Source organism: Mustelus asterias, chromosome 17 (genome assembly GCF_964213995.1).
Source record: "Mustelus asterias chromosome 17, sMusAst1.hap1.1, whole genome shotgun sequence".
NCBI lineage: Eukaryota > Metazoa > Chordata > Chondrichthyes > Carcharhiniformes > Triakidae > Mustelus > Mustelus asterias.
In genome coordinates, this window is record NC_135817.1 from 66,360,558 (window position 1) to 66,424,599 (window position 64,042).

Sequence of the window (64,042 nt, forward strand, 5' to 3'; positions counted from 1 at the left end):
TTGTTTCAGATTCCAGCATCCGCTTTTTATACTGAATGCAAAGCTGGACTCAACAGGAATGAAGGGAGTTGTTGTTGATTTTTGATACTAAGTGCTAACATGCTGACCAAGTATCCAAAAATGCTGACAGCAGGCATGACACACTGAGGTTGTCATGTATGAATTCTGCTCTACTAAATCAATAAATGCAGAAATCTGATATGGAGAAAAATATAATGGGCTGGGGATCCCTGGATTAGTTGAAAACCGGTTCATGTTTGCAGCTTTGTGAGCCAACGGGGAGAAAACTCCAGAAGAAAAAAGATCATTAAAATGTATGAACATTAGAAGTGTCAAGACAAAGTGATGGAGATGTTGCAAGAAGCAAAGGGCTGCGTTTATCCTTTGCTCCTCCACGCCGAGCGGTGGCGCTGCAATGACTCCTCCCGCCCCTGCCTGGCACTGGCGCTCGCCGTGATTGGAGGAGGATGTGCTCCGGAAGTGGTTGCTGGCGCGTGCCTTTCCCCTTGACCTCTGCCTGGGCCTCTTGCTGCCCGCTCCGTGATGGCGGCCTTGAAACCAGTGGACTCGCAGAGCGGCTCCGGCTCAGGCCTGCCCCGCTGGCAGCTGGCCCTCGCCATCGGCGGCCCCATCCTGCTGGGGGCCGGCGCCGTCTACCTGTGGCACAAGAGGACGGTGTCGAAGCGGAGCGAGAGGAAAGCGCCGGAGGGCAGCTCCAGCCCAGTGCCCAAGGAGGAAGGCGGCCGAGGGGAGAATGAGACGGATAGTCTGGTAGGGAAGGAGAGGGGCCGGCTGAAAGCGGGAATGGGGGTGAGGGAGGAGCAGACGGAGGCTGAAATAAGGGCAGTGGTTAGTTAGAAACAGATGCATGTTTGACTAGAGGTGCAGGGCAGGTAATAATGTGGTGCAGAGAGAAATATATCACAGAGCTGCTTATACTCCAACTAAAGACCTCTGGAATCCGTTTGCCAGCTTTTCCCCTTTCCTGTTTGTGATATTTCTAAAATATTAAATTCCCCCTTTGAATGGGAATGATGCATTTGCCTCAATCAATTGTAAAGTATTGTATATTCTAATGACCCCAGAATCAACTTGCAACATAGCCTGTGGTAGCATTCAAAGAGCAGTCGATTTCTGTCCAGTACTTGGAATGCAATTTGAAATGCTCTTGTTTCCCCATACTGTGTTCATTCTGCCATTTTCAAATATTGGAGATATTCGCTATTTCCAAGCTAAAATAAGGGTGGCACAGTGGTTAGCACTGCTGCTTCACAGCTCCAAGGTCCCGGGTTCGATTCCCGGCTCGGGTCACTGTCTGTGTGGAGTTTGCACATTCTCCTCGTGTCTGCGTGGGTTTCCTCCGGGTGCTCCGGTTTCCTCCCACAGTCCAAAGATGTGCAGGTTAGGTTGATTGGCCAGGTTAAAAATTGCCCCTTAAATCCTAAAATGCCTAGGTTAGAGGGATTAGCGGGTAAATATGTGGGGGTAGGGCTGGGTGGGATTGTGGTCGGTGCAGACTCGATGGGCCGAATGGCCTCCTTCTGCACTGTAGGGTTTCTATGATTTCTAATGTTAGGAGTAGGAGTAAGTATTTCAGACCCTTGAGCCTGCTCCACCATTCAATATGATCATGGCTGATCTAATCTTGGCCTCATCTCCACCTTCCTGGCCACTCCAAACAACGCTTCATCCCTCTACTAATTAAAAACCTATATCTCAAGTTTGTTTAGTGTTCTGGTGTCCACAGCACTCGGATAGAAAATTCCACAGACTCAGGACTCTTTGAGTGAAATAATTGCTCCTCCATTCTGTTTTAAATCTGCCACCCTTTAGCCTAATACTATGGGTCTTCATTCTAGAATGTCCAGCAAAGAGAAACATCTGTTCTGTCTACCCTGTCAATCCCCATTACCAACTTATATGCCTCTAAACTCCAGTAAGCAGAGATCTAAACTGTTCAATCTCTCTCCATAAGACAGGTCTTTCATCCCTGGAATCAACCTAGTGAATCATCTCTGAACTGCCTCTAATATATTTACATCCTTCCTCAAGTAAGGGGACCAAAACTCTGCACAGTACTCCAGATGCAGCCTCACCAATGCCCTATGTAGTTGCAACAGTGCCTCTTTAGTACTCTATTCCATTAGCAATGAATGCCAAAATTCCATTTGCCTTCTTTATTACCGGCTGCACCTGCATACTATCTGATTTTATTTATTATTGTCACATGTATTAGTATACAGTGAAAAGTATTGTTTCTTGTGCGCTATACAGACAAAGCACACCATTCATAGAGAAGGAAATGAGAGTGTGCAGAATGTAGTGTTACAGTGATAGCTAGGATGGAGAGAAAGATCAAGTTAATGCAAGGTAGGCCCATTCAAAAGTCTGACGGCAGCAGAGAAGAAGCTGTTCTTGAGTCGGTTGGTACGTGACCTCAGACTTTTGTATTGTTTCCCCGACGGAAGAAGGTGGAAGAGAGAATGTCTGGGGTGCGTGGGGCCCTGAATTATGCTGGCTGCTTTTCCAAGGCAGCAGGAAGTGTAGACAGTCAATGGGTGGGAGGCTGGTTTGCGTGATGGATTGGGCTACATTCACGACCTTTTGTAGTTTCTCGTGGTTTTGGGCAGAGCAGGAGCCATGCCAAGCTGTGATACAACCAGGAAGAATTCAGTTTATGCATGAGAACACTCCGATCCCTCTGGATCAAAGCATTTTGACGTTTCTCTCCATCAAGATAATTTGCCTTTTTAATTCCTCCAACCAAAATGGATAACTTCATAATTATCCATGTTAATTTCCATCTGCCACATTTTGGCCCACTCACCTAACCTAACCATATCCATTCGTAATTTTTTTATTTCCTCATTGCAACTTGCTATTTATTTTAGTGTCATCTGCAAATTTGGTTAAAGTATGTTCTATCTCTGCATCCAACTCATTAATATAGGTCGTAAATAGTTGAGGTCCAAGGACTGAACCCTGTGGCACACCACTAATTACAGCTTGCCAACCAGATAAAGACCCATTTATTCCCACTCTCTGCTTTCTGTTGGTTAGCCGGTCCTCTATTCAAGCTAATATATTACCCACAACCCCATAGGATCTTACTTTGTGTATTAACCTTTTGTGTGGCACTTTATCAAATGCCTTCTGGTGGTCTAGGTGCATTACATCTACAGGGCTCACATTGTGCACTTTACTTGTTACATCTTTGACGAATTCCAGCAAATTAGTCGAACATGATTTACCCTTCATAAAACCATGCTTACTCTGTATTGCGTTTTGACTTTCCAAATGCTCTATTACTACTTCCTTTAATGGATTCCAACAGTTTTCCAATTACAGATGTTAAATTAACTAGTCTATAGTTTCCAACTTTGTCTTTCTCCCTTTTTGAACAGGGGCATTAATTTAGTCTTTTTCCAATCCACTGGAATCTATCCAGAATGCAGGGAATTTTGAGTATTTTAACCAATGCCTCAACTATCTCTGCTGTCACTTCCTTTAAGACCCTCGTATGTAGGTGATCAGGCCCTGGGGATTTGTTTGGCTTTAACCTAATAGCTTGCTCAGTACTTTTTCCCTTGTTTAGTTTCTCCTTTTCCACAACCTCTGCATTACCTGTTACAGTTGGGATGGTTCTAGTGTCCTCCACCGTGAAAACTGAGGCAAAATATTGATTTAGTGTCTCTGCCATTTCTGTGTCCCCCATTATTAATTCCCAGTCTTGTCCTGTTAAGGGACCAAAGTTGACTTTAGCTACTCTCTTCGTTTTTATATACATATAGAATCTTCTGCACTTTTTTTTTACACTAGATTTCTTTCATACTTTACCTTTGCTCTTATTACATTTTAGTAACCCTCTGGACTTTTAAAGTTTCCCAATCCTCCAGCCTGAAAAATGACCTTTGGAATATGGTAAACCTTAGTTTTTGCCTTTGTTATCTTTAACCTCCTCGCTTAGCCATGGATACATTTTCTCCCTCTTTCTTCCTCTCTAGGATATCTTTTAGTTGCGAGGAATTGAATATCATCTTAAATATCTGCCATGGTTCATTAATTGTTTCACCTTTTAGTATTCTGTCCAGTCCACAGGCGCCAAATCTGGTCCTCGTGCCTATGTAATTTCCTTGGTTTAACAACAAAACATTCGTGTGGAGCTCAAATTTATTGCCCTTAAACTGAATTTAAAATTCCAGCATGGAATGATCACTTTTCCCTAGAGGATCGTTTACTACAAGATCATTAATTAATCCCATCTCATTATGCAATACTAAATCCAAAACAGCCTGCTGGTTCGACAACATAGTATTCCAAAAAAAATCTCTAATACACTCTGAACTCTCCTTCGAGACTACCCTTACCAATTTGATTAATTCAGTCTGTATGCACATTAGAATCATCCATGATTATTGTCCTACCTTTCTTGCAAACCCCCAGTGTTTGCTGGTTTGTACTGTCCTACTGTGGAACTATACTGAGGGGGTGTATAGATTACTCCCACCAGGGACTTCTTTCCCTTTATTATGTCTTTCTATCCAGACTAATTCTACATCTTGATCTCCAGTGCCAGTGTCTTTTCTCACTACCCACGGATCCCTTCCTTTACTATCAAAGCTACACCACCTCCTTTTCCTTTTTGTCTATCCTTCCAAAATACTGGATTCTGCTTCCACCACAGATTCTGGTAGGGTATCAGTTTCCTATCGACCCATTGTGTAAAAATAATATTTATGTATAATATTGTTTGGGTGCTGATAAATGTTTATCCTCCAGTTACTTGCACATCAACTTGATCAGCAGTGATCTGTTTGAATGGTACAACAGGCATGAGGGGCTGAATGGCATACTCGTGTCATATTCCTAAAGAGATTTTTCTTGTTTACCTGATGAAAATTTTGGAAGCATTTGAGCACCCATCAAAAATAATCGTAATGGGGAAGCCCAATGCTGGAACAACTGTAAAGGGAAGAGAGGTTAATGTTTTGGGAGGTAATTGTTTGGGTTATTGCTTGCAAGAAGTGCAGATCGATAAATTAATACCTCTCTATATCTACCTGTTGAAGTTGAAAAGACGATGAAGGTGGTCTGCACAAGTGAGAATTGGGAGTGGGGATTTATAGATTTATTAAGTCTGAAATTAAAGCTAGTGATCCTAAGAAGACGCCGAAAGAGAAAGACGTCAACAGTTTTCCCATCAGAACTTTGTTAAAATATGCACCTAAAACATGAACCTGGTTTTCTTTACAAAGCAAAAAAGACTCGTCCCAGATCATGAACATCTACTGTAAAGAAAAATGGTCTAGCTAAGATCTTGAAGTTATGTACAGTGTAGCTAGGTGAAAGATATACTGTTCTTAAATCTTGTGATAGGTCTGGTTAGAATAATGTTAAAGTTTTATTTATTAGTCACAAGTAAGGCTTACATTAACGCTGCAATGAAGTTAGTGCAAAATTCCCCTAGTCGCCACAGTCCGGCGCCTGTTCGGGTCAATGCAACTAACCAGCACATCTTTCAGATTGTGGAAGGAAACCGGAGCACCCGGGGGAAGCCCACACAGACACGGGGAGAACGTGCAAACTTCACACAGATAGTGACCCAAGCTGGGAATTGAGCCTGGGTCCGTAGTGCTGTGAGGCAGCAGTGCTAACCATTGTGCCACCCAGGAAGTCAGGATAGGAAGAGTAGTTAAAGTGGTGAACAGGGAGGTTGGAGGTCATGCATGTGAATAGGGCTGAGGCCTCGGGGAAATTGTGTTTATTTATAAATTTATGGAATGCAGCACATTGGACAAAAGTATACTAGATTGAAGAAATTTCTGTCTCGTGGAAATAGTATTTGAGGTAAGAAGCAGTAATGTGGGAAAATTGAAGTAGTGCTAAGTATTTGATGGACAAATGTTGCAGCTTCTTTGACTTTGAGTAAAGGTGCTGAGGAACGGTTATTTTGAGTTAAAGGCATCCCAGATGGAACAGTTCCCCTACAAATTGGAGAGGAGGGCAAGATGTGCTTAGCAGTGCGATTATGATCTATATTGTGGAATCTGCTTATTGGTGTGAAAGGGGTGGATAGTTATCAGATCATTTAACCATTCTGTTCCAAGGAAAATAATCCTAATTTGTCGTAACTACAATCCCTCATTGATATGAATGAATCCTATTTAATTTCTCTGACGTGACGTTCTTTTAAAAAAAATAATGAAAACAGAAAATTCTGGGTAAACTCTGCAGGACTGGCAGCATCTATGGAGAGAAACTGAGGTAATAGGGGTAATTCTCCCCCCAAAAAATTCTAAGTGTCGAATTCGCATAAAAACTGGAGTAAATCCCACTGTTTCTTTCAGCGGGGGGTTCAAAATAAATCTCCCACACTCTGTGCATCACAGAGTGCCCTGGCGTGAATCAGACTGAAAATCAGCGTGATTCCTGCTGGAGAGGCCAGCAGCATAGCACTGAGCGAGCCATTGCGCAGGCGCCAATCTGTCAGTGCCGAAATCAGCATATGCGCAGTAGCCCCGCACTGCCAACCTTCTGGTCACTGGCCAGCGAACATGTCTGGGTCAACCTTGAGCACTGGCCTCCCTCCCCGTCACTCAACCCAATTGCAGAGTGGCAGCAGGAACACCAACCTCCCACCTTGCCCCCTTGGCACTGCCAAATTCCCAGTGGCAGTGCCAACATGCCTGGGGTGCCACAGGGCCCAAGCTGGCTCTGCCAAGGTAGCAATGCCCAGAGGGCCTCGATGGTCTTCCCTTCACTCCAGCAGAGTCGGGCCACCTGCTCCCGCAAGTGGGGAGCTATAGTAAACAATGCTGGAGTGCACCACTCCTGGCGGGAGGGAGACTAGTGGACCCGGAGACTTCAGTCCTGGGCTCGCTAATCATATGTAAAATAGATTGAAATTATAATTTACATAAGTTTTTCAGCTCCACACCAATTTCTGGCATGGAGCTGACGGCGCCAGAAATCCGGCGCTCAGAGACACGTGGAGGCCGTGGCGCCCGATGTCTTAGAAAAGGCCTCCGCCCGAGTCTCGCTGCACTGCAAAAGCAGCACAGCGGGCTGGGAGAATCGTCCCCAGTGTTTCAGATCTAAAATGATTCAGATCATTAGATCTGGAATGTTAACTCTGTTTCTTTCTACAGATGCTGCCAGCCTTGTTCAACTTATCCAGCATTTTCTGTTTTTATTTCAGATTTTCAGCACCCACAGTATTTTGCTTTTCAAAAAAAGGTTTACCATTTGTTTATAAAATCCTTTATAATTTCCATTTGTTCCTTGCCGTTCTTCATTCTCCTTGTATTCCTCCTGCCCTTTGCTTCTGTATATCTTTTCCTTTTGGTTTTCTTTCATATTAGGCATAGATATGTCAAATTCTTCTAAGTCTAGTTTTAATTCCTGTACTCTTTCAACAAAGTTCAGCTTTTACTATGTCTCCATTTATTGTGGGAAGAAATTGTGCTGACTCATAATCCTGAATCTATACTCTTGCTACAGATTTTCCAACTTAGTAGAAATGTGCCTCCACTATTTACTCACTTTCAAATTCACTCATGTTTAAAAACCTTTCTTTAATCCCTCAACACAACCTTGATGGAAAATCCCTCAGTTTTCCTTGATAATGGTGATCTGTCAATCTTTGTATTCTTCTTGTGCATCTGCACTGTTGCTTTTCCATTATTCTAGTATCTTGTGTTATTCTGGTATGTTCTTATCAGGTGCCCTGATAATGCAACTTTTGTCTCACTGACGTCTTCAACAAATGTTTCCTTGCTTTTATGTCCTTGGGTGTATACAGAGTCTTGTGTGCCTTTTCCCATTTGCGCAGTACTTTTGAAGGTTTATATACCAGCATTCTTGAATATATATGTCGCTGTTCTAAGAAGTTTGTTCAACTGAGAATGTTTGTTTTATTTCACTTTCTTTTTGTTTTGCATTCCTCTACATTGAACTCCATCTTCTACTTTCTAAACTGACTGTTTTACAGTGCCTGTCTGTATTCTTGTGTCTTGCCTACAGTTTGCCATTCTCCCCCACCCCCCATCCCCCCCCCACCCCCGTCCCCTTTTTTTTGGCACCATCAGCAAACTTAACATCCTTTCAGAATCCATCCAGTCAAGTCCCCTCACTATCTTATATATTTCAATTGGATCATCTCTCGGGCTTCTAAATTCCAATGGAGTCTTCATAAGGTAACCCTCCCTTACTCCCAGTTATTAGTTGAGTGAACCTTCTCTGAACTGCTTCCAATGCATTTATGTCCTTTCTTGAATAAGGAAATCAAAACTGTACAGAGTACTCTAGGTGTGGTTTTACCGATGCCTTGTACAACTGTAGCAATGCATCCCTGCTTTTGTATTTCTTTCCCCTTGCAGTAAACAACAACATTATCTCCCAATCACTTACTTTTTCTGCATATTAACATTTGCTGATTCGTGTACCAGGTATCCCAAATTCCTCTGCACCTCAGTTCTCTTTCCATTTAAATAATGTGCTGTTTTTCTATTCTTCCTGCCAAAGTGGACACGTTCACATTTTCCTACACTATACTCCATCTGCCAAATTTTTACCCCCTCGCTTAACCCTATCTATGTCCCATTGCAGACTCCTTATGTCCGCCCACCGGGTGCTCTGGTTTCCTCCCACAGTCCAAAGATGTGCGGGTTAGGTTGATTGGCCAAACTAAAATTCCCCTTAGTGTCCTGGGATGCGTAGGTTAGAGGGATTAGTGGGTAAATATGTAGGGATATGGGGTAGGGCCTGGGTGGGATTGTGGTCGGTGCAGACTCGATGGGCCGAATGGCCTCTTTCTGCACTATAGGGTTTCTAAGAACCCATTTGGTTGGTTAGTGATTGTAAAAGGTTTCACATCAAAGATTGTCAAGGATACAAATATATACAAGTCTGCAGTGGTAGTATTTATCTAAGGTGGCATGCGTTGTTGACGTGTCATTATACAATGTTGGAGTACTTGGTGGATGCAGGTTCAGTTTTCTCCTCTTTTTCAGTCTTCTGGTTTCTGCTACAATGCTGAATAAAGTAGCATGAAAAGTGGGTACTTGAGACACCAGGCAACTAGCAGAATCCACTTGTGGCAGAGCAGTTAAGGAGGTAAAAGGAGAAAATGACAGGCAGTGATCATTTTTCAGAAATCGGAGTGAAAGCAGAAACTACTATCAGTGGCAAAGCAGGCAAGAAAGTAGCTATTGGTTCATTAGTCTGGTTTCCAGGTAAGATGGGGGTGTGTGGTGATGCTGAAACTGAAATGTTATAATCCACTATAAATATTATTTTCCTTCTCTAGAGTTTATTAGACCGGGCCCAATCTGCAAAGAATAAAGGAAATAAGTTCTTTAAAGCTGGAAAATTTGAACAAGCTATTCAATGTTACACTGAAGCGATTGGTCTCTGTCCACTCAATCAGAAGCAGGATCTTTCAACATTTTATCAGAATCGGGCTGCAGCATATGAACAGTTGGTATGTGGAACTTTTTACTCGTACTTTAATATTGGCCATGAGACTAAATGCCACACGCAGTCAGTGCTCCTTGAACTTTCGTTGTGCACAGCCTATTCATTTAACTTTGCAGGCCCATTAAATTTATTTTACATGCATAATAATTTAAAGGATCCGACTTGTGCTTGGCCTGTGTGGGCAAGGTCCAAATTCCAAGGCACTTCAGCGAACTTTGACTACTGTGACAGCTGAATATTAAGCTAATGTTATGGAGTACTAGTATAACCAAGGCAGCTAGCTGCATTTAAGCTTTCAGTTTCAGTATAAGGGAAATAGGGTTCATAAAAATAATTAAACCAGAAAATAAGTCCTGTTGAGGTTCTGTGGTAACAAAAGCAGAATTCTACAAGTTGGCTTGCCATACTTATTGATGGAGCGTTTAGTGGAAATAATATTTCCGAAATCAGCGATGTCCAGCTTGTGTCCATAAACCCTAGAAATCTGGTTGTCAAAGCCTGGGCAGCTGAATTATATTTTTACTTACATTATCAACTTGGTAGATTGCCATATGAATTTTGTGAACCTGGACATTTGGAAACTGCCTTGTTTAACCTTGCAAGTCTTTGGTGTATAAACCCTAAATCAGAACTTCAGGGTCTGTTGGATATCCACATCTAAAGATCGATGCACATTAATCTAAACATGGGGTTTAAATTTTAGGCAGTGCCTTAGGTAATACATTCTGCTTAGAATCTATGTGCTCACAAAGACTTGGGTACTTTTGCACTAAAAAATCTTTTCAAAGGTGTATTTGTAGGATGTCATGGATATTTTAAAACAATATATCTGTGGTAAAGTTAACTATTGAATGAATCTTGCACTGATTTTTTTTGCCATTACAGTACGTTTTCAAATGTTTTAGCTATTCTCTTCCTCATCTGCTACAAGTTATGAGATATGCCTCAATCCTATCATAGATTTTGAGAATGAATTATGTTTCAGCTCAGTGACTTCCATATTGACAAAATATTTTGACCAAATCACGAGGTATGAAACTACTTCACAAAATATACTACAGCATGAGATTTGACAAATGGCATTTCTTACCTGATTTTTTTCTGTTCTGCATTAAACATTTCAGATTAAACTATTACTCCTAACTCCATGAAATGCTGTACTCTTTATCCTACAAAATATTTAACAACTGTTGTGGCACTTAGTAGATGCTGTGTGACTTATGTGTTTGAAATAAAGTTCTAAACAGCCAGTGAAATTCCACCATTCGCTTCAGCTTTTCATTTTAAATTGGCTCAGGTGTTGGGTTACTCAATTTGCTTTGCTGTCCTTGTGCATAAACTTCCTGTGAAAGTTAATCAAAATATTTGAGGGTTTGAACCCATATAGGACACTGTTATTTTATCGACCTGCAGCGGTAATGACAGCGAAGCTGTTAAGAGTGTGCCATCATTACTTCTCTGAATCTGCCACCAACTTCTGGAGCCTGCACGTGAGCAGAATTATGCAGAAATCTTGGGGTTTTGTCGATGGTTTTACACTTCTTGAAAGGATTCACTGTTGAGACACCTCCAGACTGCAATCAGTTGAATTGACAAGAAGTTCTATGCTTATGCTTTTGGTCTCGCTGTGAAGCCTCTTCAAAAGATTATACCATGTTGGATAAGGTGTAATTGGATTTTTAATAGTGCACTGACTTTCTAATTACCATTGACCACCCTTCGTGGCCATGAATAGTTAATTATATACTTGTGGAACATCAAATTTCCCCAAAATTTTAGTTTTAGTTTCTAAATTTAATCATTTTATTTTGCTATCTGAAATTTTAATTTAACAGTGAAGGATATTCAATGCTTTAAACTCCTGGCTTGTTTGAATACTTCAGTGTGATTGGCTGCTTGCTTGCCTGTTGAAATCACTGGAGCAGCACGCCAAAACATTCCATGACCACCTATCCTCATAGAAATCATAGAAACCCTACAGTGCAGAAGGAGGCCATTCGGCCCATCGAGTCTGCACCGACCACAATCCCACCCAGGCCCTACCCGCTAATCCCTTCAAAAGATTATACCATGTTGGATGAGGTGTAATTGGATTTTTAATAGTGCATTCAGAATCAAAATCCTATATTCCTATGACTTGCACTGAATTTCGATTGTCATCAGGTAAGCAGAAAGCTACGTCTTGGAGATTGTTAGATCTTTATGGGCAACTTTCTTCGAGGTCAGTGGACAGGGCCTACATTGTAAGAAGTTTAACAACACCGGGTTAAAGTCCAACAGGTTTATTTGGTAGCAAAAGCCACAACATTGCCAGTCACTGACAACAACATCATGGCTGTTGAGTTTTGTTTTGTCCACTCGGTGTCAGTGGGTTAATTGTAGTTTTGGTCGATCCACTATTAATATATCTGCAAGCATTGCATAGTTGATGTGAAGAATCTGGTGAAGTTTTCTGCTACTGATGTGGAATATAATGTAATAAATAGTATTCATCATACAAGGGTACAAATTATATGTGACAGTTGGATGCACATGATTAAACTGTGCATCCATTTGTGAATGCCGCATTGTTGAAAATTGTGTACAAATGGAATGAAACAAGATTTATTTAACAGTCCCCCCCCCCGTCTCCCCCCCCCCCCCCCCCAATATCTATTTCTGAATTATGTCTTGCGTTTCCATAGTGGCAGTACAAAAACCAAATGGCAGCAAAAGCACAGAATGATGCTTGCACTGCTATGACTTTTGGGTCCTTGTTGGAGAAGGTTCACACAGCACTTGGCCTGCTTGCAACCAGAAAGAATGACAGCCATTGGTAACACTGCTGCCTCATTGACATTGTATTACTGTTGGTACGGCTCGTGTAGCTGTGATTGGAGTGCTGCCCCTTGGGTGGGCGATGAGAGGGACAAAATCATTTGATTAGTTTAAAGTCCACACCATAGCATTCTATTGTGTGTTGAATGTCTCCGATCAAAATTGTAGTGCAGTTCTTTTTCCCCTGTTACAGAAGATGAATTTTCCATGCCACTGTACTCCAGTTAAATCCCACGTATATTCTGATAACCTAATGGCAATTGCATGAGCTTGAATGTTTTGACACTGCATTCTATTCGGGTGCAAAGATTCTCAAACAAAATCACTACTTCACATTGATTATGTAACAAATTTGTATTGCAGCAAAAATGGGATGAAGTTGCTCAGGACTGCACGAAGGCCGTAGAACTCAACCCCAAGTACATAAAGGCACTATACCGCCGTGCAAAGGCATACGAGAAACTAGATAATAAGAAGGAGTGTTTAGAAGGTTTGTGTGTCTTTTTTGACCTAATGTTTTTGTTTTTTCCCCTCACTCATAAGTATCCTCCCCATCTATCCTGAAGGTGCTTTGCTGGGGTTCAGTCTCAGTGCTATCTACCTTCCAATGTCTAACCCAGTGATGGGCAACCTGTGCTAATGAGTGGTTTGCTGATTGGCCCTCCATCATCCCAGTGGGCCGCAAGATTGAAATCAGGCCTGTTCGCAAACTATGATCCCATGAATAAGATTAAATACATTTAATGAACGCCCAGATATTTCATAGAGTTATAGAAAATGCTTGTTCATTTACATATTAATGGAACTATCACCAACTCCAGATGGTACAAACAAAATAACGTTTATGCTTTGGACACAGCGAGCACACAGTTCTCATGTTCATTGTGTGCAATCAGCGTCCACCTCACTTTATTTGTCCTTGCTATATGTGCATAAGCTATATGGGAAAAAAACTACATAAGAAAATCAGCAAAATGTGGCAACCCTGCGCATGGGCATGGTCTCTTAGGCTGCACTCAACCTAGATGGGTTGCATGTAGCCCCCTGCCGGGCTGCAGGTTGCCTACCACTGGCCTAGCCCATGACTGTTCTTCCTGCAGAAGTCGAGATTTACCATGGAGGAGAATTTCAGCTGAACCAACATTTCCACAGTGCAGTTTTCCCCAGTGGTCACTTTATAGCATTGAAGAGCAGGAACTTGAGCACAATTTTACCATTCACTGCCACAGATGAAATCAGATAACTTAGAGACTGAGTCTGCAGCATGCTGGCATGGATAACATAATATTATGTACTAGCTCGTCAGTTTAGCCTAACTTTATAAAGAATATATCCACGTCAGAATTGTATGGCTGCAATTACACTGCAGACTTGTGTCCATCAAATTTATAAAATTATTAAATTCAGGCATTCTAACTGCTATCTCCTGGGCTAGCAGGTTTTCAGAATAAATGAAGTGATAATGTGCATTTTATCATCCAACTGAAGATTTTAGTTCCTTGCATGGATGAATGATCTGAAAACTACATTTCCAACAACAGCTTGCATTTATATGCTGCCTTTCATAAAACATCCCATGGCGCTTCACAGCAGTGCTATGAAACAGAATTGGATGTTGAACTAGTTGAGGCAGTATTAGGACAGATGGTCAAAAGCTTGGCCAAAGAGGTAAGTTTTAGGGAGCGTCTTATAGGAGGAAGCAGAGGTGGAGAAAAACAGGAAGGGCGCTCCAGGGCTTAGGCAGCTGAGGGGCTGGCCACTGATGGTGCATCAGTTAAAATTGGGGATGATCAAAAGGTCAGAGTTAGATGAATTCAGGTGGTGGTGTTGAAGGAGGTTACAAAGATAGAGGACAAGGCCATAGTGATTTAAAATGAAAGTGATAATTTGAAAAATGTACATTATTGAGCATGGGACCTGGGTGAACTGGACCTTGGTGTGAATCACGGCATAGGGTGCTGATTTTTGGGTGATGTGAAATTTGCAGAGGGTAGAAAATGGGAGGCTGGCCAGGATGCTTTGCACTGACATACTGTCATTTTCTGTTTATGGTTTCATGAGGAAACTGGTCTGCATTTTGAAAGGAGTGGCACATATTTAAGCAACAATACCAGCATGCTAACTTCATGTCATTGTGAAGGAGAGAAATCTAGGTGCAGTGATATGCATCTGCAGAAAAGATTATCAAAGAACCTGGTTTAAAAATTCTGAAAATTGACTTTGCCGTTTTGCATTTTGTTTTCAAATGAACAAGTACACTCTGCAAATCTATATTCATTTTTCTTCTGGGCATGTTTAATTAAATGAACTCAATTTGTAGTTACAGCTTCTACTGTTACTGAACTAGTAGTCCAGAGGCCCAGGCTAATGCTCTGGGTACATGGGTTCAAATCCCACTATGGTTGCTGTTGGAAAAAATCTGGAATGTGAAGCTAATCTCTATACTATGGAACCAACATCAATTGTTGTTTTAAAAAAAAATCATCTGGTTCACCAATGGCCTTTAGGGAAAGAGGCCTGGTCTTCACATGACTCCAGATTCACAGCAACTCTTATCTGCCTATTGAAATGGCCTAGTAATCCATTTGGTTCAAGGGCAATTAGGGGTGGGTAACAAATAACTGACCTTGCCAGAGATGCCCAACCCATCAAAGAATTTAAAAATTAGCTGTCTGCTTTGCTGCCCCATTTGAAGAGGTCAGGCATACACATAGGGCATCCAAAACATTATATGCCTTTAAAATGGTTTATTAATTCTGTGGCACGCTACTTGTTGAAATCACCTTCTGTGATACTGTGCTAGTAATTTTATGTTAAGGGAGATATTTTATGTTAAGGGAGACTGTTTTAAGATGCAGTGTTTTGCTACAAGCAGTTGGTTTGTCTGGAGGGAATGCAGCAAATGCTGAGAAAGCAGGATACTAATTCATTGTAGCTAGGAATGTGTTACTTTGCAGAGTTGCTGCATTTTTTTACTTAAGTTCCCCTGGGTTGACAGAGTCAAGTGATATTAGGTTAATAGAAGTCAGGCTTGTAGCAGAAAAAATGTTTAATTTTTAAAAGAGCAGTTGGTAATTGGAGCTTTTAAAAAGAGGCTCTCTACCTCTCTGAAGCTCCAAAGCAGTTACCAAGTCAGGGCAAGTTTTTGTGTTTTGCTGACTATATTTAAAGTGGGGTTTACAGCTATAAGAGAAATATTGCTTAATTGGAACTGGACTAGTAATAAGTTAGAATGTAAGAGTGTTTCTTTACCTGTTTAAAGATTGTTCAACAGTTAAGAGTTAAACTATTTAATTCTGTTGGAGTTACACTTAAACTGTGTTATGAATAAAGCTTGTTCTGGCTTTAAAAAATCCCTAATTTGCCAGTGGAATAACTTCCCGAGGCAAAGCAACTTTTTCTCTCATTTATATCAAAATAGAAAAATTGTTGGGGTTTAGTCCGGCTTTGTAATATACCTTGGGGTTCTGGTCTGGCACCCTAATACTTGTCTGGGAGGAAGCTCAAATTGTAACCAACAATTTGTAGTTTCTGAAATGATTGTTTTGCTCCTTGCAATTCAAGGATGTAAAACTAATTTTAAAATAGAAATAAAAGTAGAAATGATTAATTCAAACTAACTGGGTTAAAATCACGCTGTCAAAAAGAAACCAGTATTTTCCAACCTTTCTTGTTGCCAACCTGTATTATGTCCAACTACTATACCAGAAAGATGTTTCTTTATTAACAGAAAATCAGAGATTTGTGTCATTACTGAGAATATTTGAGTGCTGTCACTGGAAACATGACTGGTGTCTTTGTACCGTTCAGATGTTACTGCAGTTTGTATCCTGGAGGGATTCCAAAACCAGCAAAGCATGCTGCTTGCTGACAGAGTCCTTAAGCTGCTTGGAAAAGAGAAAGCTAAAGAAAAATATAAGGTTAGTGGTTAAAATAATTCAATTACTTGTTGTATATGCCATCTTGAATTTGGTCCCAGCACATGAAGATAAGCAGTGTTTCCATTTGCAGAATTGCACCATATTGTGTCATGTTTGCTGCTGCTCAGGTTCAAAAGACAAGAGTTTGCATTTCAATAGTGCCACCCACATGCAAAATTTGCAGTGTTTTCTGGGCAAAGAAAGGGATGCCCAAGCAGGTGAGCGCAAAAGAGCCTTGGTGGGGAAGCACAAGTAGAGTCCGGCCTTTAGGAGTTGTTCAAAGGCACAGCAGAGGCTGATGAGTTAGACATTGTTGCTGAAATAGTGCCGTGAAACAAGAACGGAGCTCTGCGATGCATTCCACAACTGTGGGCTCGGGAGAAAAAGCCTTTCCAGGCAGCGTAGTATCAATTGAACAGTAGGTAAAACTGAAACCAGGAGAGTTAAAGTTAAAGTTTATTTAATAGTCACAAGTAAGGCTTGCATTAACACTGCAATGAAGTTACTATGGAATTCCCCTAGTCGCCACAGTCCGGTGCCTGTTCGGGTTAATACACCTAACCAGCACGTCTTTCAGATTGTGGGCTTTCAGATCAGTGCTACAGCAAGGGGCTTCAGAGGGAACCTTTTTGAGAAGCAAGTAATTTCTGCCCACAATAGCACTTGTCCTTGACTAATGTGGGTGCCCAGCTGTATTCTGGTTGAATGATTTTAAATGGCTATAAAGCCTAATATGACATACTCCTGGTCACTAGAAAGAAAAATAACATTCATAATGGAACAGTGGTTGGGAGTGTGTAAAGAGGCATTAAATGTACTTAATGATGGAGCATTCCCTTCCCAATGGGGTAAATAATTCCAAAGATCCTAAAGTTGGGTGATTCATTGCTATGGCCAAGATGGTGGAGGACTCCATGGATGTAAATTAAGTTTAATAGTGGAGGTGAAATGGGGTGAAACTGGAATAGACGTTTGTGGGTGATTGGGAGGGAGATGGGTGTAGGAGCAGCCTGGGAACCAATGGGTTCAGAATAAATAGATGCACTGAATTCTTAATATAGAAAAGTAGTTTAAATCCTTACAGTCTCTGTCAGTTGATGCCTCGAGAATGGGGAGTGCAATGGGACGTGCCGCAGGAGACTATATAGAAAAAATCAGAGTTGCTTCTGCTGTCTGGAACGAATTTGGAATAGTAAAAGATGTGAACTTTGAAAAAGCAGTAACTCTCGTGTGGAATGGGTCACCAGATGATTGTCCAATATTGCCAGCAGTTAACAAAATTACAGGGGGGAATGCAGATAAACATCTATATTTATGGTCGATGGTAGTTTCTGAGGGAAAGAGTGAAATAAGGGAAGAGGGAGAAAGGAAATAATGAATATTGTGAAGAGGTAAAATTGATTGGTGAATGGAAAATATGGGGGGGGGAACTGGCAATGGATATCAATGGCAAAATGAATCCTTTGTTTATTTAGCCTTTGGATGCAGCACCTGGATGCATTGTGTTGAGAGCCATAGAACATTGATTTAGGATAATTTTGTTTCATGTTGCTAGGTAAAATGCTGATGCCAGCAGCATTAAGCTGCCAGACAAGCAGGATGTCTTTAGGAGATTGAGCGAATCTTAAAATGCCAGAGGTACATTACTGGCAGTGAGAATTTTGGGAGGGTTTGCATGCTCTTCAATAACAACTTCAATCAGAAAGACACTGGGTGCAATCTTATCGGCCGTTTACGCCACACTCCTGTTGCAGTGAAGTTGGAGACTTTGACGTCCAGCCCAATCTCCGTTCACTGCAGCGGGATGGGAAAATCCTGCTGGCATGAATGACTGTAACATTCTGGCCACTGCATGAATAACTTTGCATTTGATAGCAGTTATGAACGAGACCTTTTGTTAGTGCACATTGTACATCAATTTATTGTACACTGGTTAGCACTTTTTTGAGGTCTGCTTCTAGCTGATCCATGTGATTGTGATACTTGAGTGTTTAATGTTACAGAAAGGACACTGTTTTCTAATTTCTTGTCTTCTCCATTGTAGAACAGAGAGCCACTGATGCCCTCTCCGCAGTTCATCAAATCATACTTCAACTCCTTCACTGATGACATTATCTCACAGCCTTTACTTAAAGGTGAAAAGCCTGATGAAGACAAAGACAAGGAGGGTGAAGCTGCTGACATCAGGGGAACAGAAAGGTGATTGTATAAAGAACATACTTTTTCAATCACCAATGCATTGTAGAGTAGGGTGTAGATCAGAAAGGTTCCAATTTTAATCAATGATCTATCATTAGTGAATTCATTATACTTGGATTAGCAGGGTTTACATTGCTTACAGCACTCTCCAGCTAGACAGGAAAAGTTTGTCAGCCTTCCCTGTTCCTGGTAATTATTCAGTCTTGCTGCCTGAAGTGTACTTTGGGGATGGTGGGATTGACCTTGCCTCTTTGATGAATCTTTATTAGTTGAATGTCCAGGACTTGTTAAATATGGTTACTAGGGAGGATACCAGATGGCTGTGCAATACCAATATTTTACAGCATGAATTCCTAGAATATTTGAGGCACCTAGTCTAATCCTAGCCTGCATATCTTTTGGCAATGCCCCTTTCAAACAATTGCTCCTTAAAATACCTGTGCTTCAAAAACAACTTGTAGTATCAAATACATTCAAACCACCCTCCAAGTAAGGAGTGCCCATGAGCGCTCCAGTGATGCTGGCTGTATAGGCTCATGGGTGCAATTGAAGTAAGGCCACTGAATTCTCAGTCTTGTTATTTTTGCCATATCCTGGAAACAATGACCAACAGTGACAAATCTCATTCATGTGGACATGCAATGCAACAACACAGCCTGGTAAATGCTACTGATGTATGGCTCCTATTAACGTGCTAAAAGGGCCAGTGAACTCATCAGACTGATTAAAGGAAGTGAGCTTTTCAGAGTGCAATTTAATCACATCTATATTTTTATATTTTCAGATCTGGATACCAGAAGGCAAAACAATACATGGAGGAAGAGAACTATGACAAAATTATTAGTGAATGCACCAAAGAAATAGAGACCAAGGGAAAATATGTCGCTGAAGCTTTATTGCTTCGGGCTACCTTCTACTTGCTGATAGGCAATGCTACAGCCGCCCAACCTGATCTTGATATGGTTGTTAGTATGAATGATGCAAATGTGAAGGTAGGTGTTATGTCCAAATTTCCTTTAACTTACCCAGGGCTGGAATAAGAATAAGTAGCCGAACCTTGCTAAAACAAATCTTGCTTAATCACTTTTTTAAAATCTTCCTCAATTGCTGAACATTCTTTTAAGAAAATCATAGTGTGATCAAATGATTATCTTCTACTCTGCTGTGACTAGCTTCTCCCGATGGACGTCCTTGCCGTTTTTGGCCAGCCAAGAAAGTAGCGAGTTTGCAAGAGTGATTAATTCGATGTTCAAAATAGTGGGGAGGAAAAAACTCTCATTTGTGTAGGTGCCTTTTACCCCTCCAATGTCGCAAAATACCCACAAAGTAAGGAATTGATTTTGAAGTAATCATCAAACAGGAACCAATTTGTTACAGCAAATGACATCAGGGGAACAGAAAGGTGATTGTATAAAGAAGATACTTTTTCAATCACCAATGCACTGTAGAGTAGGGTGTAGATCAGAAAGATTCTGGATGTCAATTCGGACTTTTTAACAATTTACAATTCAAAAGGAATCTACTGATCTCTGAATACAAAAGTTATGTTTGGCTCTCCAGAGTATGCTACTGATATGAAAATGAACGTAAGGTTTGGCTTAAAGGGGCTTGGCCTCCAGTGGAGCTGAAAACTATGCCATCTGAGCAATCTGGGGAAAACTGTTGGAACTTGAGGCGCTTGGTGGAAAACCCAGACTGTCCGGGCTAAACCTGGATGTCGGTTCACCTTCCCCCAATAAAAAGTGGTTCTCTTGCTGTACCAATTACATAAGTACATCATGAATATCACGGAGACATCCTGCCGACAAAGAGTTGAGAACTTTTGTTTGTTATTAAAACACACTGCGGATTTTATTAGCGTGAGCATGTTTGAGATTAATTTTTCCAAATATAAAAGTTTTAAAAAGACAGCAAACCCTGTCTAGTTAAGTTGCATACAAAAGCAGCTGCATTGCTTTTAAGAAGCTTATTTATTATAGTCACAAATAGGCTTACATTAACACAGCAATGAAGTTACTGTGAAAATCCCAAGTCGCCACACTCCGGCATCTGTTCGGGTACACTGAGGGAGAATTTAGCATGGGCAATGCACCTTACCTGCACATCTTTCAGGCTGTGGGAGGAAACCGGAGCACCCGGAGGAAATCCACGTAGACATGGGGAGAAGGTCCAGACAGTGACCCAAGTCTGGAATCGAACCCAGGTCCCTGGTGCTGTGAGGCAGCAGTGCTAACCACTGTGCCACCGTGCAGTTAGTTAGTTCAATGCAGTGTATGGTGACTGAAGAAGTTTTAATAATCCAGCAAAGAGAACGTAGTTCTGAAATCTCATTAAATCTTTGAACATTTTATTTTTCCCTTATTCCTTGTATAAAACCAGAATCATTGTCCGTTTGCTGAGACATAGAGTAACAGCATTATTTTAATGCCTATCAAAATCTAGTTGGCTTGAGTGTCAGAATATATGATCAGTCTCTCACTGTACATGTGCACAATGAGAAGAACTTATGATGTTATACTCTTTGTGATTGTTCTCCAGCTGCGTGCCAATGCATTGATCAAGCGTGGAAGCATGTACATGCAGCAGCAGCAATCTCAGCTTTCTACACAAGATTTCAACATGGCTGCAGATATTGATCCTCAAAATGCTGATGTTTACCATCATCGAGGACAGGTAGGGAGAGCTCCAATTTCCTGAACCTGTCTCAAAAAAATTGTCTGCATTTCTTTGGAGCTAAAACAGCTAGCAAATTTCTGATTAATTGAAGAAGTGAACCACTCTCTCAACTTTTTACAGCAAATTATCTTCCTTATTTTTACCTGTAATCTGGATATGCCGATGGTATTGACATGGCTATGTTTATTGTCCATCTCTGGTTGAGGGGGGTTAACTGGAATAAACTTTCAGATCACGTAGCTAATAGTCCTATCTTCCATAATACACTCCCAATCAAGAACTGATGGTAGAAGCCGTTTGGAAAGCAACAGAATAGGCCAGAGTCCTGTTTCCTCCTCCTTCATTCTCTGTACTTAACCTCAAAAGTTTTGAAGGAATGGGAGAATGGAGAGACATTGACATCTGTTTTAATTGTGAAGTTGATGCAGATTTTACGATTATGCAGTAATGCTTTAAATTTTTGCTTACAGCTGAAGATTTTACTTGACAACGTTGAGGAGGCTGTTGATGATTTTGATGAATGCATTAGACTGCGACCAGACTCTGCTCTGGCTCAGGCCCAGAAATGCTTTGCATTGGTAAGCAATCTAGTTCCAGTTTTGTTCAGAAAAATTTGTTAAAGGTGACTCTTATTGAGCAGTACAGCTGCTGTAATATTTTTGCGAAATAAAAGCGAAGAAAGGACCTTTAATAAATAGCCTTAAATACTTCACTGTTCTAAGTGGTGGTTTGCTGGTAGCTGCATCGTGAGCTTACCCCTTTCCGGTTGATTAGAATTTGATATAGATGACTTAAGTGCTACCCAGTAGCTGATATCTGGAAGAACTGTGACAGTTTTTATTTGAATCCTCGTGGGCACACAGGCTCCTCACTGTGACTTCCATGAACCCTTCTAACGATTGTCACCATCTTCAACTACTGGTCTGACTTCAAGACTTAGAAGAGCCAAATGTTGACCATGTGATGTCTGTGAAACTGTCTTCTTTCCCCCATTACAAACACTTACATGCCTCTGCTCCATATTCTTCTCTGACTGCCACTCGATGTGGAACCCTGACACGTTAGTCACCACTGAGCAACATGTCTGCAAGTGGCTGGTTCCCACTTAAACCATTCGTAAACCATAAGTCATTCAGGATGCTGTCCTTGCCTGCATTGAAGCTTGTGTCCCCATCGCCCTGATCCATGCCAAGATCCACTGGCTTATTGTGATTCATCAAACTGACCATTAAAATTTTCATGGCCTTGCTCCTCTAACTCCAATCTTTTCTGGCCTTGTGCTCCTTGCATTCACCCTACTTCTCCCACTACCAACTTACTCCTCATGTTCTACTGCACCTACTCACCTCTCCCAAATCTGTGGCTTGTCCCCTCCTTCAGTCTTCAGATATCCTGCTAACGGCCATCACAGCGACTGTTTCTTTGTTCCCATCTTCCAGATTCTCTTCCATTCCTACAAAGCTGAGAGTTGTAGTTTAGAGTTGAGCTCCAGATTATTGGCAGACAAAGATGCTTGATTTTTCAATAAGTTTCAAACCAAGTGATGTGGAGCTGATCATGAGCGCAATATCAATAATAGCTATAGATCTTGTTGGTATTCAGTGCCCTCTAGGATTCAGCATCTTCTGAGCTAATTTGAGTCTGTCAAGTTGGATATTGTTTTACTCAGCATAATCCCTCTAATCATCCTCAAAATCTATAAAGTCAGGCACATTTGCTACGTGGAGGACACTAAGATTTGATGTTGAGCAGCCATCAGCTCATTGTTACAGTTGTCTTAAAATTGATTTTTATAAACATTAAACAAAAAATAATGTAAATTCTCATTTCTAACAAAAAAGAACTCTGATCACCTTATACCAATTGAAATATGTTCTGTCTTATGTTCTATTCCAGTATCGTCAGGCCTACACTGGAAGCAACCCCTTGCAGATTCAAGTGGCTGTAAAAGGCTTTGAAGATGTTATTAAAAATTTTCCCAGCTGTGCAGAGGGTTATGCATTATATGCTCAGGTAAGCATTCAACACTTGTTAGTTCAGTATTTGTGTTCAGAGAAAGTAAAGGGAATTGAACATTTCACATCTGAAGATTTTTCTATATCCCATTGCAAATATATTTAGTTAAAATGCACATCCTTCAAACCACAGTGAGGATGCTGAGATTTTTTGATTTCTTCTAAAATTCGCAATGCATATTTCAAAAAGGCACCAAACCATTTTGTTCATCCTGGCAATATCCATACAAGATTTGTTGTCTCATTTCAACATCCAGTTTTTTAAAGACCAGTGTCCTGATCTCAGCTAAGTTGTCAACTCATTCCAGTTTGATGATGAAACTGTATCCTGTCCTGCATTTCAGATAGAAGTGAAAGATGGCATGTTTGTTGAAGAGCTGGGATGACCTGGTGTCTCGCCAATACTTTATCCCACAACCAATGCCATCAAAACAAATTATGTGGCCGCATAGCTTGTGGCTCATTGCAACTTTGCACACAAATTTATTGCTGTGTTTCCCAAGATATTACAAGTGAATAAATCTCAGAATTTAATTGGCTATGAAGTTTTTTTGGAGTGCATTCAGAATATAGGGGAGATGTTAATGCAGTTACTTATTCAGGTTTGCTTTGAACTTTAATCTTTACTATTTTGTATTAGATGTATGTTAGATGACAGTGCAACATTTGACAAGAAAACATTTGTTCTAGGCTTTAACTGACCAGCAACATTTTAGCAAAGCAGATGAAATGTACGATAAATGCATTGAACTGGAACCAGATAATGCAACGACATATGTTCACAAAGGGTAAGTGATCTGTAATTTATAAGACTTGGAATAAGCCCAGTTATTTTAACTGTACCATCTCTATCAGATCCAAATATGTTGTTCTAACACTCAAATTAATCCCCTGGAACAGAGCGTTTATTTATGCATTTATCCAGGATAATCAACCAATGACTACGCAAGAAAACCTTAAGCGCCTCCAGTAATCAAATACATGTTTAAAAATTGTATATTTGTCATGAGTTTGAATTTGTGTACGCTTATTTTGGGGTGTGCCATGGGTGCATAGGGGCTGTGTCTTCCCTGAATTTAATTTATTATGTTGGCTTGTTAGCTCCATTGACTAGATGCCTAGCGAGTGGTTCACACTAACTCCCAACAGGGTGCATTTGATTCCCGTTTCAGCTGAGGTAGTCTTGTGATCACAAAAGCTGCCAAGAAAATGGCTCAATGAAACATTGCCAGCAGTGAGCCCAGGATCTGCCTTCAAGCAGAGCACACATGACTTGACGTTGTTAAAATTGGTTACAGTGTTGTATTAGAAACTAGCATAATTTAAAATTTCCATAATTGTTTTAGCTTATCCTAGAATACTTCATTTTAGCATTAGGTCCTTTGAAAACCTCACTCAAAACTATATCATAAAGAATAGACACATTGGTAGAGCTGGAAAGGAAATCCTCCATAAGCGCTGACATTAATACTGACATGGGCATGCACTCTCAGGAAATTTCAGTCTGAATCATTTGACACACAGTACAACTGAATTTTAGAAAAGGGGGCAGCGTTGGTATTGACTGATACCCAAGAAAGGTTTTCCTTTTTTTCTACTTCCATACATGATATTTCAGATGATTTTGACATGAAAGTTAGGCATCTTCTTGTCTGTTCCTGTATTTCCTCCTAGTTCTGCAGCTGATGGTGCATTCTTGTGCTGAAACTTAGTTGATCAGGCAGCAGTGTCCTTTTAAACCTTTTGATTATCATAGGCGAGTGTTAACTCTGCACGTGTGAAATCTCCAGGCCTGGGATCGCTGGGTGTCATTCTCTCCAAGTTTTCCTTTCTTTGGTGCACCATCACTGCCTGCTATCAAAGGAAGCTTAAATGCTGAAGCCACAGACTGCAGCAGTTCATGAAGGTGGTTCAACAGCACCTGCCCAAAGTCAGTAAGGATGGGTGATGAATGATGGCCTTGCCAACAACATATACCTTCCCTGAGTGCATAAAAATGTTGTAACACTGCTCCTCACTGTGGTCTAGCTGAAATTAGCCTATTCAGCAAGCACTTGCCCAAATAAATTCCTCTTCTGACAAGCTAAGATATACAGCATATGCATTTATTTTCTTGCTAATTTTCCCTTCTGGAGTCGACGTCGTCTTTGAGGGACATATGTATAATGCTCTGCAACACCCTTCTCAAGTGGGAGTTCTTCGCATGGGTTCTGGCTGCAACTCTGAGCAGCATTGTCAAACCCGTTCTTGTCACCAAACCACATTTGTACAAACACATTCCCAGGAGTCGGTAAATAGCCATCCAAAGTTTCTTTCCCTGCCCCAACCCAGGAATGTCCACTGTTGTTCGTTGTGTTATCTCAACTCAGATCAGTTAATCCATAAATCAAACTTAAGACCTTCCGAGTTTGCGTATTTTATTCATTAACTGAAGTTTAGAACCTGTGTAGTACTTCCATACCATGATTTTTAATTTTGAGTCAATCAAATTGAGGAAATTTGGTACGTCTTCCTTTTGGCCTATTAATATTGCTTTTTATAAGCACTTTACACCAAGTTGTTAAATTGCACCTAATTTGCTTTTTTGTTTATGCCAATTTGGTATTTAATTTATTTTAGTTTGCTTCAGCTTCAGTGGAAACAGGATTTGGATAAAGGCTTGGAACTAATCAGCAAGGCTATTGAGATCGATAATAAATGTGATTTTGCATACGAGACCATGGGCACTATTGAAGTCCAGAGGTAATTTATTAAATTGTTTTTGCTCCCACTGTGTTTGACTCTATAAAAAATTGTGTTTCTAAAAAGTGATCTCTATTGTTTGAGTTTAGAAAATACACAAAGTTATAGGTTGCTACAAAACATGTATGGTTTTTAAGCTTGTAAATCTGGCATGGATTATTTTGTCAGAAACGCCATCGTTTCTTCATGCCAATTTTTGTGCAGTTCAAGATTCTACATGCATTTTGTAAAAAGTGTTTGTTCTTAGAATATGGGTGACTTTAAATGCTCGTTCCTCGAAAGAAAGTGAATGTCCTTCAGCTGCTGTAATTTCTGTGTTGTTGAGGAGTTCTGAATTTTCTCAGTTAGTATTCTAGTTTTACCACAGGCTGAATCATAATTACTGGCAGGGACTTGATATTACCCTACTCTGCTATGGGATCTGTAATTGGGTTTAGTACTGGGGCGGTGTAAGTATTATATTAAATTTATAGTTTAACTAGTTAAACTCCATAATTGTAAAAAGTAAAGTTTATTTATTAGTCACAAGTAAGGCTTACATTAACACTGCAATGAAGTTGCTGTGAAATTCCCCTAGTTGCCACACTCCGCCGCCTGTTCGGGCCAATGCACCTAACCACGTCTTTCAGACTGTGGGAGGAAACCAGACACCATGCAGACACGGGGAGAACATGCAAACTCCACACAGACAGTGACCCAAGGCTGGAATCAAATCTGGGTCCCTGGCGCTGTGATGCAGCAGTGCTGGCGCTGTGATGCAGCAGTGCTAGCCCTGTGCCACTGTGCCGCCCCTGCAAATTCAAAATTTGCATGATACTCTAAATTTGAAACTTAAGCCACAAGATAAAGATGGCAGGACAGGTGATGTGACGCAGCTGTAGCTTATGACAACTGGTGAAAACTTGTGATCCGTAGTGATCCTATCTGCAGTGACTGCAGCTTGAGGAATTTGGGCTTCAAGTTGATGAGCTGGAGTTGAGCTTTAGACGTTGCAATGCATCAGGGAGGGGAGAAGTCACCTGGACACTTTGTTCTAGGAGTCAGTCATACTACAGAATACTAAGACCAGAAGACTTGGGAACAAAATTAGGCCCTTTGGCCCATCGAGCCTGCTCCCCCATTAAATCATGGCTAATAAGTTTCTCATCCCCATTCTCCTGCCTTTTCCTCACTGCCCTTGCTCCTCTTACCAATCAAGAACCTATTTATTCTGTCTTAAATGCACTCGATGACCTGGCCTGCACAGCCTTCTGTGGCAATGAACTCTAGATTCACCACCCTCTGGCTGAAGAAGTTCAGCCTCCTCTCAGTTCATAGAATCGCCACAGTGCAGGAGGAGGCCATTCGGCCATCGGGTCTGCACCAACCACAGTCTAGCCCTATTACCAAACCCCGCATATTTACCCTGCTAATCCTCCTGATACTACGTTCAATTTAACATGGCCGATCAACCTAACCGGCACATCTTTGGACTGTGTGAGGAAACCCACACAGACATGGAGAATGTGCAAACTCCACACAGTGACCCGAGGCTGGAATTGAACCTGGGTACCTGTCGCTGTGAGGCAGCAGTGCTAACCACTGTGCCACCATGTTGCCCATGTTCTACAGGGTCATCCCTTTACTCTTGGGCTGTATTCCAGATGTGGTTTCACCAAGGCCTTATATAATTGTAGTAGGATTTATTTACTCATACTCTAATCCTGTTGTAATAAAGGCTAGCGTACTATTTGCTTTCCTAATTGCTTGATACACTTGTGTTAAAATTGTGATTCATGGACAGATTGCCCAGGTCACTACGAATAAAAAAAGTTCCCAGTCTCCTGCCATTCAAAAAATATTTCGCCTTTCTATTTTTCCACATTGTTGTCCAATCACTTACCTCCCTCAATCCTTTTACAGCATCCTTGCATCTTGTCACAGCTTACTTTCCGCCTAACATTGTATCATCAGCAAACTGGGTGCATTACAGTCCTTCCCCCTCATCTAATTCATTGCTAGGGCCTCAGCTATTTAAAATCATGGATCATTGCGGTACATTTCAGTTGTAGTGTACCAACCTTAAAATGACTTGATCAGAACTGTACCATTTTTCATAGCACTTGCAACTAATTTAAATGCATTTTAAAATCTGTTTACAGGGGAAATCTGGCTAAGGCTATCGATATGTTTAGCAAGGCCATTAACCTGGCCAAGTCAGAAATGGAGATGGCCCATCTGTATTCTCTTTGTGATGCTGCATACGCACAGACGGAAGTTGCTAAAAAATATGGACTGAAGCCCCCAACACTGTGATTTGGAAAATACAAAGTATTCCCATTGTTCTGTTAAGCTTCTGATAAATTTTATAAACTGTTGAATGCCACAGCAATCTTTGTGATATTCATTTATGTTTTCTGTGTGGATGTGTTAAGTAGCTGGTGATGAATATGTGCAGAATAATTGCACTTGAATTGGCCTCGAAGGTGAAATTAACATTTTATGGCACTGAAGAAAACATTTTTTTTTACACTAGCACAGTCAGGCCACACAAACATCTTATGGTTGTTTTCATATAGGATGATGTGTTTTTCTTGAAAACAAAACCTCCTGCACAGTACAAAATTGGCGCTCCCTTTAAAAGTAAAAGATGGTGACCTAAATCACTAACTGTACAACAAATTGAATAAAATTGTGAATGCTCATAATTTTAGTTGTGTGTGGTGGGAATGGGCTTCAAGAAGTTTATTTGCAATTATCTTTGCATTTTTAAAATCTTACCTGTTCAAAATGTGTTCCATGGTATGTCAAATATTTAAAACTGTTCTGATGGTCCAAGTTGAAAGTGTATGAATTATATGGTATATAGTTTGACGTGGTAGAGATAATGTTCTCTACATTTATAGAAAACCAATTCTGTTATTCTGTGCTGAAAATGTCTTTTGCAAAGTGTGCATTTAAGCATGTCCAATGGGATACAGTTGTACAGTAGAGCTCTTTAAAAAAAAAAAATCGCTGTATCCAGTGAGAAGTTGCAAAAGTGACATTAAAGAATATTGGGGGTGTCTATATATTAAAAAAAAGTGCTGATGTGGAAAGATTCTGGGCTTTGCAGTGTGTTTTGCTGTTTACATAATTGATGCAAAAATTTTGTGCCTGTAGAGATGGCACTGCATAGGCTGCCAATGTGGCCTAGAGACAGAAGCTTCTCCATTCCCATTTTAATGTATTCACGTGCATATCTGAGGCACGGTGAATTTTATTTTGATCTTGCTGAAAGTTTTGTTCAGCCTAATCCATTTGATGTGAAAATGGAAAAGGCCCTTGATAGAAGCATGTGCTCTTCAGTAAAAACATTGTGTTACCAAGAACTCGAATGGCTGTCAAATACAATGTTGGAAAATGCACTGGAAAAAAGTTATCGAACTAGTTTTTTGTAAATGACTAATAGTGTAAACTTGCGCAATAAATACTGCATTCAGAACGAAAATGGTCTGTGCGCTGTTTAAATAACATTCAATGCATATCCACCCAATAAACATTGCATTTAGAATGAAAATGGTTATCATCAATAAAACAAATCAATAAACAATGGATGTAGAGCTGTGACTGCCTGACCAAAGTGGAATGCACCCATAGCATGGAAGCAGAGGTGTGTATCTTCTGTAGATGGCACCAGATGAATTGGTGCCAACAAGAGTCAAAAGTCCTGCAGCTTGGTTGATGTCAGCAGAATGATGACAGATGTGCTGACAAAGGAGTCATCATGAGCGATTGGTGTCTGAGTGAAAACCAGCTTCTTGTAATGTTTCTTATTCACAATCGAGTGCTAGTGCACCAAGCTAAAATAAGAAATAAACTTTTCAGGTCAGAAGAATTCAGGAACAACATTTCAGCTGTTTAAAACAATGACTATTATTGTTCCTTAGACTACAGTATTTTCTCTTAGAAAAATGGGCAGCTTGACAGAATGGAAAAAAATTCATAGTACCTTTTTGCTACAATATTGTCAAAGAACAATACAGCACAGGAACAGGCCCTTCGGCCCTCCAAGCCCGTGCCGCTCCCCGGTCCAGGATTGAATCCTGAATCCAGGATCCCCGCCCAATTTTCCAGCCTATCTACATACCAATATCCTATCCACCGAGCTGTCCCTCACAGCTACGATGCTTTGTTCATTACAACCTATTAACTCACCCCCACCCCCCCCAATTCCAGACCATGTGATCTCCAGGGAGAGGCGAAAACCCAGAGTGAAAAACCCCAGGGCCAATATGGGGAAAAAAAATCTGGGAAATTCCTCTCCGACCCCCTGAGGCGATCGAAACGAGTCCAGGAGATCACAATGGCCCTGATCGGAAAATGCTTCCCAACCCTAGTCATTTCCACTTCCACGAACACCATCTGAATTCCCTGCCCCCGAGACAGGTTCCCAACTATCCGCAGTCTCGCTCTGTACTGGCACCAGCAAGATGATCATAGAATGAAGCCTTGAAACGAGAAACAAGGAACAATTAGCCCGCGCCGCTCCCTGGTCCAAACTAGACCACTCTTTTGTATCCCTCCATTCCCACTCCGTTCATATAGCTGTCTAGATAAGTCTTAAACGTTCCCAGTGTGTCCGCCTCCACCACCTTGCCCGGCAACACATTCCAGGCCCCCACGACCCTCTGTGTGAAATATGTCCTTCTGATATCTGTGTTAAACCTCCCTCCCTTCACCTTGAACCTATGACCCCTCGTGAACATCACCACCGACCCGGGGAAAAGCTTCCCACCGTTCACCCTATCTATGCCTTTCATAATTTTATACACCTCTATTAAGTCTCCCCTCATCCTCCGTCTTTCCAAGGAGAACAACCCCAGTTTCCCCAATCTCTCCTCATAACTAAGCCCCTCCATACCAGGCAACATCCTGGTAAACCTCCTCTGTACTCTCTCCAAAGCCTCCACGTCCTTCTGGTAGTGTGGCGACCAGAACTGGACGCAGTATTCCAAATGCGGCCGAACCAACGTTCTATACATCTGCAACATCAGACCCCAACTCTTATACTCTATGCCCCGTCCTATAAAGGCAAGCATGCCATATGCCTTCTTCACCACCTTCTCCACCTGGGACGTCACCTTCAAAGATCTGTGGACTTGCACACCCAGGTCCCTCTGCGTCTCTACACCCTTTATGGTTCTTCCATTTATCGTGTCGCTCCTCCCTACATTATTCCCACCAAAATGCATCACTTCGCATTTATCAGGATTGAACTCCATCTGCCATTTCCTTGCCCAAATTTCCAGCCTATCTATATCCTTCTGTAGCCTCTGACAATGTTCCTCACTATCTGCAAGTCCTGCCAGTTTTGTGTCATCCGCAAACTTACTGATCACCCCAGTTACTCCTTCTTCCAGATCATTTATATAAATCACAAACAGCAGAGGTCCCAATACAGAGCCCTGCGGTACACCACTAGTCACAGGCCTCCAGCCGGAAAAAGACCCTTCCACTACCACCCTCTGTCTTCTATGACCAAGCCAGTTCTCCACCCATCTAGCCACCTCCCCCTTTATCCCATGGGATCCAACCTTTTTCACTAGCCTACCATGAGGGACTTTGTCAAACGCTTTACTAAAGTCCATATAGACAACATCCACGGCCCTTCCTTCGTCAACCATTTTGGTCACTTCTTCAAAAAACACCACCAGGTTAGTGAGGCATGACCTCCCTCTCACAAAACCATGTTGACTATCGTTAATGAGTTTATTCCTTTCTAAATGCGCATACATCCTATCTTTAAGAATCTTCTCCAACAACTTCCCCACCACGGATGTCAAGCTCACCGGCCTATAATTACCCGGGTTATCCTTCCTACCCTTCTTAAATAACGGGACCACATTGGCTATCCTCCAATCCTCTGGGACCTCACCTGTGTCCAGTGACGAGACAAAGATTTGCGTCAGAGGCCCAACGATTTCACCTCTCGTCTCCCTGAGCAGCCTTGGATAGATTCCATCAGGCCCTGGGGATTTGTCAGTCTTTATATTCTCTAACAAACCTAACACTTCCTCCTTTGTAATGGAGATTTTCTCCAACGGTTCAACACTCCCCTCCGAGACACTCCCAGTCAACACATCCCTCTCCTTTGTGAATACCGACGCAAAGTATTCATTTAGGATCTCCCCTACCTCTTTGGGCTCCAAGCATAAGTCCCCACTTTTGTCCCTGAGAGGTCCGATTTTTTCCCTAACAACCCTTTTGTTCCTAACGTATGAATAAAATGCCTTGGGATTCTCCTTAATCCTGTCTGCCAAGAACATTTCGTGACCCCTTTTTGCTCTTCTAATTCCCCGTTTGAGTATTTTCCTACTTTCATTGTACTCCTCCAGAGCTCCCTCCGTTTTTAGCTGCTTGGACCTAACATACGCCTCTCTTTTCTTTTTGACCAGTCCCTCAATTTCCCTGGTTATCCACGGTTCTCTAATCCTACCCTTCCTATCCTTCTTTTTTACAGGCACATGCTTGTCCTGTAGCCCTAACAACCGTTCCTTAAAAGACTGCCACATACCAGATGTGGATTTACCCTCAAACAGCCTCTCCCAATCAAGAGCTGCCAATTTCTGCCTGATCCCAATAAAGTTAGCCTTCCCCCAATCCAATACCTTACCCTTGGGACATCACTCATCCTTTTCCATCACTATCCTAAAGCTAACAGAATTGTGGTCACTATTTGCCACATGTTCCCCAACCAAAACTTTGAAGACCTGACCGGGCTCATTCCCCAGTACCAGGTCCAGTATAGCCCCCTCTCTAGTTGGGCTGTCCACATATTGTTCCAACGAACCCTCCTGTACACATTTTACAAATTCCTCCCCATCCAGAGTCCCTGCCCTCAGCGATTTCCAGTCTATACCAGGGAAATTGAAGTCTCCCACTACAACAACCCTATATTTCCTGCACCTATCCAGTATCTCCTGACATATCCATTCTTCCACTTCCCTTGGGCTGTTGGGGGGCCTGTAGTACACCCCCAACATAGTGACTGCGCCTTTCCTGTTTCTAAGCTCCACCCAGAGTGACTCGCTACACGACTCCTCCGAATTGTCCTCCCTCTGCACCGCTGTAATATGCTCTCCAACCAATACCGCTACTCCCCCACCTCTTTTGGCCCCTCCTCTGTCTCGCCTAAAACACTTGTACCCTGGAATATTCAGCTGCCAGTCCTGTCCCTCTTTCAACCAAGTCTCTGTCACCGCAACCACATCCAAATTCCTCGTGCGCATTAAGGCCCCAAGTTCGTCTGTTTTACCTGCTACGCTCCTTGCATTGAAGTATAAGCACTCCAGACCCCCAGGCTCAGTGAGGTCGTCCTCCCCCAGAGTGCTCTTCTTCTTTGCCAGCCTTGTCCCAGCCCCAAGCTCGTCCCCAGCCACCACACTTATAGACCTTTGATCCCCACCCCCCTGCCATACTAGTTTAAACCCCCCCGAACTGCATTAGTAAAGCTCCCAGCCAGGATATTTGTGCCCTTCCAACTTAGTTGTGACCCCTCCCTCTTGTACAGGTGCCATCCTCTCCTGAAAACCTCCCATTGGTCTATGAAAATAAAGCCCTCCCTCCTGGACCAGTCCTTTAGCCAGGCATTCATTTGAACCAACTCCCTATTCTTAGCCTCACTGGCACGAGGCATTGGGAGCAGCCCAGAGATGGCCACCCTAGTGATCCTACTTTTTAACCTATTTCCCAACTCCCTGAATTGCTCTCTTAGGACCCCCCTACTCTTCCTATCTACGTCATTTCCACCAATGTGTATAATGACATCCGTTTCTTTATCTTCCCCTTTTAATATGCCTCCTATCCGCTCGGAGACATCCGTGACCCCAGCACCAGGTAGGCAGACTACCATCCTGGAGTCCCGTTCGCCCCCACAGAATCACCTGTCTGTGCCTCTAACTGACGCATCCCCCACCACTATCGCTCTCCTAACCCCTCTCTTCCCTTTCCGGGCCACAGAGCCTGACTGTGTGCCAGTGACCTGGTCACTGTGTCTTACCCCTGGAGAGGCACACTCCTCCACACTATCTAAAACAATGTACCTGTTTTGGAGTGGGACAACCACAGGTGACCCCTCTTCTAACTGTCCACTCCCCTCCCCTCTCACACCTGTCACCAAGCCCTTCCTATTTTGAGACACCTCTGGAGTCCTCCCTTGTACTTTACCCTTCTGCCCTTTACTCCTCCTAACTGTGACCTTCGAGTTTCTCCATCTTGTCTTCCATTCTCAATTTTTGAGTTCTCTGCATATTACCTCAGCCTTTCTCCATTTTCTTTCTATCTATTCCTACTATCTCTTCCTCTTGTCAATTTCTTCTGTCCCTCCCCAAGCCTTCTATTCTTTTCCCGGAACAACACCATTGGAAGGTCTATAAGTGACAATAGCCATTCCCTTATCCTGGGCTCATTTTCTGGTTTGTTAAAATGTTTATGTTGGTTGTTATGATGTAATTGTGACACAGATTAACCATGGTGAGGCAAACTTTTCAATGTCTAATGTGCTGATTGATGATCTTTCCATTGGTCGTGCTCTCTTCACAAAGCAAACTTATTTACATCATCCACCTGAACCACATTCCCTTCTAGATCGATAACCCAGATAGTCACGGTCATCGCAGCTGTTTTCTTCACTTAAACCAGTTGTGCACCCTCCTGCCTCATGAAATCCAGTTTACAAAGTTGTGATATCTGATTTCACTTTTATTCATGCATGGGATGTGGGCATTGCTGGCTAAGCCAGCATTTATTGCCCACCCATTACCTTTGCGAGGTGGTGGTGAGCTGCTGCCTTGAACCTCTTTGCAGTCCATGTATATTTGGATAGTTAGGGTATTCCTGGATTTTCACCAGTGAAGGAGCTACTATGTGCAGTGAGAGCAAGGTATGCCCAATCTCAGTCTTAAGTACTCTTAATGACTTAAAATTACTGCCACTCAGTCTGGCACTCGTGGATCCCTATTCCTTTTTCCACAAGTGTCCCAACACACACCAGAAAAAAAGGATGTGTGTGGGGGCGGGGGGTGGTGGTGGAAAGAGAGACACTGACGAAACAGTCAAACACGATTGAGCCTAGGGCACAATCCTGAGAAATTCCGGCAGTGATATTTTGGAACTGATTAGACTCTAACCAGAGGGCCCTAGAGAATTGGATATAATCTGAAACACAACATCTTTCAAAAGTTCAATTTTAAAAGGGATAAGACATGACATGGTTTGCTCTTCGTGCTCCATGTGGAAGGCCAGCATATGTGCAGGAAGTGTCTCCAGCTGCAACTCCTGGAAGGCTTGTGTTTTGGAGCTGGAGTGGCAGTTGAGAACACTATGGAGTATCCATCTGCAAGGCAGAGAATATCATGGATAGCACAGAGGTGGTCACGCTGCAGGTTCAGACTCCACAGGCAGGAGGGGAATGGATGACCACCAGGCTGAGCAAGAGAGCTAGGCAGGAAGTGCAGGATTCTCCTGTGACTATTCCCCCACAAAACAGATGTACCATTTTGGATATAATTGACAGGAATGGCCTTTCGGGGGAAAACAGCCACAACCAAAATCATTGCACCACAGTTGGTTCTACTGCAGAGGGGGAGGAGGAGTAGAAAGTTATATGGGATTCAATAGGTAGTTATAAGGGATTCAATTGTAAAGGGGAATAGATAGGCATTTCTGTGGCCACAATCAAGACTCCAGGATGGTATGTTGCCTCCCTGGTCCTAGGGTCAAGGTTGGCTTGGAGCAGCTGTAGGACATTCTGAAGGAGAGGGTGAACAGCCAGTAGTCATAGTACACATTGGTACAAACTACATAGGTTTTATAAAATTGAATGAAGTCCTAAAACCAGAATGTAGAGAACTAGGAAGCAAGCTAGCTGAAAAGTAGGACAAAGGTATTGATCTCAGGATTACTACCTGTGCCACACGCTGGTCAGAGCAGAAACAACAGGTATACATATGAATACACGGCTGAAAAGATGGTCTGAGGGGGAGGGTTTCAGATTCCTAGGGCTGGTTCTGGGAGAGATGGGATTGGTACAAACTGGATGGGTTACACCTGGGCAGGATAGGAACTGATGTTCTTGGAGGGTGGGGGAGAGGGGTACTTGCTAAAATAGTTGGGGAGGGTTTAAACTAATATGACGGGGATGGGAACCTTTGCAAGGATTCAGGGCAGGGGGAATTAAGAACAAGAGGAAAAGAGAGTGAGAATAAGGAAAGTGAGAGAGAAATCAAGGGCCAGAGTCAGATAAAGACCAAATAAAAAAAAATAGGAAGAGAAAAAATGTTAAACATGCTCACCTTCAAGTTTCGTACCTGAATGGTCAGAACATTCAAAACAAAATGGATGAATTAGTTGCACAGAGATGTAAAAGGGTATGTCATAGTTGGCATTATGGAGACATGGCTCCAAGGTGAGCAAGGATGGGAATTAAACACTGAGGCTATTCCATGTTTAGGAAGGACAGACACAGGAAAAGGTGGTGGAGTTACATTGTTGATCAAAGAGGATACTGAGGAAGGATATTAGCATAGATATGGAGTCCGTGTGGATTGAGTTAAGCAACAAGGGGTATCGCTTAAAGGCCACCGTGTAAAGCGTCTCAACCGAGGCCAGACCGAGGGCCAGGTAACTGCAGAATACCCTCGGCCTGCGTAACTGTGTGCCAATCTGAAAAATAACAGCACACAGTAAAATCTGACACATGTATATAGTTTTAAGAAATGAAATGTAACGGAATGTAATGTTTTTGTAAATGAGCACGGTATTGTACTGTAAAAATGATTCTTTTTTACACTGTTTATGACTTTTGGATCTGTAATTTCGCAATGTTTTATTGGAGAGTTTTTTTTTGTGTGAATAAAGTATATTTTTGAAAAAAAAACAAGGGGTATCGCTTCTCGGCCTTTTGGCTAAGATCAAGTGTATGGTCGGCACCCCATAGTCGGCCGCACTTGGTTGAGGTCATTGGGTTGCACTGAAGCTTCATATGTTTCATATGAAGCAATTTTTAAAAGCGGCATCTCGGCCTTTTGGCTAAGATGCAAATGAGCTCAAGTCTTGGAGGAGGAACCTCCCCCTTCTCCAATCAGCTTGGCTCATGTAGATCAGGCCCAGGACAGGGTGGTTTGGTCGCTCGCCCTGTCTTGTCAGCCTGGATCTGAAATGTCTCAATTTGTTGAGACTCTGAATTGGATTTGATTTGATTGAATTGGAAAAGTATTTTTTTAAAAAACAAGGGGTATCGCTTCTCGGCCTTTTGGCTAAGATCAAGTGTAGTATGGATAGGATGCTGCGCTTGGTTGAGGTCATTAGGTTACATTTAAGCTTCATATTCATATGAAGCAATTTTTAAAAGTGGCATCTCGGCCTTTTGGCTAGGATGCAAATGAGATCCAGCCTTGGAGGAGGAACCCTGCCCCTCCTCCAATCAGCTGGGCTCATGTAGATCAGGCCCAAGACAGGTGTGAAGGCCCTGTCATGTTAGCCTGGATCGGAAATGTCTCAACTTGTTGAGACTCTGAATTGGACTTGATTGAATTGGAAAAGTATATAAAAAAAAGCAAGGGGTTGGTATACAGACCACCAAATTGTCATGGTAATGTTGGGAAAAGCATCAGATATGAAATCTGAGATGCAAATGTTAAAGGAACGTCTGTGATTATGGGTGACTTTAATCTATGATGATCGGGAGAGAGTGTCAAATTAGTCACAGTACAATAGAGGAAGAATTTCTGGAGTGCATATGAAATGGTTTTCTGGAGCAATATGTTGAGGAACCAAGAAGGGAGCAAGCCATCTTGAACTGAGTGTTGTGCAATGAGAAATGATCAGTTGAGAGAATACTTGAGGACAAGTGATTATAATATGGTAGAATTCTGTTTAAGTTGATAGTAATGTAATTGATTCTGAGACCTGGGTCCTGAATCTCAATAAAAGGTAACTATGGCATGAATTGGCCACGATGGACTGGGAAACATTATTGAAAGGCAGCGGACAGGCAATGGTAGGCATTTAAAGAACGAATGGGTGAACCACAGAAGTTTATTCCTGTTTGACACAATGGCAAGGAATTGCTGAAATTATGCACACAGATACAGCAAACAGTAAAGGTGGCAAATAGCATGTTGGCCTTCACAGCAAGAGGATTTGAATACAGGGATGTTTTGCTGCAATTGTATAGAGTGTTGGAAAGTCTGCAGAGAGATTTGGATAGGCTAACTGAGTGGGCAAGGATCTGGCAGATGGAGTATAACGTTGACAAGTGTGAGGTTATCCACTTTGGAAGGAATAATAGTAAAATGGACTATTATTTAAATGGTGAAAAATTACAACATGCTACTGTGCAGAGGGACCTGGGGGGGGGGGGGGGGGGGGTCCTTGTGCAAGAATCACAGAAATTCAGTTTGCAGGTGCAGCAGGTAATCAAGGCGGCAAATGGAATGTTGGCCTTTATCGCAAAGGGGATGGAGTATAAAAGCAGGGAGGTCTTGCTGCAATTGTACAAGGTACAGATGAGGCCACAGCTAGAGTACTGTGCAATTTTGGTCCCCTTGTTTGCGAAAGGATATATTGGCCTTGGAGGGAGTTCAGAGAAGGTCCACCAGGTTGATACCAGAGATGAGGGGGTTAGCTTAGGAGGAGAGATTGAGTAGGCCTGTACTCATTGGAGTTTAGAAGGCTGAGGGGAGATCTTATAGAGACATACAAGATAACAAAGGGGCTAGACAGAATAGAGGCAGAGATTCTTTCCACTTAGAAAGGAAACAAGAACTAGAGGACACAGCCTCAAAATAAAGGGGAGTCAGTTTAGAACAGAGTTGAGGAGGAACTTCTTTGAGGGTAGTGAATCTCTGCCCATTGAAGTAGTGGAGGCTATCTCGTTAAATATGTTTAAGACATAGGTAGATAGATTTCTGATCAATAAGGGAATTAAGGGTTATGGGGAGCGGGCAGGTAAGTGGAACTAAACCACTATCAGATCAGCCATGATCTTATTGAATGGTGGGGCAGGCTTGAGGGGCTAGATGGCCTGCTCCTATTTCTTATGTACTTATCGTGCAGCCACATGGAGTATTGTGTGCAGTTTTAGTGTCCTTACTATAGAGGGAGTACAATGAGAGTGTACCAGGCCGATTCCTGGGACATCTTTTGTTGCAGGTCTGTCATACAAGTCTGTTAGGATTATACTCAGTGGAGTGGAAAAGTTCACAAAATTCATAGGGTACAGAAAGTGGAAAATTAATTTGGCAGTTAAAATCTCCAACATTTGAAAGCTGAAGTCATGAGGTTTAATCTCAGTTCGAGATGAACATAAATTTCCTTTCAAGATCAAAGTCATTATCTCCAAATACATCATTCCTCTCTCCAGCAACTGTACTAGATTGTTCACAACTTTGATATAATTGACCTGGAGATGAACCATCAACTGCAAGATCTGGTATTTCCTTTAATTAAGACTTAGTTCAAAGTTGGGAAAGCAGGTCAATTACAAACCAAAGTTGGTTCATCAGCTAGGCTAACTACAAGTTTTAGATTCCTTTCTCCCCTGCACAATGAACTTGTGATACTTGGGCCGTTCGGTCCAGGATGGAATCTCTGGTTGACTGGGTACGTCTCAATTGAAGTTCATCTTTTCTTCCTTATGATATATGCTTAGTATCTTAGTTGGGCTGTCTGCCCTATTTTTTAAAAGTTTCAATCTGTACCAGTGACCAAGGTAATCCTAAAGATAACAGTTTGTGTTTCAACTGGAATCTCCCCAAATTCAGTACAACTACATTGCTAGTTCTACTAGTGCAATTCATGTAGGAACCAAATAACAGATTTGCCCACCCTCTAGAGCCTCCCATGTCATGGGGAATCCTGATGTGGAGATGCCGGCATTGGACTGGGGTAAGCACAGTAAGAAGTCTCACAACACCAGGTTAAAGTCCAACCATGACTCTAGTAGATCACTTGGTAGAATAACAGAAAATGCTGGCCTCTAGGTCAAACAAAATAAACAAACTCAAATTAAGTCAGGACAAAGTAAAAAAAGGGGCAGCTCCCCAAAAGGAGGGGGAACAGCCCGAACAAAAATCAAAGTACAAAGGAAACTTAAAAACAAAATGTGATTATCAGGGTCAAGAACGCACCCCAACCCCTGCAGTACCCAAAGGGCACGGAACAACAAGTCTGTTTCTCTCCTGCAAAGGCCTGGTGGGTTTCTGGTTATTTGAGATTTACAGCATTGGAACTAGAGAACTGTTTACCACATTCCTTTTCACTCATGGCCTCATGTACTAACACCAGTCAACCTGTTCAACCACTCTGCAGACTTCTCCCTCATTTTATAGAGGCTAAACTCATACCTATTGGACAAGAGCAAAGACTTTCTCCAGGGTCACCTTGCCGGCCGTTAACCAGACCTTCATTGAACAGGGAGACTGCCTCCTGGAACAACAAGTGTCTGGGTTCTCCTCCCACCATCTGGATCAACTTTACTCGATGTGGAGATGCCAGTTTGGCCTGAGGCAGACAAGATGCAAGGTCACATGACACCAGGTTATAATCTAACAGGCTTGTTTGAAATTGCAAGCTTTCAGACCACTGATTATTTCAAATAAACCTGTTGGATTATAACCTGGTGTCGTGTGACCTCATTTTAGTCACCTGCTCTGACATGGAGATTTAATTTAAGTTTAACCATTTTTTTCCTAAATTAAAGTTTATTTATTAGTGACAAGTAAAGCTTACATTAACACTGCAATTAAGTTATTGTGAAATTCCCCCAGTCACCACATCTTTCGGACTGAGGGAGGAAACCAGAGCACCCGGAGGAAACCCAGACACAGGGCAAACGTGCAAACTCCACACAGACAATGACCCAAGCCAAGAGTTGAACCCAGGTCCCTGGCACTGTGGGGGCAGCAGTGCCCTTATCAAGAAGTTGCAAAAAAAATATGGACTCACCAACCACGTACACAGTGAAATGGTCCTCATGAACAAATTGGGTAGTAGAAAATACTCAGGAAGTTCCCTTCGAGTAAAGATAGAAGAATTCCAACTTAATATGGAACCAACCATTGAGTCGTAGAGGTGTTCAGCATAGAAACAGGCCCTTCAGCCCAACTTGTCTATGCCACTCTTTTAAAACCCCCAAGTTATTCCCAATTGCCTGCGTTTTGCCCATATCCTTCTATACCCATCGGTCTAAACACTTCGAGACAAAACTGTACCAGCCTCTACTACTACTTCTGGCAGCTTATTCCAGACACTCACCACCCTCTATTTGAAACCAAACAATAAAATATTCCATGCATCAAACTGTGCAGTGAATGGAGTGGAGTCAGGACTTAAAAAAAGTCACCTTTATTCAATATTGGAGACAAGATCAAAGTTAAAACCTAAACACAGCAAAGCAGTGTCCACCTTACGTCTCACTAACACTCGGGCCAGTTTGGAAGTTCAGTAACAATCCAGAAAGTGATCACTGGGCAGATGTCAGCCTTTCTGGGAGATATTAAAGTCAGCTTTTTTTAAAAAAAAACAGGCTACCAGCGAGTCAGTGATGTTAAAAGTGCGTTAAGAGAAGAGTCTGCAGCGTTAAAATTCCAAGGAGCCGACATCCTGCGATGCTCCGGCGCCCTTGGCTGTTTTCTTGGGCAGGAGTTGAGGCTGGATGTTTGGCAGCACTCCTCCCTGGGGAATAGTGACATCTCCCAGGAACCGGAACAGCTCAGCATCATTCCTCACCGCCAGCTGGATGTGGCGAGGGGCGATCCTCCGCTTCTGGTTGTCGCTGGCGGCGGCTCCGGCTAATTCCACTAACTCAGCCACCAGGTATTCCAGCACAGCCGCTAGGTAAACCGATGCCCCGACCCCAATCCTCTCCGCGTAATTCCCCTTCTTCAACAAGCGATTCACTCGGCCAACTGGGAACTGCAAACCCGACCTGGAGGAGCGAGATTTCGGCCCGTTCTTGGGCTTATCCATAACTTGGCCCCGAGCTGCCATTGCTAGCTAGTTACTCTGCTTAAACTACCCCTTAGCGACAGAGGAGATACACCAGCCCAAAGCTCACATAGATGCTTAAATAGTGCTCCAACTCAACCCAGCTTCCAAGAGGTCTATTAGTCACCCAATAACCTGTCTTTAGAATCATTAAATTGTTCACTGAGGGCTGAGAGAATTGTCAAGTCCCCCTTGAAGTGAACCCTAAAATCAGGATTACTGAAACTGATTAGTCAACAACCTTCCCTCGGTAACGCGGGAATTAGAAATCAAACATTTTGCTGTTACATTCTGCTAAATGGAATTTTAGGTAATTCCATTGTTAAAGTCCACGGGTTTAATAAACTACCCAATAAACTTCAATTGAACTTTCAACGATGCCTTATTTTGTCACCTTGAATGTTATTTGTCTCTTGTGGGGACCGCGAAATTGGATGTAGTTGCAATTTGGTTTTTGGAGCAAGCAAGGAATGGAATTAGCTTTGTAATTTTAAGAATGGAGGTTTTTATTTAAACTGTAATGAAAATATTGAAACAGATTTTGTTATTGTGATTATTACTGCAATTGTATAGGGTGTTGGTGAGGCCACGCCACACCTGGAGTATTGTGTGCAGTTTTGGTGTCCTTATCTGAAGAAGGGTGCCTTGCTATAGAGGGAGTGTATCAACGTTTACCAAGTTGATTCCTGGGATGGCAGGGCTGCCATATCGAATATGCAACTGAATAAACCAGTTTAACAATAAGGTCCTACAAGTACTCAGTAAGTACAATAGAGCAAAAAGCACTTGATGGCTGACGGAGCAGCAATAGAACCATAGAACCATAGAAAATTACAGCTCAGAAACAGGCCTTTTGGCCACTTCTTGTCTGTGCCGAACCATTTTATGCCTAGTCCCACTGACCTGCACTTGGACCATATCCCTCCACACCCCTCTCATCCATGAACCCGTCCAAGTTTTTCTTAAATGTTAAAAGTGACCCCGCATTTACCACTTTATCCGGCAGCCCATTCCACACTCCCACCACTCTCTGCGTGAAGAAGCCCCCCCTAATATTCCCTTTAAACTTTTCTCCTTTCACCCTTAACCCATGCCCTCTGGTTTTTTTCTCCCCTAGCCTCAGCGGAAAAAGCCTGCTTGCATTCACTCTATCTATACCCATCAAAATCTTATACACCTCTATCAAATCTCCCCTCAATCTTCTACGCTCCAGGGAATAAAGTCCCAACCTATTCAATCTCTCTCTGTAACTCAGCTTCTCAAGTGCCGGCAACATCCTTGTGAACCTTCTCTGCACTCTTTCAATCTTATTTACATCCTTCCTGTAACTAGGTGACCAAAACTGTACACAATACTCCAAATTCGGCCTCACCAATGCCTTATATAACCTTACCATAACACTCCAACTTTTATACTCGATACTCCGATTTATAAAGGCCAATGTACCAAAGGCACTCTTTACGACCCTATCCACCTGTGACGTCACTTTTAGGCAATTCTGTACCTGTATTCCCAGATCCCTCTGTTCAACTGCACTCACAATATGCCACAGGTAATGTGAATGGTGTATTTGCAGCTTGGGAGAGGAGCTTAAAGGTTCATAACATTGGCTTCTTCAAGGTAAACATGAAAAACAATGCTGATGTCTGATCGTTATTACAGAATGCCATCACAGGACTACTGAACAGGAATGAGAGTTGCAGTGCTCAAGGATGCAGCCATCTGCAAAAATTAGTATGGAGAATGAAAAATGGAGTATTAGTGGAAAGAGCAGGTTTGTGCAAATTAAATTATATATGGTTTGATGGGAGAGATTATAGAGATTTCCCACACCAAATTAATGTCATATTCCCCACTTGTATTTAAAGGCAAAATATAGAAATATGCAACATGTAATATCCCTTACTTCCTCCATATGGGAAAGTTTTGGTTCATATTGTCAGGGGGAAGAGTTTAGAAAGTCTGCAAAGAATAGTATGTCCATAGTCAAGACTGTTCCAGGCATTTGAGTTCATGCAAGGAGAAATGTTCTTGTACATTTGTCCTCTTAATGGAACAAGGTGAGTCCAGTAGATCAACTGTATTGATAGAACATCACTGTGTTGCGAAGTTGAGTAGAATGTTAGAAGTTGGTGTTTGTAAAATTATAAAAAATTGTAAAATGTTAAAAGAAAGCATTTCATAGTTCTACTTAAAAAATTGTATTTTTTTAAAAAAAGAGATGCAGGTGCAAATGCAAGTACACAGAGAGCGTGGAGTAAAACATTGTATCAAGAGGCTAGGCAATAGTGTTGTCAAGAGAACAGAAAACAATCAGTTTAAACTAGGCATTTGAATAACAGCAGCCTATCAGATTTGAATTTGATGTTTGGTTAACTGTAAACCAATCCTATTGTGGGGATGTTGCTATGTCATCAGAGGTGTAACATCCAGCTCCCAGTTCCAGAGAGTCAGCCAGCAACTGCCTCTATCACAGCTTCAGAGAGAGACAGCCAGTAACTAATGTCGGCCAGTGTAACAGCTACATTTATGTCTTAAAAGAAAGCCTCATCTCAATAGTATAGACAGAAGATTCTGGAAGATAAAACCTGGTCATGTTTTGAGAGTAACTAAAAATTCAATTTTTTTTTTGTTAATAAGTGGGAACTGTATTTATCTAAACAGCATTCCATTAGAATAGTGTTTTATTTGGTTTATTACTAGTTTAGTTAACCTGTTCACTTAGTTAATAAATAAAGTGTTACTTGTTGCTTTTACAGAGAGAGTCTCGGGTAGTTATTTTGATTTAATGACTAAAAGTTGCTGAAGAGCAGATTGTACCCCATCTCTCACACTCTTTAACAGATTATGAAGTGAGGTACTTCTCTTTGGTTGAGTGTTAGTTCTTAGAGAGGAGATCAACCTCCCCCTTCATAACAACTGTCACTAGCCCACTTGAGTTAGGCAGAAGCGCAGCTGCCTGCATTATGGACAGCATGGGACACCAAATAATGATGAGATGTGCACTGGGGGGTGGGGGAATCAATTATCCCAAGTGCTCCTGAATTGTAAGGTCAAACAGACTGTAGGAAAGTCTTAAAACAAAAGTTAAAGTACAGAATCCAGACTAGTTGATCACCTACCCTGACATCCCAGCCCCACACCATAAACATAATAATGGAGGGAAATGTGGCTATTGAGTAGATGGGACCTCACTCAAGCAGGCTATTGGAACAGTCTGGGAACATGTGTCACAAATGTTCCCACTGGTTTTGGGAATCTTTTGAAGGGATTCTGTAAGTTCACTGATTCGTAGAATCTTTACAATGCGGAAGGAGACTATTTAGCCCATCGAGTCTGCACCAACTCTCCAACAGAACATCTTGCCCAAGCCCTTTCCCCATAATCCCGTGCATTTACCATGCTAACGTATACATCTTGGGATGCTAAGGGACAATTTAGCATAGCCAATCAACCTAACCTGCACATCTTTGGACTGTGGGTGAAAACCAGAGGAAACCCATGCAGAAATGGTGAGAATGTGCAAACTCCACACAGTCTCCCAAGACTGGTATCAAACCCAGGTCCCTGGTGCTGTGGGACAGCAGTGCTAGCCACCGTGCCGCTCATTCAAGCACAAACATGTTGGTGAAGACTTTGGGAAGATGCCCTTCGCTAGTGGTAAGAATGGACTAATAACTGCAGCCAACTGACAATCATATCAGCAGTAGTTTTGTTGGAGACATAGAGGAAGAGCATTCAGCCAATCTAGCTAAAAGATTTTATTGCACCTCTTGGATTATCCACCAAGTGTCAGACATGATTTTCTGTCCAAATTTATTTTTAAAAGCTGGTTACTTCCTGCTGATTGGTGACATTTTCTCCAGCAAGAAAACCTTAGTAGTTGTCCATGTCCACCAACATGATCTGAGGCCTTGGTGATTTAGCAGGCCCTACATATCAGCTTTTAATCATAGCTTGATGTTTCTCTCCTTGTAAAAGTGTATCCTCAAATCTACGTCGGTAATGTTTGAAGGTGGTCTAATTTTGTTTTAAAATTCTTATAAAAGGGACCAGATTTCAGTGTTTCAATGACGATCAACCACGCGGACTTCAATGTTGCAGTTTATTGTGTCAATATTATTGCCTTTTAGACACCTCCACACTGCACTGTCCCCTGAACAAATTTGTTTTAAATTTTTAAAAATTTCATGAGAAATTTATGTCATTTAAAACTGAAGATTTTATTACAATTCCCTCTTAATAATCCATCACTCTATATATAGAAAAACTGATGTTTTGCGCATTTACAGTTTTAAAGTCTATAAAGAAATTCTTGAGGCGACTGGAAGATTTGTGATTCCGTGAACTGCAACTGACTGAAGGACCCGACCGATTGCAAGGTTATGATACTCAATCTTGCACAGCCTGAACGCTGTAGAGATCATTGCGTTTCTGCTTGAGAATTGGTATCTGTTGACGGATGTCCGAAAGATATTTCAAATCTGTTCAGAGGAAAATGGAATACGCAAAATTTAAATTTCAATGCAGTGTCTGTCTGAGGAAATAATACAATGTCTTCCTGAATAGAACATAACCAGCTGTATTAGTTAGGGTTTCTTGGGTATATATCTGCTTCAGAGAAGAGTGGTGTGAGCCATTTTTATTTGCCACTTACTGCAACATTTGAAACTGATATAATGACGAAAGCTAAATTCAAAAGTAATCTTAAATGATCACATCCAGTACATGTTTCTGAGGTAAATATTTGTCTGGCAGGACAAAGTACAGAGAACTCTGGGGGTCGCAGGGTTTCAGAGGTTTGCTGGAATGGAATTTCAAATTATAAATTCAAAGTATTGTATATAACACTGTAAATATATATTTTCTAAGAAGCATGTTTCTTGGGACAAATGCTTAATTAAAAATAAAGCAACTTTCTTATTTTATCAAAGTGTAAATTAAAAAAGAGCCAATTTATAAAACAATTAAGTACTTTTGAAATGTAGTCACTGTTGAAAAGGCCTATTGGCAATTATTCACTTGAAGTGAACATGACTACAAGGTAAGGTATAGGAGGGAGGGCTACCAAGTGACTGAGGATCTACAAGTCATCTTGAGGAGAGCAGAAGGGAAAATTAGGAATTCACAATTGCAATCCAATTGCTGCCTCACAGCGCCAGGGACCTGGGTCCGATTCCCGGCTGGAGTCACTGTCTGTGCAGAGTCTGCACGTTCTCCCCGTGTCTGTGTGGGTTTCCTCCAGGTGCCCCGGTTTCCTCCCACTATCCAAGGATGTGGGGGCCAGGTGGATTGGCCATACTAAATTCTCCCTCAGTGTATCCGAACGGGTGCCGGAGTGTGGCGGCTAGGGGATTTTCACAGTAACTTCATTGCAGTGTTAATGTAAGCCTACTTGTGACACTAAACTTTCAACTTTAAGATAAGACCCACCCTCTAGAGACCAGAAAGAGCGTGAACAAGCAAGAGGCTGAAAAGGGGGATCAAACTGATCCATTTTTTCACATCAAAGTACTGACCACAAACTGAGCATAGATCATCTATCCCTCCAGATTGAAGAATTAGGTAAGAAAAGCAATAAAGGAGAGGGATGTTTTTTCCTACATATTTAATTATAAATCTGATACGAGGTAAGCTTTTCAGCAGAATCTTACCTATATCTGCATATACAATGGTCTCCTCAGGACCAGCTTTGGTTATCACTTCTCCCCTGAAAAGACAAGAAACAGATGCACATAAAATGTCTGATTTTAGGTGCTTGATAAGCAAAATTGTTTTTCTAAAATTAATGTTTATAAAAGTGGACAATTAAAAATGGAATGAACTTCTAGACAGCTTTTTAAAAATTCATTCAAGAGATGTGGGCTTTGCTGGCGAGACCAGCATTTATAGCCCATCACCAATAGCCCTTGAAGGTGGTGATGAGCTGCCTTCTTGAACCACTGCAGTCCAGGTGGTGTAGGTGCATCCACAGTGTTGTTAGGGAGGCAGTTCCAGGATTCTGACCAAGCAACAGAAAAGGTACGCTGGTATATTTCCAATTCAGGATGGTGAGTGATTTGAAGGGGACCTTCCGGGTGCCTTTTTTCTTCTAGATGGTAGCGGCCGTGGGTTTGGAAGGTGCTGCCTAAAAAGCCTTGTTGAGTTTCTGTAGTCCATCATGTAGATTTGTCTCTACTATGTCCATGGTGGAGGGACTGAATGTTTGTGGATGGAATGCCAATCAAGCAGATTGCTTTGCTCAGATTGGTATCTAGTTGTAGGGGCTGCAGTCATTGAGGCAAATGGAGAGTATTCCATTGCACTCCTGACTTGTCTTGTCGATGGTGAACAGGCTTTGGGGAGTCAGGAGGCGAGTTACTTGCTGCAAGATTCTTGCCTCTGACCTGCTCTTGTAGCTACAGTATTTATATGGCTAGTCCAGTTCTGGTCAATGGTTAAGCCCCCAGGACGTGTTAGTGGAGGATACAGCAATGGTGACACCATCGAATGTCAAGGGGCAATGGTTGGATTCTCACTTGTTGGAGATGGTCATTGACTGGCACATGTGTAGCACAAATGTTACCTGTCTCCTGTCAGCCCAAGCCTGGGTAATGTCCAGGTCTTGCTGCATTTGGACACGCACTGCCCTTAATAGAGGCAAAACTCTAGAATTGTGTAAGAAACAAGCAAATGCTGCAATGGGAGGTAATTTCTGGATGAGTTAAAACAGACCGAATGACTTTTCTTGTCCACAATTATCGTGAAATACGTACCAAGGGTTTACTATACTGCTGTGGCCCCATGCCACGTAGGAATCATTCTCATTTCGCGCAGGTGATACTGCTGCTATATACACCTGATTGTCAACAGCCCTGTTAACAGATAAAAAAGCAATTTAACAAAAATGCAGTATTTATTGTAAATTTCTACAGGATCTAAAAAGCATTGTAGATCTATAATGTTAGACTACATGAACTAAGAAGTACACCAGTTCCCCTGCTTGGTGCTCTCCCCACCATTGTTACATTATTAAAGAGTTCTCTGATCTTTTAGCTTCCAGTTCTGACAAAGTGGGGGGAATTTTCTTGTCCTGCCTGCCACCAAAATCAGGTAGGTGGGTGGGTGGGTGGGCAGGCAGGCGGGGAAGGATATGGGACAAGGGACCATGCAAAGATCTGTTGACCTCGGGCAGAATTTTCCAGTTTTGGGGTGAGCGTGGTTGGAAAATCCTGCCCAGTGTCTTTACCCTAAAGATTAATTAATCTTTCCTGCTGAACCTTCCACATTTCCAACATGTTCAGTTTTGACTCCAATTTTACAATGTTTTCAATTTTTTAAAAAAAGTACTGACTATGAATCCAACATGGGAACATCAAGTAATTCCATCGTTCTCATTAAAAATGGGGGTTACTTTGAACAACATGATCACCATATTAAGTACATATAATTGCACACTAGTAATCTTGTTAAACTGGTTGTTTTGTGCCATTAAATAAGTCTTAAAAGTTTATAATTCATCACTTCTTAAGATTTACTATTATTTTAATCCTTGCTTAAAAAATAAAATGACCACCTCTATTCCCTCTTGCAATCCACACAGGTATTTGTTGCCATGTACCTTGCTCTTTGTAAGAGTTTCCAATGGGCTGGGCCTGTTGTCATGTTGAATGCTCCAGGATAAACTAGAAGTTGGCAGCCTGCAGAGTACATTTTTTAAAAAAAATGTAGTTTTGTAACAGCTGACCCACAATAATTTTAATACAAGAGCTCACTGATGGTCGCTAAATAGTTGGCAGCTACCAAAGAGGGGAAGAGGAACACCAGTTACATCAGCAGCAATGATCGAGAAACAGCTACAGGGGCTTTATTCACCATTTCAGCTTAGCGTCCTCATGATACCTAGCTCACAGCATAGGACAAACTGCTGGCATTCACCCATATCTCTAGATAGAGGAGCAAATACTGTCTTGGGCAACCGTCCAACTGACTGTCCTGATAACTGAGACCTCGCCACAGGATCTTATACATCGGTATGTGAGATCGAACAAAGCTTCAATTTAACATCTCGCCTAAAAGACAACACGTTTGACCATACATCATTGAACTGCAAGGAGGAAGTCAACACTTGGGCACATAATAGCTTTACACTGCACAACATAATTCCTCTTTTACTTGCCTCTTTTGGTGTAAATTTGAGCAAGTTCTGCGAACCTCAAATCATAACAGATCCCAATCCCAATCTTGCAGTAGGCTGCAAAGAGAGATAAAGATAAAAAATGATTAAGGCATGACCAAGCATGATTTTAGTGTGTGTGTGTGGCTGTAAATGGCATGACAGCTCAATTCATTTGTTTAATATTGTCATAAACTTCAATTCTGCCAAGCCTAACACACAATTTACCTTTTTCTCTACTGTCACCATTTCAATCATTTTCAGCATTGGAATTGAAAAACATTAGCCGTATTGGTGTTAAAAGACTCTAAATTGTGATTCATATACAGTTCACTTCAATCATTCACATCCAAAGTTAAAGTTGTACAAGGACTTTATAAACACCCCATGTGTAAATATATATTAGCATGAATTCATATTTACAATTGTCCACACAGCAAGTTCCGAGTCTCTTTCAAACCTATTAGGGAAGATTTAAAATGCAGTCTGACTACTTCAGTGAAGTGGGTGTAAAAGAGGGAAATAGACCAGTGGGAAAATAATGTCCAGCATTGTCACATATCTAGTAACTGAGTACTGACGCCAGATGTTTTTATGCAGAGAATGGTTTTATGTGAACTGTGATACTCTATTGTGTGAAGTTCCTGAGCACATCTGGAATCCTGTCCTTGGATAGTATCTTATCCGCAGCGGAATGCCAGCTTTTGGATGGCAGAGACCAAAGAGGGGACGGATAGGATTTGTAGAAACCACTGACATTCAGCAAGAATCACAAGCCATTGTTTGCAATGGGAATTATTAGTGTTTATTATGATTTATTAGTGTCACAAGTAGGTTTACATTAACACTGCAATGAAGTCACTGTGAAAATCCCCTAGTCGCCACACGGTGCTTGTTCGGGTGCACTGGGAGAGAATTTAGCATAGCCAATGCATCTTACCAGCACTTTCAGACTGTGGGAGGGAACCGGCACACTCCGAGGAAACCCGTGCAGACTGTGCACAGACAGTGACCCAAGCCAGGAATCGAATCCAGGTCGTTGGCGCTATGAGGCAGCAGTGCTAACCACTGTGCCGCCCAATTAACAGGAATTATGGAGTGTTCACACGTGATGGTTACAGCTAATTGGATATAGATAGATAAATTAAAGCTTAAACTGAAAACCCAATTGAAATGTTTAATTTATCATGTTCACATCTGTTTTTAAAACAATTACTTTAAACCTTCCATATGGCTTGATTTCTTGACTGACAAGGTGGACAATAGACTAACAATTTGGTATCTGCCAATACCCTCGGTAACGAGTATACAGGCACTATGATTTGCTCACCAGCCAATTTCTCTCTTTTTAACAGGAGGTTGGCTTGTACTTGAGAGTTTCACCCAACAATCTAATCGAAAATCTCCATGTGAAAAATAATAGGTATTAAATTGCATCTCACACCAAGCAACTGCAGCACAAGTGACACTGTTCCGAATTTAAATAGGACAGACTTGTGTAATTCCAGCCCTTGCATGGAATCATATATTCAAAGGTCTCACTGTTTTTACTCACGGGTATCAAAGGTGCATAGTTTGTTGCCAGGAGAGAGTGTCTCAGATTCCCGGAAACAGATTTTCCCAGGTACGTCAATATCAAACAGGTGAATCTGATTCAAATACACAACATGGGCAGTTAGTGCTTTATTATTGTCACATGTATTAGTATACAGTGAAAAGTATTGCTTCTTGCGTGCTATACAGACAAAACATACCCTTCATAGAGAAGGAAAAAGAGCGTGCAGAATGTAGTGTTACAGTCATAGCTAGGGTGTAGAGAAAGATCAACTTAATGCGAGGTAGGTCCATTCAAAAGTCTGATGGCAACATGGAAGAAGCTGTTTTTGAGTCGGTTGGTACGTGACCTCAGAATTTTGTATCTTTTTCCCGACGGAAGAAGGTGGAGGAGTGAATATCCGGGGTGCATGGGGTCATTAATTACGCTGGCTGCTTTGCCGAGGCAGTGGGAAGTGTAGACAGAGTCAATGGATGGGAGGCTGGATACATGATGGATTGGGCTACATTCACGACCTTTTGTTATTTCTTGCGGTCTTGGGCAGAACAGGAGCCACAAGCTGTGATACAACCAGAAAGAATGCTTTCTATCGTGCCTCTGTAAACGTGGGTCATTTTTTAGTGATTAACAAACTTGCAAATTTCTGAAGATATTTTGATGTTCGAAATGGTTAATCTGCTCGGTTTCATTCAGTGATATGTGCCTGTGGACAGACACTTGCCTTGCTATATATTTTTAAAATTTTACTGCTGTTGGCCGAAGATATTAAATTGTGCATCATTCCTCATACTACGTGAGCACTGGCAAAACTCAAGACCGGCAAAGGCAATTCCACACTGGCATCTCTGTCGTTCAGATCCTGGGAAAGCAAGATCCAAATATGGGCCTACGATTCAGTCATCAGCAAAAGTGGGACAGTTGTTGCTCCTTTCAAATCCAAGCATTAATCTAAACGTTAATCATAGAATCCCCACAGTGCAGAAGGAGGCCATTCGGCCCACTGAGTCTGCACCGACTCTCGGACAGAGCAGCTTACCCAGGCCCTATTCCAGTAACCCGACACACTTACCCTGTTAAACCCCTCACCTACACATTCTGGGACACTAAGGGTCAATTTCAGATGGACAATCCACCTAACCTGCACATCTTTGGACTTTGGGAGAAAACCCATGGGGAGAAGGTGCAAACTCCACATAGACAGTGACCCAAGGCTGGAATTGAACCTGGGTCCCTGGTGCTGTGTGAGGCAGCAGAGCTAACCACTGTGCCACCATGCCTTCAGGTGTTCCCCACTCCCACCATCAGTTTGAACAATGATATCCAGTCTTAATTGAACTGTTTGTTTATTATTGGTTTCAAAACTTCATGTCTATGACTTCAGACAAAGTGCAGCTTCTAAAGTAAAGATTTTATTTATTAGTGTCACAAGTAGGCTTACATTCACACTGCAATTAAGTTACTGTGAAAATCCCCTAGTCGCCACACTCTGGCGCCTGTTCGGGTACACTGAGGAAGAATTTAACGTGGCCAATGCACTCAATCTGCACATCTTTGGACTGTGAGAGGAAACCGGAGCACCCGGAGGAAACCTACGCAGACACGGAGAGAATTGTGCAAACTCCACACAGACAGTGACCCAAGCCAGGTCCCTGGAGCTGTGAGGAAGCAGTGCAAACCACTGTGCCTCCGTGCCGCTCCTTCTTTGATCTAAGCTGCCATTTTACCTGGCAGATTTCTAACATGGTTCTATATACACTGAGCTTGGTCCTGCTCCACTTCAATGGAAACATCCTAAATTATTTTATTATTTTTCAAAGGTAAATTTTAAAACAATGCAAGATAAAGGATGCCCTTGTGCACCAGTCACTGAAGGTAAACATGCAGGTGCAGCAGGCAGTAAAGAAGTCAAATGGTATGTTGGCCTTCATTGCGAGAGGTTTCGAGTACAGGAGCAGAGATGTGTTGTTGCAATTATACAGGGCCTTGGTGAGGCCACACCTAGAGTATTGTTTGCCGTTTTGGTCTCCTTTTCCGAGGAAGGATGTTCTTGCTCTCGAGGGAATGCAACGAAGGTTTACCAGGCTGATTCCAGGGATGGTGGGACTGATGTATGAGGAGAGATTGACTAGGTTAGGATTGTTTTTGCTGGAGTTCAGACAAATGAGGGGGATCTCATAGAGACTTATAAAATTCTAACATGACTAGACAGGGTAGATGCAGGGAGGATGTTCCCGATGGTGAGGGTGTCCAGAACCAGGGGTCATAGTTTGAGGATTCAGGGTAGACCATTTAGGACGGAGGTGAAGAGATATTTCTTTAGCCAAAGAGTGGTGAGCCTGTGGAATTCATTACCACAGGAAGTAGTTGATACCAAAAACATTCAAGAGACAGCTAGATATAGCACTTGGAGCGAATAGGATCAAATGTTATGGGGGGGAAAAGGCAAGATTAGGCTATTGAGTTGGATGCTCGTAATAAATGGCAGAGCAGGCTCGAAGGCCCTTATCTTCCGTGTTTCTAAAATCTTCAAGCAAATTCACCCAAAACGAGAACTCACTAAATGTTTTTTGACTTGTTGCATACGTTCTTTATGTATGCCTTTGTCTCAAAAACAGCTTCAGCAGGAAGAAGCATCAAATAGATTTGAAAACGAACGTGGATGTCTGAGCTGTGCCAACACTGAATGTCACAACATAAGTTTCTCTTAATTCTGCAATTTGGATTTGGATACAGGTGCCAAGTATTCCTGATTGTTAACTAAGGATCAATCAGATTTATATGGGGGGGGGGGGGGGGGGGGGAGTGAAGAGAGGGGGTTTGGGGTCTGTAACTGATAGGAATGGCATAGACAAAAAGACAGGGGGAATGTAAATCATAGAATTCTACAGTGCAGAAGGAGGCCATTCGGCCCATCGAGTCTGCACCGACCACTATCCCACCCAGGCTCTATCCCCATTACCCCATGCATTTACCCTAGATAATCCCCCTGGCACTAAGGGACAATTTAGCATGGCCAATCCACCTAACCTGCACATCTTTGGACTGTGGGAGGAAACCGGAGCACCCGGAGGAAACCCACGCTGACACGAGGAGAACGTGCAAACTCCGCACAGACAGTGACCCAAGTTGGGGAACGAACCTGGGTCCCTGGCGCTGTGAGGTAGGAGTGCTGACCACTGTGCCGTCCAAGTGGTGATAATAAAGGCTGAGAATGGTGCTAAGGGCGTCCATTAAGAATCGGAATGTGTAAATGGCAAAACAAAGATGCAGGGTGTCAAAGGACAACCTGAGGAATGTGGCAGTTGTCCTTAGTGAGGTGGGGTGGGGTAGGGGTTGGAAAAAAAGATGGGAAGCAAGATTTTAGAAGTGCAAAAATAAAAATAAGAATTTAAAGTAATAAAAATGAGTGAATACGATGGCAATAGGAATGTTTTTCATCCCAAAACACTGAATTCAAATCTCATCATGATAAATTCTGGAACTGAAATAGATAGGTCTAGTAAATTGTGAATGGACATCACAATGATCATTTGCTATTTAAGCTGCGTTTTAATTTCTAGACCAGGATTTTATTCTCTTCAGTTGCTGTATTGGGAAAGAAAACATTGGCACTGAGGTGAGTGAACTTTTCTGGGTAATAACATGACTGTCTCGGTCTGAACAAGGACACAGTTAGTACTGTTTGCTGAAGAGGTTATTCTTATCGGTGCAGAGTCGTCACAAGTCGTCACACGTGCTCTTTGCTGCTTTGAAAGAGGTACAAACGCAGACTGTATCTGCCTATATTCTAGAGTCAAGTGTTGGGACAGGCCAGCAAACACAAGGAACTGCCACCACTTGGACCTGGTTTGGGGAGTTCCTACAGATATGTGCTGTAACACAGTGCTAGGAGTTTCTCAACCTATTTATTTACGAAAAATACCAATTTGAGTTTAGCAGAATTTAGCACGGTAGCACAGTGGTTAGCACTGCTGCTTCACAGCTCCAGGGACCTGGGTTCGATTCCCGGCTTGGGTCACTGTCTGTGTGGAGTTTGCACATTCTCCTCGTGTCTGCGTCGGTTTCCTCCGGGTGCTCCGGTTTCCTCCCACAGTCCAAAAATGTGCGGGTTAGGTTGATTGGCCGTGCTAAAAATTGCCCTTAGTGTCCTGAAATGCGTAGGCTAGAGGGATTAGTGGGTAAATATGTAAGGATATGGGGGTAGGGCCTGGGTGGGATTGTGGTTGGTGCAGACTCGATGGGTTGAATGGCCTCTTTCTGTACTGTAGGGTTTCTATGTTTATGGGATGTGGGTGTCGCTGGCTAGGCTAGCATTCATTGCCCATCCCTAGTTGCACCTGGGAAGGTCGGTGGTGAGCTCCACTCTTGAACCGCTGCAGTCCCTGAGGTGTAGGCACACCCACCATGCTGTTAGGGAGGGAAAAGTCTGTGAACGCCTGGTGTATCTGTCTGAAAAATGAGAAACTGCCCGAAGAGTATCTTTCATGCCTGCACATGTTTATAAACCATAAAATATCAACTATGCCAACTTGACCATTTTTGTTGCATTGTAACAACTTTTTAGCTGTTGTCATAGAATCACAGAATCCCTACAGTACAGAAGGAGGCCAGTGAATCTGCACTGACTCAACAATTTACCCCGCTAATCCCCCTACCCTACACACCTTTAGACACTAAGGGGCAATTTAGCATGGCCAATCCACCTAACCTGCACATCTTTGAACTGTGGGAGGAACCAGAGCACCGGAGGAAACCCACGCAGACACGGCGAGAACATGCAAACTCCACACAGTGACCCAAGCCGAGAATCGAACCCGGGTCCCTGGCTCTGTGAGGCGGCAGTGCTAACCACTGTGCCATCGTGCTAGCCTATAGACACTAAGGGGCAATTTAGCATGGCCAATCCACCTAACCTAACATCTTTGGACTATGGGAGGGACCGGAGCATCCAGAGGAAACACATGCAGACACAGGGAGAACATGCAAACTGTCCTCATTAGAGGCGAGGAAAGTTAAAATGGAAAATGCTTCGATTCACTCATCTGTACTAACGAGGCAGATGCAGAATAAAACAGATCTTACATCATTTGCAGCAATGTGGCCTGATAATTTTCGGAAATCACCCTTGCTTCATAAAACATGGATCTTTCAAAGTGATGTGATGACAGTGACAGAGCCAAAGTGAAGATGAATGCAGGTATGCAATGTCAGGCTCGTAATGTCAGCCTTACTGAGTGGACATGCACAGCTTAGTCAGCGGTGTCTTCCTGTAAGCAGAAGGGATATTGGAAGGAGGAATCATAACTGTGTGATCCACTCGTATACCCCCAAGAGCTCACTGGGAGTAAGCTTCAAGATTAAATGAAGCACAAATTAGGAATTATTTAAAAAGGAGAGAAAAATGATGTTATTCAATAGTGTGAATTTCCTATTTCTTACACTCTGCCAACTCTCTGTAGAATTAGGAGCAGTTTTTGTGCTTCAACGTGGCGAATCATCCAAACTAGGTGGAAAGTCTTCAGCAATGTTTCATTTTGGGACTTGAGAGAGAGAAAGGAGAACTTCATAGAAACTAGAAGCAGGAGGAGGCCATTCGGCCCTTCGAGCCTGCTCCGCCATTCATCTTGATCATGGCTGATCATCGAATTCAATATCTTGATCTCACCTTCCCCCATTTCCCTTGATCCCTTTAACCCCAAGAACTATATCTAATTTCTTCTTGAAATCACACGTTTTGGCCTCAACTACATTCTGTGGTAATGCACTCCACACATTCACCACCTTCTGGGTGAAGAAATTTCTCCTCGCCTCAGTCCTAAAAGGTTTACCCCTTATCCCCAAACTATGACCCCCTTAATTCTTGGATTCCCCCACTGTCGGGAACATTCTTTCTGAATCTACCCTGTCTAATACTGTAAGAATTTTATAAGTTTCTATGAGATCCCCTCTCACTCTTCTAAACAACAGTGAACATAATCCTAACCGACTTAGTCTCTCCTCATATGGCAGACCTGCCATCCCAGGAATCAGCCTGGTAAACCTTCGCTGTACTCCCTCTGTAGCAAGCTTAGGTTAAAGTGAAGGAGGAGTTCTTTAACCCACTGCACCACCCAGTCACTGCCCAATAGTAAAGATTTTGGACCTTTCTGTACTTGAGCAACATTGATCCATTTGGTGCGAACACTGTACACGTGTTGTAGAACTTCCCACCATCTTCTTCTGGAATAGAGCCTGCAAGAACACAAGCAACCGCTTAGATTCGGCCACTGGCAAAGACCACAGTGTATCAAATCTATCAAACAATTCTATAAATACAAATTAAAATTACAAGCTTCCCGATATCTTCCTCTGTTTTAATATAAAATAACTAAAAAAAGTCATCACTGGTTAAAAATGTGAATAAGGAAGAAAATAATTATGTAAGGCACCAACATCCTCAAGACATCCCAAAGCATATTGCGTCCAGTGCGGTGACTGTTGTTATATCACAGAGTGTCCTGCAGACAGCAAGGGAAAGAATGATGTAATGTTGGATACTGGGAAGACTTTCTGCTCCATTTCAGCATGTCTACCTGAGCTGCCAGACTCGGTCTACTGAGTGGAGCATTACAGTCCGTCAGGAGTGGGTAGGATGCAGGCAAGGTCGTATAATGGGGTGGGAAGGCTTGAGTTGAGAGCCTTCCTGGGAATTTAACCCAGTTAAGTTTGGGGTGGAAAGAGTTGAGGATGGTCTTGGGGGAGGGAAAGGGAGGATTTGGGAGAGGAGAAGGAGGAGTCCCATGCCCACTGGAAGGATCTGCCAGCAGCAAGTGCTGTCCTTGTGGAACTAATTCCTTGCCCTTTACACTAATCCATTCCCACTCCTCGCCAGTGCTTTCCCTGGTGAGTCTGTCTCAAAATGGGTTCTGAGGCTCCAGTGACATTCCTCCTCCTGGGGCCTACTGTAGTACCAGCAGTAACCACTGCTCCCAGTGGTACTGTTGGTACACAAGAGTTGCCTGCCTCTGGCCAGCAGCTCTTGGAGATGGAAAGCTCCCCCTGCAGGAAGCAGTGAGCCCTGACAACAGGCCACAGATTACCTGATTGGCCTAATCATCAGAGCTTCCAGAAATGATTCAGGCAGGATTGAGCCAGTGATTTCCAGCCAGTGAATGGACCCACCTCCCTGACTATTAAATTCTGTAAGAAGTCTCACAACACCAGGTTAAAGTCCAACAGGTTTATTTGGAAACCAAACCTGGCGTTGTGAGACTACTTACTGTGTTTACCCCAGTCCAACGCCGGCATCTCCACATCATTATTAAATTCTGCCCAGTGTCTTACCCGAGAGATGACACCACCAAACACGGCCTCACTCAGAACTGCAGTGGAAAAAGAGCGCCAACCGCATTATGCGCTCAAATCAAAGAGTGGGCCTTGACTTGAGTGGTGAGGTTACCACTAACTCGAGCAACTCGATATGATGACCCATAGGAAAATGTATTTCTGTAATATTTGAGCTATGTGGAGTATAGTCAAAAATGCATAATATTTTTATGAATGTGTCACAAACACAACTGGAGCAAAAGCAGCTTTATAGTACACATGGTCATAACAATAGTGCTCATTTGCGGCTTGGCATTTTTAGAATTTGCCAGCTGAATATAAATTCTATTATGACTATTTCTCTCTCTGTACCATTAATAAATGTCATAAGATAATTTTAACCTAATGCACCTGGTTGGGGGTGGCGGGGGGGGGGGGGGGGGGGGGGGGGAGGGGAGGGGGGAGATGGAATATTGACTGCCCACTGACTCCCTTCGCTTTAGTGTGTAAATAGTAGCTTCCAAGTTCGAGTCAGCAATGATTGAACAAGATACATACAATGCAATGCAGCAATTGAAGTGATTCTTCATGGAGCCTGCGTTAAACTTTCCAACAGTGGGCCCATATTTACCTCCAATAAGATGCACGGCGTACTCCTTTGCTACATCAGAAAGCACTTGGGTCGACTCCCCTGGAATTTTTTCCGCATACTCTGGGAAATACTTTGTTCCATAGGGAGAATTGAAACATTCCTGTGATTTAAAATACATGAAATATTTCAAGGCAGACATTCGGGAATCCAAGATGTTTAATATTTGAAAGAACCATGTTCTGAATTTAGTTCAAGGTTGCCGCAATGTACTCGAGAAAAAAATGACCGCGTTACAAGGCTGTATCACAATAGAAGAGCCTGAATTATGTTATTTATCCACAAAAGGGAAGTTCAGTTTACAAATACCATTTGAATTCTTGGATTGTATCATCTCTTTTACTCACCATCAGAGATGTTTTCTAGAATAGAGATTTTTTTTTTCCCCCTCCTTTTCTCCATCTGCCTCATTTTTGTTTTATTCATTCGTGGGACATGGGCATCGCTGGCTGGGCCAGCATTTATTGCCCATCGCTAGTTGCCCGAGGGCAGTTGAGAGTCAACCACATTGCTGTGGCTCTGGAGTCTGACCAGATATCCTTCCCTTTTGTGCAAGGAAGAATGGTAGGACATGGAACATGTTGCCAAGAGTGGTGGTGGAGGCAGATACGATAGGGACATTTAAAGGGCTGTTAGATAAGCACATGAATAGGCAAGGGATAGAGTGATAGGGACCAAGGGCAGGCAGAAAGGATTAGTTTACTTTGGTGTCATGTTCGGCACAACATCGTGGGCCGAAGGGCCTGTTTCTGTGCTGTACTGTTCTTTGTTAAATGTCAAAGATGAGACAAAGCTATTTCGCCCAAAAAGGTCTGCAGGCCCATCTAAGGTCCTAATTGGTCAAAATTACATACAGTTGGTATTGGGATTGGTAAGGGGATCAAAGGTTATGGGAAAAAGGTGGGAGAATATGCCGAGAAACATACCAGCCATGGTGGAGCAGACTCAATGGCTGAATGGCCTAATTCTGATCCCATATCTTATTTCAACTGCACTATGAACAACGTCTACCACATTGTCATGCAGGCCAGTCATTGCAAGAAATATCCCCAATCAATGTTTCAAATTTGCTCTGCACCAATCTAAATCCATGCTGTCTCGCTAGAACACCCCTTTGTTTCTTAACATAAGAAATAGCAAGAGTAGATCCCTGGAGCCCGCTCCACCAATCAATAAAATCAAGGCTGATCATCGCTTTTGAGCTAAAGGTCTGACAACAACTTCAGCTGGGAAGGGTTAAATTATACAACCAGAAAGAGGAACGACTGCATTTCTTTGTTACTGATCTGTTTTACTTACAGGGAGCGCCACAACCTTTGCCCCCTTCAGTGCTGCTTCCTTCACCAGTGTTCGAACTTTGCTGAGGTTACTCGCTTTCAGGGGTGACACCACATGTTGAATAAGAGCCAAGCGGAATTCTAGGAATAATTATAGAAGAACAGCAAACAGTTGTTAATAAATAACTTGGTCAATATCCAACCCTTATCGAACTATTCCTAGATCTTCCAAACGCAGAATCTCCAGTTAGGCCAACTCACTGTCGTTTTTCACTCTGAGAAAAACAACTTATTTTTAACGTCAACATGGCCTGTTAACATTATATACTGCTTCGTAAAGTACTAGAGTGTTATACAGTGCACACTGCATTTATTGTGCTGAGATGGGGCCATATTCCTTTAAGGCCATAAAGTTAAGTAAACACAGGCTGAACTCAATTTGAGTTCAATTGTTGTTTGGTCAGGCAACTGTGGAGACTAAAATATGCTTTTTAGTTTTAGGCAGCACGTCAGAAAGAACAAAGAAAATTACAGCACAGGAACAGGCCCTTCGGCCCTCCAAGCCTGCATCGACCATGCTGCCCGACTGAACTAAAGCCCCCTACCCTTCTGGGGACCGTATCCCTCTATTCCCATCCTATTCATGTATTTGTCAAGACGCCCCTTAAAAGTCACTATCATGTCTGCTTCCAATACCTCCCCTGGCAGCGAGTTCCAGGCACCCACCACCCTATGTGTAAAAAAAAACTTGCCTCGTACATCTCCTTTAAACCTTGCCCCTCGCACCTTAAACCTGTGTCCCCTAGTAATTGACTCTTCCACCCTGGGGAAAAAGCTTCTGACTATCCACTCTGTCCATGCCTCTCATAATCTAGTAGACTTCTATCAGGTCGCCCCTCAACCGCTATCGTTCCAGTGAGAACAAACCAAGTTTCTCCAACCTCTCCTCATAGCTAATGCCCTCCATGCCAGGCAGCATCCTGGTAAATCTTTTCTGTACCCTATTCTCTATCCTAATATTTTAAGATCGTCTGTATCTTTAAGTGTGTAAACATACTATTTAAGAAAATATATTGGAAAATTTACCAAGGTGTAGCTCACACCATCTGTGGATGTGGTATTTAATGTCAAGAGTATCATTAAATCATGTTTAAAAAGCCACCAACTAAAAAGTGTCTATACATTCCTTCCAAGTTGTAAAATGTGAAATAAGGTCATTCAAAGGTTAATTCAAAGGGGCGGCACGGTGGCATAGTGGTTAGCACTGCTGCCTCACAGCGCCAGGGACCCATGTTTGATTCCCAGTTTGGGGTCATCGTCTGTGTGGAGTTTGCACATTCTCCTTGTGTCTGCGTGAGTTTCCTCCGGGTGCTCCGGTTTCCTCCCACAGTCTAAAGATGTGCAGGTTAGGTTGATTGGCCCGAATGTCAGGGGGATTAGCAAGGTAAATGTGTGGGGTTACAGGAATAGGGCTTGGGTGGGACTGTGGTCGCTGCAGACTCGATGGGCTGAATGGCCTCCTTCTGCACTGGAGGATTCTATGATTCTATTAAACTGGCTAGTGTCGTAACTTGCAATATTCACCTGTTTACTTCTGTCTTCAACTAACCTACAATGTCTCCCAGTCCACCAAAACTTCAAAACTAAAGATTCTCATCCTTGTGGTCAAATTGTTTCACAGTTTCCTTCTCCCCAGGCCCCACAGACCTCCATGAACTCTGCAACCCTCCAATTCTGGCCTCTATGCTTTAGCCAACCACTGGCGACCAACTCTTCAAGTAGCTAGGCCTTAAGTTATGGAATTTCCTCCATTATCCTCTCCACCTCTTAAAGCCTCCCTCTTTGACCAAGATATTAGTCATTTGTTCTAATAACCTTTGGCCCATTTAAAAAAATATCTGATTACACTCCTGTGACGTGCCATTGCTTATTCAAAGCACTGTAAAAATGCAATTTTTAAAATTGATTCCTGGGACATGGGTCGTGGCTGGCTGGGCCAACATTTGTTGCCCATCCCTAGTTGCCCTTGTGAAGATGGTGGTGAGCTGCCATCTTGAACGACTTGAGTCGTTGCTAGACCACTTCAGAGGTCAGTTGAGAGTCAACCACATTGCTGTGGCTCTGGGGTCACATGTCGGCCAGACCAGGTAAGGACAGCAGATTTCCTTCCCTACAGGACATTAGTGAACCAGATGGATTTTTCTGACAATCGACAATGGTTTCATGGTCATCAGTAGATTCTTAATTCCAGATATTTTTTATTGAAATCAAATTCCACCATCTGCCATGGTGGGATTCAAACCCGGGTCCCCACACCATTAGCTGAGTTTCTGGATTAACAGTCTAGCGAGAATACCACTAGGCCATTGCCTCTCCATTATCATTGACTTAGAACCCTGGATCTATTCCCAAGAAGGTCAGTGGAAATGGTGCTCTGGCATTTTACTATTGGTGAAGAGTTGTTTTGAAACAAATCTTCAAAACAAAACTTCATCAGGGGCAGTGCTCCGAAAGCTCGTGCTACCAAATAAACCTGTTGGACTTTAACCTGGTAGTTATAAGACTACTTACTGTGCTTACCCCAGTCCAACGCTGGCAACTCCACATCAATCAGCCAAAGATCAACTCTAATCTTAAAATGGTGGTATTAGGAGGGGAGGGTAAAAACATGGTTAAAGTAGTAGGTTTGAAGGGACAGCCTTACAGAAGGACAAAGAGATAGAGGCTGAGAATGATAGAACCTCTACAGTGCAGAAGGAGGCCTAGCGGAGGCATTCCAGAGTTTAGAGTCTAGACAGCTGAAGGCACTGCTCCTCAGACTGGCTAAGGTGACTCCAAAGATCTGGCAACAGACAACAAGTCAAGGAGGTTGTTTGACTTGATCGCCTGTCTCTCCTCCTTGGCTACCAGTGACCCTGGAGCTTGCGTTGATACATGAGAGGCCTTCCTTGCCCAGTTTGCAACGGTGGGACTGAAATGCATCCTTATCCCTGGGAATTGCATTTTAATTTGATTTGTTAATTTTCCTTTCAAGTTTGGGCTTTTTGTTACAGTTTATTATTCGGAAAGGAACATGAATTCCCTGTTTCACCTGATAAAGGCCTGTGACTGCCGGAGTAAAAAGCTGAAGACTGGGTGAAGGATGTAGGGAGTGTCCATGAGGCCGATGTTGGAGGAGAGCAGAGTTCTCAGCGCGTTGTCGGGCAGGAGGAGAGGTTTGGGGGTGGGGGCGAGGCCACAAAGTGGT

At 42.4% G+C, this 64,042-nt stretch overlaps 3 protein-coding genes and 1 non-coding gene across 4 annotated transcripts in view; 2 read left to right on the forward strand and 2 right to left on the reverse strand.

Moving 5' to 3' along the window:
* The first annotated feature begins 459 nt into the window (after positions 1 to 459).
* Positions 460 to 29,381, forward strand: tomm70a (translocase of outer mitochondrial membrane 70 homolog A (S. cerevisiae)). Its single transcript, XM_078232864.1, has 12 exons — positions 460 to 771; positions 9,308 to 9,481; positions 12,658 to 12,784; positions 16,105 to 16,214; positions 18,259 to 18,413; positions 19,198 to 19,405; positions 20,952 to 21,086; positions 21,560 to 21,667; positions 22,986 to 23,102; positions 23,795 to 23,892; positions 25,724 to 25,846; positions 27,988 to 29,381. Exons 1-12 carry the CDS (start codon positions 544 to 546, stop codon positions 28,139 to 28,141), a joined length of 1,737 nt encoding a protein of 578 aa, XP_078088990.1. The 5' UTR covers positions 460 to 543; the 3' UTR covers positions 28,142 to 29,381.
* A 7,721-nt stretch (positions 29,382 to 37,102) lies between these two features.
* LOC144506707 (U2 spliceosomal RNA) lies at positions 37,103 to 37,302 on the forward strand. Its single transcript, XR_013499947.1, has one exon. It is a non-coding gene; the product is annotated as a U2 spliceosomal RNA (small nuclear RNA).
* A 4,144-nt stretch (positions 37,303 to 41,446) lies between these two features.
* LOC144506074 (histone H2A-like) lies at positions 41,447 to 41,857 on the reverse strand. Its single transcript, XM_078231891.1, has one exon. The coding sequence runs from the start codon at positions 41,855 to 41,857 to the stop codon at positions 41,447 to 41,449; it is 411 nt and encodes a 136-aa protein (XP_078088017.1).
* A 4,083-nt stretch (positions 41,858 to 45,940) lies between these two features.
* nit2 (nitrilase family, member 2) overlaps positions 45,941 to 64,042 on the reverse strand; it is a 27,278-nt gene continuing 9,176 nt past the window's right edge. The window contains exons 3-11 of the mRNA XM_078232871.1: positions 60,818 to 60,936; positions 59,501 to 59,621; positions 57,707 to 57,795; positions 51,565 to 51,658; positions 50,013 to 50,087; positions 49,455 to 49,533; positions 48,610 to 48,708; positions 47,509 to 47,564; positions 45,941 to 46,338 (exon numbers count right to left, since the gene is read on the reverse strand). Coding sequence (XP_078088997.1) covers positions 46,247 to 46,338; positions 47,509 to 47,564; positions 48,610 to 48,708; positions 49,455 to 49,533; positions 50,013 to 50,087; positions 51,565 to 51,658; positions 57,707 to 57,795; positions 59,501 to 59,621; positions 60,818 to 60,936 — 824 coding nt within the window. The 3' untranslated portion in view covers positions 45,941 to 46,246. The remainder of the gene's footprint in view (positions 46,339 to 47,508; positions 47,565 to 48,609; positions 48,709 to 49,454; positions 49,534 to 50,012; positions 50,088 to 51,564; positions 51,659 to 57,706; positions 57,796 to 59,500; positions 59,622 to 60,817; positions 60,937 to 64,042) is intronic.

Excerpts from the sequence above, each read along its gene's own strand:
- tomm70a (XM_078232864.1), top strand. The coding sequence starts at position 544 with ATGGCGGCCTTGAAACCAGTGGACTCGCAGAGCGGCTCCGGCTCAGGC. Across the intron at positions 12,785-16,104 it reads TAAGAAGGAGTGTTTAGAAG|ATGTTACTGCAGTTTGTATC; the intron begins GTTTGTGTGTCT and ends TGTACCGTTCAG. Across the intron at positions 21,668-22,985 it reads CCCAGAAATGCTTTGCATTG|TATCGTCAGGCCTACACTGG; the intron begins GTAAGCAATCTA and ends GTTCTATTCCAG.
- LOC144506074 (XM_078231891.1), bottom strand. The coding sequence starts at position 41,857 with ATGGCAGCTCGGGGCCAAGTTATGGATAAGCCCAAGAACGGGCCGAAA.